The sequence below is a fragment of the Balaenoptera physalus genome (genome assembly GCF_965194825.1).
Source record: "Balaenoptera physalus genome assembly, chromosome: 3".
Taxonomy (NCBI): Eukaryota; Metazoa; Chordata; class Mammalia; order Artiodactyla; family Balaenopteridae; genus Balaenoptera; species Balaenoptera physalus.
The window spans coordinates 172,818,935-172,891,023 of record NC_138890.1 but is presented as its reverse complement, the minus strand read 5'-3'; positions in this window follow the sequence as shown (position 1 = coordinate 172,891,023).

Genomic DNA, 72,089 nt, shown 5'->3' with positions numbered 1-72,089 from the left:
CCATGATGGGATTAGTGCCCTTACAAGAAGAGACACCAGAGCCTGCTCCCTCCACTGCCCACCAAGGAAAGGCCACGTGAGGACACAGCACTAAGGTGGTCTACAAGCTAGGAAGCGGGTCATCACCAGAACCCAAATCTGCTGGCACCTTGACCTTGGACTTTCAGCCTCCAGAACTGTGAGAAATAAATGTGTGTTGTTTCAGATGCCGCATATATGGTATTATGATATAGCAACCCCAGCCGACTAAGACATAGTTAGTGAAGCCACAATAGGAGCAGGCTGGTAGGGGAGGAAGGGCTGTCCAGGCACATTCCATTTGATCTGTTTTAGAATTTTCAGGTGGACTTGCCAAGTCAGCAGGTGGATTAAAAGTCTCCATCAGTTTCACTGTGTCCACCTCCCGCTCCATCCTCACCACAACATTTGGACAAATGTTGAGAAGTTCCCTCTTCTGCTGCCCTTGCTCTTCCCTCCCACCCCATCCCTTAGAGGCAGCTTTTCTTACAGGAAAGTGTGTTTCCCCACAGGGAGGGATTCCCCTAGAAGTCACTATGGTGGTTCAGCAGGGGAGGCCGGGGAGACCACCTGGACGTGGCCCAAGGACCTGCCCTCACTCACACACTCTGATTTGGGGACCTGGCTCCAAGCTTGTTTCATGGTTGTCCCAAAGCTTCTTCTTGTTCTCGCTTAACAGCTTCAATAGCTTAAGTGGTTCCTATTGTTTTCAAAGGCAGATTTGTTCTTTTTGAGCACTGAGGGGAGAGACTACAAAAACACACTCAGTCTGTCACTCTGCCCTCAGACTATCCCTTATCAATTACAAACCCTACTTCTCTGGAATAAAATTATGTCTCCTTCTAGTGCTTAGTCAACACCTTCTTTTTCAAGGATCCCAAGCACATTTCCAGCCCTGTTTACCAATTAAGGAGTTTCCAAACCATCCCAGGAGCATCCCATCCTCCCTGAGCCCTCAAGGGATAGAGGAGATAAGGAACCCAAGACTCTATTCCAATGGTCATCTGGTCTTCTGGGCAGTGCAGTTCATTCCCTGAGACTCCCAAGACTCTCATGCAAAGTAGTATCTCAGATCCTGGGCCTAACACCTTTCCCCACCAGAATTCCCAAGCTCCAGAGGGTGGGAAGGACAGAGAGATGGCAACTCCCAAGGAAACAGGATGACAGGACAATGCCCTGCACAAGCAGTCTCCTCCCCTCCCTGGGCTGCTGTGTGGAGGAAGGAGTAACAGCACCCCTGTTCCATGTTGAAGGACAGCAAGGGCAGCCTTGGACCACCCCCATCTCCACCTGCCCTGCAGGTGCCCTTCTACTAGGGGAGAGCTTACAAAGGCTTTGCTGAAAAAGATGGATGGCTTCCTTGCAAGAAGCATTTAAAATTGAGAAAATGAGCAAACCAGACAAATCACTTCCATTACAATTCTACCTGTGCAAATTAAATTTGGAACTAATAATTCCCAGATGGTTATTTCAAAAGAACAAAAAGCAACCTAGCTTATTGATGAAGCCAACTACACATTCTTGGAAATAAAAAACAACCATAAATACTAATATTGGAAACCTCCAGCTTCCCTGGTCCCCTCAAGTGCCCCATCCCTCCGAAGTCCACTCCCTGGAAAACAAAATTTACTAAGAATGGTCCCACTCACCTCTCTACCTCTCACCTCTCCTCTCGTCCTCCTAGGAGGTTCTGTTTCCCAGGAGTAGACTGTGGAGGCTGGAGATTTGTAAGAATCACCGCGCCTCCACAGCCCAAGGTCGGCTTCTAACGCAACAGAGAGTGTTTTTCTTCAAACAGAAACCCCTCCCTGGTGTCTCATCAAGTGCCAACTGGGGTTGACAATTGCTCTTTTTTCCATTTATAATCACGGACGTGGCTTTCATACTCTCATAATCACTCCCCTTCATTCTCACTCCATTTTTTTTTATGTTTCACACTATCATAGCAGCTGAAATTCAGGCTTAGGGACTAAAGCAACATGCAGAGACTGATGCAGAAAAGAAACAGTCCAAAATGAGCTGAGAAGCCTACCATTGGAGCAGGCTTTACTCTTCCAAGTTTGACAACATACATAGATGCTGGAAGGGGTGCTCTAAGACACATTGTCCCAGACAGTTTTAGAGTAGCAGAGCCTGCTCTCTGGAAGGAAATGGGAAGAAAGGATGCGCATCAGCTCACCATGGCTCTATCCAGGGCTTGGAGAACGCAGCATCCTGGCTCCGAAGGACATGCTCCTGGCCAGTTCAGAGACGACACAGAGGCTGCTCCCTACGATCCACCCACAGCTACGTCCTCTCACTCAGAAGGCCTGCGATTGCACATCTACCTTCTCCCACTTGCCTCAGCCTGGGCTTTACCAGCATGACAGCTACAAGGTGTAAAGGGCATCGGCTGGAGACAAGAGGTCGTGGCTATGGTGATTCAAAAAACTTCTCAGACCCTCCATCTGTAAGAGTCCCTGATTTCTATCACCCACCCAAGTCACATGTTGCTGCTTTTCGAAAGTGGTCCTGAAAGCAAATGAAGACGGCATCCCCTGGATCAGACGGCAAACTCCTTCCTTATCTTCCCAGCCCTTATTCCTTCTCTTTCCCCAAACTCCATCCCCTTTCTCATTCCCTACACTGTTTTATAGCACAAACTAAATTATAAAATTAAACTTCTATGCCAATATATTTAAATTTAATACAAATACAAGGAGTAAATTCATTAGGAAGGATTTAAGAGTTATTTATTATGTGATGAAAAGGTAAGGCTATAATCTCTCTGGGCTACCTGTATTTTCAATTTGCATATTATATTCAAACTCAAACTCATCTGCAAATAAAAGCAATATAAGCTTAACATTCTGCTTTTTATTTGTAAAAACAACTATGTACCTTCCTTGTCCCTGAGTTTACTAATTTTCTGAAATGCTATAAAACTACTGTTTTGTGAACTTTACTTATATTTGTGAGGTACTTAGAAATTAAAATTAGCCCTAATGTGTCTTTACTTACTCTGTCCAACTCTGTGTGAAGGTACAATTTCAACACATTCTGATTCTTCAATTTAAGTGTCAGTGATCAAGGTCCATACTTCATAATAGTTGTCCTTTGGAAAAATGAAAGTGTTTGTCTTTCTGTAAGTTAAATATGTTCATTACAGAAATTTGGAAAGAAGGAGAAGATAAAAATCACTCTTCCTAATCTCATCACTCAAAACTAATCTCTATCAGATTTGAGAGAAATACACAAAACTGTTTTCGATTTCGAAAGGCAGAAGGTGTGTGAACTCACTGCCCTCAGCAATGTGCAGATGGTGGGGGTGATTGCTGTGCCCCAGGCTTGGAAGTAATCTGTCCTGGAAAAACAAGACAAATAGAAGTCGTTCCTTCCCAGGACAGACATGCAGGAAAAGACCTGGATTAATTGTTAAAGACAGACTCTCACTTGTCTGAAATATGACAAACCTGGAAAAATATTCCTCCTTGATTTTTTTTGTTTTTATCCCCTGAAGAAATACTCTAAATCATTCAATCAAAGGGAGAGTTTTCTTGTGAGGTTCAAGTCGCAAAGAGATAAAATAGTGAGTCAAGGAGGAGGAAGCCAGGGCAGCCTGTGATGTGAGGGGGGTGATGTCGCTTAGTCCCCAAAACCTAGCTGAGCAGGGTACCCTCCCACAAGCTCCACAGTACAAGCAGCTCGTCAGACACGTGGCAAGACAAATAAGGAAATATTTAGTTCATGCTTAAAATAATAGGCATATTCAAACATTTTCTCAATGCTCATGAATGGTTATGTAGATAAAAAGTGAAAGTGGGCATTTTGGCTGTTTGTCCTAATCCTTCAGAGAGCTGGTCTAAATGACACAATGAACTGGTTGCTCCGTTTCTTACTCTAATGTGTGTTTGTCAAGTAGATGCAACTCCACCTGTTGTTTTAAAGCATTGAATCCTGTTAGAATGAAAGGTCTGCACATCAGGAAGCTTGTGTTTTTAAGTGATTAAGGAGTGTGTAGCTACCATAATGGTTCATGTACATGCACATACACACACACACACACACACACACACACACACACACACAAACACATGCACACAAACACAGGCATGAGCAAGAACCCCGCACCAAGCGCTGTGCCAGGAGCCCTGAGATATGCACTGCTTTTTCTTGCAAGTTACTGATATTCCCATTTTATGAGTAAGAAACTAAGACTTACAGTGGTTAAGTCATTTCATTCTGAATCACACAGTGGTGAAGCTATGATTTGGTGTGGCTGCACTCAATTTTACCAACGACAACACAGTGTGGATGGTTTAAAATTTGTCAGTGGAATGACATCAGCCCAATGAAAGAGAACATGGAGGGAGAGGCTTCAGGATGTGGACTTTGCCAGAAATTCAGGATAGCACACTGAAACATACTGTAGTTACTATAGTTACTGTCGCGTATGGGCTCACTGTCTTGGGAGCAGATATTAAATCATGCAATTTTTTTGTTCTTCTTGGCAAAATCATGAGAGTTTTAAAATAATTCTTTTATTTGTTGAACAGATATTTGTTACCCACTAAGATTCCCAGGGCACTGGGATAAGTACTGAAAACAGCATTTGTGAAGATACAAATGTGTTCTCCCAACTCATACAGCTTATAGTCTAATAAGGAATAAATAAGCAGTTACTAAAATTACTTTTCATGGAGTGACATATATATATTCATATGTACAAGTATTTTATATATATACACACATATATATGTATATATATGCCTGAAACAGAATTTAAAGGCAATAGACATTTTCCCTCCATCTTGGGAGATGTTACTCGAAACATGCTCCACAAGGTACCCCACGAGCCAGGATGTGTTTGTCCTCGCCAGAATCTGCTCTCTCCCATAGTGGTGACTATAAAACGTAAGTTAATACCTCCTTCATGTCCTTACTAAGTAACTGTGACTATTAACATTGCTGTCACCATTATTGCTTAATAATGGTGATCTGTCCCTCATCACAAATAATTTTACACAGCTTAATAAGATGTATTTTATATAAAATAAAATTCACCCAATTCAAACATAGTTTGATAGTTATGATAAAAGTATACAGTTATGCAATTACCACATCTGTCAAGTATTAGAACAATCATATTATCCCTCAAATTCCCTCAGGACTATTTTCAGAAAAAGCATTTCACAGAATTCAGTACAGTACACATTCATGATTAAAAAAATTTTTTTTCAGGAAATTAGGAATGGAAAGAAATTTCCTCCACCAGATTGAGGGCATCTATGAAAAACCAATAGCTAACCACATATTTAATGGAGAAAGACTAGTGCTCACAAATAAAGCAAAGATATCTGCTTTCACCACTTCCATTTAACATTGTATGGGATGTACTAGCTCGTGCAATAATGCAAGAAAAAAAAAAGACATACAGTTGGGAAGGAATAAGAAAATCTCTATTTGCAGATAACATAATTTTGTATGTAAAAAGTCCTAAGGAACAACAACAAAAAAGCTACTAAAACAAATGAGAGTTTAACAAGATTGTAGGACACAAGGTCGATATATAAAAACAATTCTATTTCTCTGCAGTAGTAGCCAAAAAATTCAAAATTGGAATTAAAAAAATATATATATTTACCATAACATAAAAAATAACTAAAAATCAATATAAGAAATACATGCAAAACCTCTTCACTAAAATCCACAAAACTGCTAACAGAAATGAATAAATAGAGATGTATTAAGTTCTTTGATTAGAAGACTCAATATTGTCAATATGGGAATTTTCTCCAAATTGATGTGTAGCTACAAGATAATCTCTATCAAAACCCCATCAGGCATTTTACAGAAATTGGCAAACTGATTTAAAATGTACATGGAAATGCAAAATACCTAGGATAACAAAATAATTTGAAAATAAAAGAACAAAGGCAGTGGACTTACTTGATTTCAAAGTTGGCTATGAAATTATAGTAATGAAAGAGTAAAGTACTGGCATAACAGTATGATCAACTGATCTAACATATAGATCAATTCACTGAGTCTTGGTGTGTGGCCCAGAATAAGGTCTATCCTAGGGAAAGTTCCATTTGAATTTGAAAAGTATGTAGACACAGCTGTTTGGGTACACAGCTGTTTTGTAGATTTCATTAAGCCAAGTTGATGGAACGCGCTGCTCTACTATGCTTAGGGGTTTGTTCCATTACTTACTGAGAGAGATATACTACAATCTCCATATATAATGGTTGATATTTCTAGTTTTCTTTCAATTTTGCCAGTTCTTGCTTCATATATTATGAAGGTCTGTTTTTATGTGCATAAACATTTATAATTTTGGGGACTTCCCTGGTGGCGCAGTGGTTAAGAATCTGCCTGCCAGTGCAGGGGACATGGGTTTGAGCTCTGGTCCGGGAAGATCCCACATGCTGTGAAGCAACTAAGCCTGTGCACCACAACTACTGAGCTTGCGCTCTAGAGCCCGTGAGCCATAACTACTGAGCCCACGTGCCACAACTACTGAAGCCCGCACGCCTAGAGCCCATGCTCTACAACAAGAGAAGCCACCACAATGAGAAGCCTGTGCACCACAACGAAGAGTAGCCTCTGCTCGCCGCAACTAGAGAAAGCCCGTCCGCAGCAGCAAAGACCCAATGCAGCCACAAATAAATAAAAATAAATAAAATTTGAAAAAAGATGAAAAAAGTCATTTTTTTACTACATAAAAAATTATAATTTTTATATGTTCCTTCTCTAGTTTCTCTTTTATCATTATGAAATGCTAATTTTTTTCTCTAGTTTACCTTAAGGTATGTTTTGTCTGATATTTAAATAGCCATTCTATTTCCTGTATGCTTAGTGTTTGCAGGATATATTTTTACATCCTTTCCTTTCATCTCAGCTATGTCATTGAGTTTAAAGTGCTTCTCTTTCAGGCAGCATATAATTGTATCTTGCCTTCTCATGAAGTTTGAAAAGTTATAACTTTGATTCAATTATTTATTACATTCACATCTAATGTGATTATTGATATGGTTGAATTGATATCTACCATTATGTTGTTTCTTATCTCTTTTCAATCCTCTGTCCCTATTACTAATTTCTTTCATTTTAAACAAATATTTTAGTGCACATTTTCTCTTTTTACTTTTTAGCTATATTCCTGTATATGTTTTTCAGTGGTTGTTCTAGGTATTATAATATCAATCTTTAACTTTGCAAAATCTACTCCAAGTTAATATTAACTTACTTCTGGTAATATATAGAAACTTAGCAACCTTCTATCTCCATTACACCCTTTCCTTCCTGTTGTACATATTTCATGCCTTTACATTATAATTCCAAAAATACAGTTGTCCCTTGGTATCCTTGAAGGATTAATTTCAGGACCCCACCACGGATAACAAAATTCAAGCATACTCAAGTCCTTTATATAAAATGGCATAGTATTTGCATATAACCTATGCACATCCTCCCATATACTTTAAATCATCTCTAGATTACTTATAATACCCAATACTATGTAAATGCTATGTAGATAGTTGCAAATACAATGTAAATACTATGTAAATTGTTGCCAGTTGCAGGGAAAATTCAAGTTTTGCTTTTTGGAATTTTCTGGAATGTTTTTCTATTTATAGCAGAACTCACAGATAAGAAACTCACAGATACAGAGGGCCTACTCTACAGTGTGACAATATTACTTCAAACAAACATATGTCTTTTAAAGAAATTAAGAGAAAAAATTAAAAACTTCTTTTAATATTTACTTACATATTTACTCTTTCTGGTATATTTTGTTCTAGCTTTCAGATCAAAGTTACCCTCTGTGACATTTCCTTCAGCTTAAAAGGCTTCTCTTAGCATTTCTTCTGGGGAAGTCTTGCTAGCAACAAATTTTCTCTGTTATTATTTTCCTGACAGTGTCTTTTGTTTACACCTTTTTTTTTTTTGGAAGAATCATTTTGCTGGGTATTGAATTGTTGCTTGATGAGTTATTTTTTTCCTTCTTTCAGCACCTTGAATTATGCCATCCCAATGTCTTCTTACCTCTACCACATCTAGTGAGAAGTCACATTAATTGTGTTGTCCCACTGTGTGTGATGGGTCGATGTTCTCTTGATGCTTTTAAGATTTGTCTTTCTCTTTGTTTTTCAGCATTTTACCTGTCTTGTTTCTAGGTTTTATTTTCTTTGTATTTATTTTATTTTAGGTTCACTAACATCCTTAGATCTGTAAGTTAGATTTTCACCAAATTCGAGGCATTTCATCTGTTAATTTTAAAAATATTTTTTCTGCCTCTTTCTCTCTCTCCTCTTCTCCTGGGACTCCAATTACAAATATGTTGAAATTTTTGCTATTGTGCCAGAGATCTCTGAAAATTTATTATCTTTTACATGTTTTCTCTCTTTATGTATTGGGTAATTTTCATTGCTTTATCTTCTAGTTCATGGTTTCTTTCTTCTGTCATCTTGAATCTGCTATTTGACCCAATTTTCTGTTTCAGTTATTTCACTTTTCAGTCTAAAATTTCCACTCACTTTTTTTTTAACATCTTCATTGGAGTATAATTGCTTTACAATGGTGTGTTAGTTTCTGCTGTATAACAAAGTGAATCAGCTATACATAAACATATATCCGCATATCTCCTACCTCTTGTGTCTCCCTCCCACCCTCCCTATCCCACCCCTCTAGGTGGTCACAAAGCACCGAGCTGATCTCCATGTGCTATGTGGCTGCTTCTCACTAGCTATCTATTTTACATTTGGTATCCACTTACTTTTAATTGTTTCCACTTGTGTGTTGAGATTACATATTTGTTCATATATTATTTTCACATTTTCCTTAATTCTTTGTACATTTTTTAAATATTAGAAAATACATTTAATAACTACTTTCAAATTTCTGTCTGCTAAACCCAATGTCTGAATATGTTTGGAGTCTTTTTTATTGACAATTTTTTCCTTATTATGTAGTGCACTTTCCTATTTCTTTGAAAGTCTAGTAATTCTAGCTTGAAAACTGGACTTTGTAGGGATACTTTTGTAGAATTCTTGCTTCTGTTTTGTCTTTCTGAGAGTTTTTGCCATTTTGTTTTAACAGGCAATTGATTTACCTAGACATAAACTGTGAAACCTATCCTCATGAAATCACTGTTGTTTCTGCTCATATAATTTCAAGCTGGAGCCATATGGGTCTCCCTTATACTTGTGTATTCTAAGGGTCAGATAATAATTTGGGCAGATGTTACACTCTTCACTCAAGCTAGTAGGAATTTTGTGATTGGCTTCCAGATCTATGTGGGTGAGGAACACATTCAAAGCAGCACAAACTTATGAGTCTCTCCAGCCTTTTGCTTTTAGTCAGTCCCCTTGAGGTCTCCTACCTGCATGCACAATTTAGCAGTCATCTGTGGGTATGTGGTGAGTTTGTTCACTTGTCTATTGATTTCTTGCTTCAGAAATCTCCACCTAACTTTGTAGCTGCTCTGCCTTCACCTCAAATGAAGTTTGTCACCCCCAGTAAGTAGAGGTTTGTGTGTTTTGCTGCCAGATTTGAATGGAGATGGCCACAGGCAAGAAGGCTACACATCACCTTTCTAATCTAATGCAGTAACACTTTTTCATGAGAAAATATTCCTCATGTTGTTACCTACTTTGGTCATTTCTCAGTGTCCTGAAATAGTTGTTTTTAATACTTTGACCAGTTTTGTTCTTTTATTCTGTGGGGGGAATTTCCCAACATCTTCTCACCATTATTACTGGAAACTTAGTTCCCAAAACCCACATTTCATAATAATCTTTACAAGCAAAATCCTGATTTATTAAGACTCAGTGTTTTCCATATCTTATTTTTCATTACAAAAATGAAATAAAAATGTGCAATAAATTAAAATGCTTCTCCCCCAAAGTATTGATCCAGCTTGAAATAATTACAGCTAAACATAGCACTTTTTGTGTGTCAATCAATGTTCTGAGCACTTTACATCATATCCCACTTAATCCCCATATAAGGAAACCATATAAGAAAAACATTATTATTACTTTTTTTACAGATGGGAAACTGAAGCACAGAAACAAAAATTAATTTGACTAAAGTTATACAACTAATGAGTAACAAAGCCAGGATTCAAACCCAAACACTCTTGTTCCCAAGTCCATGCTTTAACCACAGCACTCTTTATTTACCTCTTGAGTTCCTGAAACTACGACTCAGGAAGACTCAAAGCCAGATCCCCAGGGCACATCACAGAACTGTTCTCACAACTGCCCTCTGCCATTTACATCTTTGTGCTGGTGTGTTTCCCGATGATGTCTACAAGATCCAGCCTGGTGAGATTTCTATGTTTTATATGCAGAAATGAGAAGGTTGTGTTTTGTTCATTTTTACAATTTGCATGTACCATATTTAAAGTCTGAGAACATAACAAAAACAATTGTCTGTGTTAAGTGAAAACATGATATCCATCCATGAGGTATAAGTAAGAACTTCCTTATACGATAATATCATGGAAACATCACATCTGAATTCTTTCAAGCAGCCCTAAAACCAAGGCTCAGAACACTGGAGTGGATTCACTGAAACAGAAATGTGTCCCATCTTGGTCCACACCTCCTGGCATGGCTGTGAAATGTTGGCCAAGAAGGGGAAGGAGGGCATGTGTGAATGCCTGAGGTATGCAGAGGAAGTATGGGGAAGACAGAGGTTGGGGATAAATCTTTTAAAACTAAAAGCAGGGAGAGGAAGCTTATTTGTTCCACAATATAAAGATTCCCCAACACTGCCTTTGAAAGAGTGGTCTAACTAGCCTGCAGTGTGATTACATCCTTTTTGCAGTCAGGTCATCTAAAAAGTGTGGGGTAGTTTCTTAGGTATTTTGAGAGTAGAGAGATACTTCAAGATGACATATATTTAGCTGCCCAACCTTCTTGCTCATGCATTTTGTGTGGTGGATATATTTTCCTGATGGGCTTATGTTTAAGATTCCAGTAATGTGTTTACTGAAGCTTGTGAAAAGTTTATCTATCATATTGATTTTTTAAAAAACCAGATTTGGGTTTATTATTTCATTTCAGTTATTGTTTTCATTGTTTCATATTGCATTTTTTAACATCCTTTTATTTATTTCTCTTTGATTCTTTGTGTTCTTTGGCTTTTTTCCCAGTTTATTGAGGTGAACACAAGTATTTTTTATACATAGCTTTTCTTCTTGAATAACGGTAGCAATCATCATACATAGCATTTATTTTGCATCACAGGTTTTGGTATAAAATTCTCTTTTTATTTCTTTCTAAATAATTTTAATTTCAGTTTTAATTTTTTCTTTAATTCATGAGTTATCTAACAGAGGGTTTCTCAATATGTGAAGAGTCAAAGTTTTTTTTCCTTATCTTTTATCACTTATTTCTGACTTATTAGATCATAATCAGAGGAAATGAACTTAAAAAATCCTTTACTTTTAAAGATGAGCTTTGGCTTTTGTAGCTAAGTACATACCAATTTTTGTAAATAATCCACATATAAACATACAAAACACTCTCTAAAGAATGTACCTTTCTCTGTACACTTATTACTTACTTACATATCTATAAATTTTAATTAACTTTTAAAATTAATCTATGTTCTTATTATTTTCTTTGGGGAAATATCTGATTGAGTGATGTTTATAAAAGTCTTTCATCACATTATTATGTTTATACTTCTAGTTTTTCTCTATGTCAATTTGTTTGGAGTATTAAGGTTTATTACTGATGTGCTTTATTCACAAATTGGGACTTTTGCTCTTGGTATAATATCTCTCTATATTGTTTAGAGTTTTCAATATTAAATCCTGCCCTATCTGATATTAATATTGCTCTGTAGCCTTCTTGTTTCTTGTTCTCTTTCCCCACATCATTGGTTGCTAATATCAGTGGGTAAGAGACTGAAAAAGAACAGGATACGTTCATGGTCTCAAAGTATCTCTCCACAAATGACTAATTACAAGTGGAAAAATAATAACTTTATGATGGAACAACCTGGTTGGCACCACTTTAATGAAATTATCAAAGACACTTTTACAAACGGAGAGACAAAGGACATCCTGTGCCTTTTGATATGATGCTCAGAGAAGGATACAACATCACTTCTGTAACGTTGCTACAAAATACATAACAAGCTAAATCTACTGATGGGGAAAAGTTAAGCAAACCCAAACTGAAGGTGACTCTACAAAATAACTGGCCTCAATTTCTTAAAAATGTCAATGTCTTGACAGTCAAAGAAAGGTTGAGGAGTTCTTCCACATTGGGGGAGATTGATTATATATGACAACTGAATGAAATGTGCAATCCCAAATTGGATTCCGAACAGAAAAAAATAGCTATAAATTATATTATAGAGACAACAGGTGAAATATGAATGTGGAATACAGATTAGTTAATGAGGCATGAATTTCCTGATTTTGACAATTTTACTGTGGTTATGTTAGAGAATATCCCTCTTCTTAGGGAATTCACATTGAACTATTTAAGGGTAAAGGGTCACTCTGTGTATAACATACCCTCAAATAGTTCAGAAAAATATTATAAAATAATATTAAAAGATGATAAAGTAGAAGATGATAAAATAAATGTGACAAAATAATAATGATTGATGGTTCTGATGGAGGTTATATAGAAAGCTCTTTATAATATACTTACATCTTTTCTGTAAAATTGAAAATGTATCAAATAAAAAGTTTACCAAAAAAGAGAGAATTGTACACATGCATATTCTAATGGACTTACTTGACTTTATTCCCTCCATCTTACTTAAGTTTATTAGCTTTGTGTGTGTTTTCCTTTTTCCTTTTCCATATTTTTGCTGTTTTGGTCAACTTGCTACAGCATCCCTGTTTATCTTGGTTACTCTGAAGTTTCTGTGTGTTTCCCTTCCCCACTAGTGGATATCTTCTATTTCTCAATGGTTGTAATTGTACAGGGACTTCTAGATGAATGGTGAAAGCAAGAGATCCCCTATTTGTTCCACCTGAGGCCTTTCTCCCCTGCCCTGCATGAGAAATAGAGAACACTTTTATCTCTTGTTCCTACCCTTATATTTCTTGTCCTAATTAATGTCACCACTCTGTTCCCAGTCACTAAGCCATGTATCTCATCATCGTCCTCAATGGCTCTTTTCCTCTCCAAGTTCTATCAATTCCATCTGATAGAACCACCAAAGGCAGCACTTCTCCACTCCCAGCATCAGGCTCTCACTCAGGCCCTCACTGCTGTGCCAATATTCTGACCTGTTTCTTCCATTCTCTTTTCCACGTGGTCCCTAGTTAGGATCTGTAAGCAAATATCTGCTCATGCCACTGCTAGACTTTAAAAGTCCATAGGGCCTCCCATTGTCTGAGGGTAAAATTTGGGTAAAAATGAAGGTCATGATGCAGCCTCTGTGTGTCTTCTGCTTCAGCTCAGGGTCCTGCCACTCTGGGCCCTAGTGACCCCAGTGCTCCTGGAGCTTTCATTCTTCAAGGGCAGCTGGTTCTCTCTTTGGAAACCTTTTCTCCCTCTTCTCTCTCTGTCCAACCCCTCCTTACCATGTAATGTCTAAATCAACCATCCTGTCTTCCGAGGAGCTCTCCCTGGGTGCCCCCAGCAGAGTGATTACTTCTGTGCTCTTTTATATCATTAGTCATCTGGAATTGTAATGATATTGGCTCCTCATAGCAGAGAGTGTGTCCCATTAAACTTGGCTTCCCTGCTGCCTCAGTAGACAGAATATATTCAGTGAATAAATGCATGATTGGGTGCACAGGGCATGCTGAACAGCAGACTTGGGAACCACTGACCGCAGCATGCTCTCATAGGAGGCACGGTGTGCTGGGGGTTTTGCGGCCTCTACCAGAATACCAAACCAGCCCTGAACGTGTCTCCCAGGCAGACCTCAGGAGGAGCCTCCACTCGCCCTTCACACATTTTATTCACATCGAAAGTGAGGCCCAGAGTGATGCATTCTTTGCAGCCACAATATTTATCTTCCTTTCAAAACAATCACTTGAGGAAAGAATTAAAACTGGGCTCATGGTGAATGTCAGGGCCACTATGTCAGGTTGGGGTGCTGAAGAGTCAGCTGAAAAAGACCCTGGACTTGCTGATTCTGCCAGCTGCCCCCACCAGGGGGAGAAGGAGAACTGTGGGAAAGACCCCTGGATGAAGGCAGCCTGCAGTAGGGTTATTACGAACACAACACGCCAAAAACAATCGGTGTTTATTCCAGTCCAGACTTTGCTGTGCTTGCTGTACATCCCGGGATATCTATCAAAGAAAACAACAGATCACATGTCAATAAATTAAATGAGTATGAAACAAAAAAACACAGAATGATGTAGGGATTTCTAATTTGAGGCTATAAAGGAAGAAGGAGAGGGGGCACATACTTAATGGTGTTCCTGATGGCCATTAAACGTAGAAACAAAGCCATTTCCATATATTATGGAAATACACACTGGTCTCAAGTGCCTTCCATTTTCATATTGTTTTGCTGCCTTAATGGCATAGGCTATTTTTGTAACATCTGTTTTTAGGGACCCTCCCTTTCTCCTGTTCTTCATTAGAAATTCAGTGGCTCTTCTTTATAATGAGTGTTGGTGTTTTTGGGAAACAGATAGTGTGTTATTGTTTTACCGTATGGGCCATTCTGTCAGAGTTGAAATGGTTTATCCACAGAGAATGTTATGATGTGACCCCGAAAAAAATATCTGGATGGTGAGACAGCGGATGTGGTGTGCCACATGGGTGGACATGCATCCAGGAAAGGCCAGAGGCGGGGGTTGGGCGAGGATCCCTGGGAACCGTGATTTGATGGTGCACAGGAGGACATTATGTTTACCTTCCCCAGGCAGTGTGAATTCAAAGGGTCTGACAGAGACTGTGTTGGATGAAATTTAAAAAAAATCTGAGTCTATTATCCAAAGCAAAGATACGGTATTTCTTCACGCTGCAGCACACCCGGAAATTAAACCCCAGCCGTCAAGTACTGAAATGTCAAGATAAACATGGTGGAAGTTTATTGATGCGCTGGAAGGGATGACAAGCTTGTCGAGTTGGAGCCGTGGTGCTGGTCCATCTGCAGAGGGCTGCCATTTATTACAGCAGCAGGTGCTGAGCTTCACCCTGGCTCTGAGATCTTAGATGAGCGAGAAAACAAGGAGGAAGAAAGAAGAGAAGCAGGAGAATAGAAAGCGGGAGGAGGGTGGTGAGCAAGGGGAGAGTGCCGGGCTCAGCCTCTCCACGCTCACTTACAGCGGGATGCGTAGGGTCCCAGGGCCACCAGTTGAGCGGCTTGGCCTTCCAGGTCCCCAGCACTCAGGGTAACACTGACCCCTCAACCTCAGAAAGGACCTCAAAGACAACAGCAGGAAATGATTCCTTTGGGCTAGGAGAGTTCCAGAGAAATGTGCTTGCCTGTGTTCTACATGTACTAGTATTTTTTGTTATTTGGATTTCCAGATTTCTGTATGAATTTTGTAGGTCTTCATGTCTTTATCTTTCTGCGTGTGTCATGTATCCATTTGAACTGCAAAGGAAAAAAATTGAGAATCATACCATTTTTGTTTTCTGAAGAAGTGAGAACATTACACTGCAAACTAGCCAGGCTGCTGGTTACACAACACTTTGAATAAAATAAAAATAAACACTCTTTTCTTTCATTTCCTGATTTACCTGATGTGCTTCTTATTCTCTCTACTCCTTCATCTTCGACCTCATCCTCTCATCTGTGCACACACACACCCTCCTTGTCCCCTCTTGTCCAGCCTGATGTGTCGTGGTGCCTCCACTTTGCCAGGCTCATCTGGGTGGCCAGAGATGGAACTCATGGTTGTTTGAGCTCCAGTGTTTCATTTTCACAGCCTGGATTCTGGCCTTGCGATCTCATCCCTCTTGCCCTCACCTCCAGATCTTTGTTTCTTCTTGGAAACAACCTGAGCACAGCCCTGGGTAGCCTTGCATTGCGGTAGCAGCTTTCAGTCTGAATAAAGCAAGATAGATCTGAGGATGAATTTCCCTGCTGCTTTTCACTTAGTTTGGCATCTGATCCAGAAGTGCTGCTGAATTAAGTATTTCCCACTCCCTTTCCAATTCATCCAGAAAGATCTTTCAGGGCAGTAGCACAAGGCATGACGGGAGGGTCTTGGGTCCCTGATGCAACAGGTGACCCACCCAGGGAAGTGAGCTGACCTCCCTAGATCCTGTCTCATTAAGTGTGAAGGACGACAGTGCATACCTCTCCTACTGAGGAGCCAGAGCACCAACCAGCTAAAAGCACTGACAAAGTAACACAACATTGTAAATCAACTATACTTCAATAAAAAAAAAAAAAGATAAAATAAAATAAAAGCACTGACAAATCACCTTCCTGGAGCCGAATGGCTGATTCTAACACAACAGCCAAACAGCTCTGTCATAATATAACCTCCTGGTGTCACAGAACCATTTGCAAGAGTATTTTAAATAAAGAAGTGAAGTGCCACACATCAGGGAGACTGTGTTCTCCTGGAGAGAACCTTCCAGCTCAAGTTTCATCCCTCTGAGGTGTGCTCAACCCTAGGGAACAGACAGATCTTAACATCTCATTGCTAAGAGCACGCTGTGCACTTCCTACTGGCACAGGAGAAGTCGAAACAAAGCCATGTCCACAGCAGGGTCAGCAAAGGAAAGGCAGCACCGTGCTCCCTGCACAGGTCCCAGCATTTTCATGGCTCTGCAGTTGGGAGGTTACCTGGTTCAAGGATGGTATCCAGAACAGCTTTCTTCTTTGCAGCCAAGATGCCCATGGGGCTGCGCTGGGGTATCTATGGGTCCCCTGCATGCACACAGCAATTGGAGGTCTACTATGAGTCCCAGGGTAGCAGCCTGTTCCTACAAAGTCTTTTGGGACACAGAGTCATCCCCACATGAGGAGCTCCAGGAAATCGGGTCTGGAAGTCCCAGGCCCATTTCCTCCGTCCTTGTAGTTAGGCCTGGGGAGGCAGCCCTGCCCCAGAAGCTCCAGCAGCCCTCCTCCAGAGAAGACTTGACCTGCTCCAGCTCACTCTCACTCCCTGGCCAGCCAGGCTTCCCTGGTAAACGTGTGCATTGCAGATGTCCTTCCTTAGCACCAGGATCTGAGCAAATCAAAGGGAACCCTGGTGCAGACAGAAGAAACAGCCCTGGGTCACTGGGCACAGCGGGAGACCACTGCTCCCAACATCCTGCCCATGGGCACAGACAGCCCACTTCGCTCACAACGACCCCCATGAGTATTTGCTCCTCAGGTTGGTGCTTTCAGCAGTCTGGGATTGTACTGGACTGGACATGGGTAGGACATCACCCAGGACAGTGAAGTGCAGATAGAGATGTTATGTAAACAGGGAGTAGACTTTCACCATCCCTTCTTGTCCATGTGATTGTGCTTCCACATAGATGGGTCACAGCGTCTGGTTTAATCAGAAATAAAGATTGGAAGTGCTCAAAAGTTTCTCAGGCAGGCTGTAGGTGGTCAGCTGAGAACACCTGGCATGCACATGTGTTTCTTTCCTTCTTTGACCGTGTGTCTGCTTCTTCTTTTTAATGAAAGGCCAATACTTATACTTGGATAATTTTAAATGCCTCTCCCATTGCTCTCTCCTATTTCTGCACCTTTTTGTCAATTTCACCTGGGTGTTGGTGGGTAAACTTCAGAACAATGGAGATTTTGTTTGCAGCCACACACGGAAATGGAAGAGGCTGCGTCATGGGGGCATCTCCTCCAGCCCTTCACTCATTTTACTACCATGATTATTCACATGTTTGAAAACAGAATCGCAAATGGTTTTATTTATATTTTCCATACAGAGACAGAACAACTTTTATCACAATAATAAAAATAAATAGTACTCTGGCAATAAGATTTTTTTAGCTTTATGACCATTTAATGAAGAAAATTACACAATGCATAGCTGGTATACCATTTCCAAGTTACTCACAATCACCAGTTATTCTGCACATTTCTCAAGATTTTTAGAAATATGTGTTCAGTTTTCAAGAGTACATTTCTTCCACTCAGACCTTTGCTGCATCTTTTGGTGGCTGACCAGTGAGCACAATTGGTTTTCAACGTGTTCAAATTAAATGTACTTGCTACGCAGGGTTATCTGGGCCATATTTGGGGTTTTTTGTTCTTAATAAATGATCATTTGAACAAACCAAGACTGTACTTTTATAAAAGCCCAACTTGAGAGATTTTGTTTAAAGTTCTGTTTAAAGCCAAAAGAGTTCACGGCTGGGAAGTGGGCAATGCTTTTTGGTGGAAACAACTATGAAACCCATTGGTCAAAAGTGGAATTCCATATGACAATTAAGTGTAGACATGACTCCCACCCACTCAAAGGATGGGAAAGCCAATAAATGAGATAAATGACCCATAATCACAATGAGAAGCATTCACAACGGTGACAAAGCTCTGCCACCAGTTCCTGTGGGGTCACCGTACCGGCTTCAGCCTTTCCATGCCTCTCTGAGGCACTTCCTGCACCCCCAGAAAGGCAGTATGGCAGCCTTTCTAATCGTTCACATGCTTTCATGTGAAGAAATCACTTGATTTCTTTTAAATATTTTCAGAGGAAGCCTTTCTGGGGCTGCACAAACATGCGAGAAAGAGGAAGCTGGTACCTTGTCCCCTAGTGGGAAGGGTGTGCTTGATGGGGTTTCAGACTGTAGTCTCAAGGTCCTAACCTGAGGAGGTTTATCTTCTGCAAAGGAACATCCTCCCAGTGTCGTATACTAAGTACAGAGAACCAGACATCTAGCACGTCACCTCGGTTCCCCTTAGCATCTCCTGGTCTTGGCTACTTCCAACCAGCACTGCAATGACCAAGGCTGTGGGGTTTCCAGCTAGTCTCCCACAGAGGCAGTCTGAGGGTCCTTTTCTTCAGTCTGTCCTGACACCCCCCCATGCACAGCTTCTGACCCCCCAGCCTGCACCAGGACTTCCCTAGAGACATGGAGGCCCTGGCCAAGCATAATCTGAATTTCCCATTGGGAGACCATGTGAGATAATCAGCTGAACTCCCTCTTCCTCTGGATGAGAATCCTGGAGATGCAGTACTGATCTACGTGGAGCAATCAGAAGCCCTTGACATTGAGTAGCAGCCCTGCACTGGCTCTCCTTCCATCCCTACCTCATGCCCCTTTGCTCTCCTTCCACTTTCCTTGTTAGCATCACTGCTTTAAGCCTTTGACTATACCTCCTGGACATAAGCTGGTGATAGTCAAAATGCGCAGTGGTGGCAGTATTACCTGCATATTTGACTGAGTCTTTCCTCCAAGAGATCCATAACAGGATTGTTTTATCACAAAATTCTTCTTAATTACTAAAAAGTCTTGTACTTAACTTTCTACCACATTTTCAAGAGCTGATAGCATGAGGCTCCCATAAACAGTCATTTTTTTTACATAAATCACTTGGCAAAAAGTCTGACATCTCAGGTCCTGAAGTCTCCAGATAGGGAACAAGCACCGCAGAGCAGAGCACAGGTATTTCTCTCCTTGATTTGGGTGACAGATTTAGGTGAAATTGGCTCAGGATTGCATGTTAGTTTCAAAGAGATATACCTCTCTATGGATTCTTGTTGAGCTTATGGTCCGCTAAGTCCCTTGATCTTTTTCCTCTTTTCTATGTGATCATTAAGACAGCTCTTCCCAAACTGTACTTGTAGAGTTTATTTGTTTGTTTGTTTGCTTATTTATACCTGTTAAATTGCATTAACCAGTTATTCTGGGCTGTCTGTTGTTACACAAATGAGCCCTTCCTATGTGGTCAGGTGTCTGAAAAAAAGAAAAAACAACTAAAATGTTCTTTTTTCACTGCATTCCTTTGCCCTACAGTGTTTATCACAGGTTTGGTGCTCCTCAGATGTATAAGAAAGGAAAAATTTTTCCTTTATCTCTGTCTCTCTTATGAGTTCTTCAAGTTCATTTAGTTACCAATGTTTACTACTCTTCCATCATCGTGGTGCATTTCTTTGAATAATTTGAAAAGGCAATCCGAGCAAACTTGGTTTATGTGTTGGAATAATTCAAAGCAGATGATATGTTTTACTAAACACCATTCTGATCTAATCTGACGTGCGCATATATATGTATACACAATGTGGTTGCTCCTGGGGTGCATGCATGCTCTCAGCAGCTCTCGTGCATGTTGATTACCCAGGAGAGTCCCGATCAAACCTGGCTTCACAGATGGCTTATGCAGGGGTTTCCAGAATGACAAACTCAACCTCAAGATCAGCTGATCCCAAGCTCTGTCAGACTCTCCCAGGAAAACCCTGAGAATTTCAGAGCGGAGGAGCTATGCACAGCAAGAGCCAAACACACTCTTAGCTGCTGTAAAAAAGGCATGTAACTGTCCATGTTTAGTCAAGTGCCATCAGCTTAGCTGTCCTAAAGGCAGTCCACCTGAGGAAGCTCCTTTGCAATCTTACACCATAAAGTTGGAAGTAGAATGAAGATCCACTCACCGAGGTCAGAACATGTGTCAGATCTCACCATCTTGAGACCAGGGGTAAGATAATTAGTGTCCTCTGCCAACTGTGTAAATAAATTTTAACCAAGTTTGTAAATCAAATAGCAGATTTATTCCATAAAAATACCACATTCCTCCAGTATTATCAAGAAATGAAAAGTTTCATGTGAATCAATTCTTCAGTCAACTGAAGTATATGCTTTCCTAAACTAATATTTCTTTTCATGTCTTCTGCTATTTCTCTCCAAAAATGTAATATGCATTTTCCTGTGTCTTAGGCAGAACTGTTGAACTGGTTTTAATCTTCCCCTGATGTTCAAAGTCATTATAATGAAAATGTTAATGCAGAGCCATGTCTGCTGTTGGGCCCCTTGGCCTCTCCAACTCATGTCAGGTTGTCAGTTATCACTTCCCTACCTGTCATCATACCTCCCTCTAATAGCTTCCCAATTTCCACTGATGTGGTGCTTCCAGTCTGCTCTGAGCCAGGATTCCAGACCACGCTACATATTAAGCATGGCGTACTAAATAAGATTTGATTAGAATCTGGGTGAGGGCTCAGGCATTTGGGGAGCTGTTTTAGGGAGATCAGAGGTCTCTTTGATTACTTGTTGAGGAATGAGGCTTGCAAGACTTCCAATAGACAGTGTTGACTTTAAACTACTGGCCGTAAACCTTGACTATACATTTGAGAAGTTTTAAGAAATACTGGTGCCTGACCCCACATTGCCTGATCATAATTTAATTGGTTTAGGAGGTCAGCTGAGCATAAGGACTTCTTAAAGCCTACCAGGCAAATATAAGATGCAGCCAACTTTGAGAACGTTGGTGTTAAAACATCTTAAAAAATGTTTATTGATATGGGTCAGTTTGGTCTGGGGTAGTGATTGTTCTTCATAGGTATTACGAGCTGAATTATGTCCTTCTCCCCAAAATTCGTATGTAGAAATCCTAACCCTCAGTGCTTCAGAATGTGACCTTATTTGGAAATAGAGTTGTTGCAGATGTAATTAGTTAACATGAGGTCATATTGGAGTAGGGTAGACCCCTAGTCCAATATGACTGGTGATTTTATAAGAAGGAAAAATGTGGACACAGAGACATACCCATGGAGAATGCAAGCTGGAGATGAAGACAGAGATCAGAGTGAAGCTTCTACAAGCTGAGAAAAGCCAAGGATTGCCAACAAACCACCAAGAGCCAGGCAAGAGGCCTGGAGCAGATCCTCTCTCACAGCCTCAGAAGAAACCAACACTGCCAACACCTTGATCTTGGACTTCCAGCCTCCAGAACTGAGACAATACATTTTTTTTTCTTCCCTCTCTTTGTTTGCCAAGTGCTATTTAAATTTATTTATTTATTTTTATTTATGGCTGTGTTGGTTCTTCATTTCTGTGCAAGGGCTTTCTCTAGTTGTGGCAAGCGGGGGCCACTCTTCATCGCGGTGCACAGGCCTCTCACTATCGCGGCCTCTCTTGTTGGGAACACAGGTTCCAGACGCACAGGCTCAGTAGTTGTGGCTCACAGGCCTAGTTGCTCCGCGGCATGTGGGATCTTCCCAGACCAGGGCTCAAACCCGTGTCCCCTGCATTGGCAGGCGGATTCTCAACCACTGCGCCACCAGGGAAGCCCGAGACAATACATTTATGATGATTAGGCACCTCAGTTGTAGGAATTTGTTATGGCAACCTTAAAAACTAATACAATAGGCATGGCTGTAAGTTCTCAGAATTTACATCTTAAATGTGCATGAGACATACTTTCCTATTGAGCATCTGCTATAGATGAGACCCATTGGAGGCATTGAGAGAAGATGCTGGGGATTCAGGAACAAGAGAGGGAGCTTTGTTCTTAAACTTACCTGGTGATATTTGTCTCACAGAATCAAATCAGATTGCTTTGCAGACAGGCAATGCATGGTGAGGGTGAGGGCTCCAAACACAAGATCACAGTAACACTCCTTCCTTCTATTTGCATGTGCAAATAGCATGGAGAGATCTGTTTTTAATAAATTCAAGTCATAAGTGTAAGGTGTACAAAAATTTGCATTGCAAAATATTCTTGCTCCAGATGCTGAGTTTGCAAGAATTTCTGTTGCTTTATAAATTATTATCCTACCAATATTTTATAAGATCAAATACTACTGAATCAATTTCATTTTAGGATCCACTCAAAATAGTATTTTAGACTACTTATCTATGAGAGAAAGATAATTTGTGTCATTCCTAATATAACCACTGGTCTTTTGTAAAATATATTTTGCATGGATACCTCTACTTGTTCATGTTTTGTGGAAGTTAGTACTGTGTTGGCCAAAAAGTGCCTACAGTTTTTAAGTAAAAGACACATTTTTCATTTTCACCAAGAACTTTATTGAACAATGTATTCACTCTTTTGTTCCACTATCTTCTGCCACTTTTCAGGCAACTTCATAGTTCCACCTTCCCAAAATTTTTATCTTTTTAAAGATAAATTTTTTATCTTTTTAAAGACAAAATTTTTACTGTTCCAGGTGCCTTTTACAGTCTTCCAGGGAATTGAAATTTTTTTCCTTTAAAAGAATTTGGTAGAAACTGAAATAAATGGAAATCTGAAGGTGCAATGTCTGGTGAATACGGTGGATGAATCAGAACTTCCCAGCCAAGCTGTAACAGTTTTTGCTTGGCTATCAAAGAAACATGTGGTCTTGCATTATCCTGATGGAAGATTATGCATTTTCTGTTGACTAATTCTGGACGCTTTTCATCAAGTGTTGCTTTCAGTTGGTCTAATTAGGAGCCGTACCTGTTGTAATTAATCGTTTGGTTTTCCGGAAGGAGTTCATAATAGAGGACTCCTTTCCCTTCCCACCATATACACAGCATCACCCTCTTTGGATGAAGACCGGTCTTTGGTGTGGTTGGTGGTGGTTCATTTCTCTTGCCCCACAACTCTTCCATTCCACATTGTTATACAGTATCCACTTTTCATCACCCATCACAATTTGTTTTAAAATCGGAACATTTTCATTACACTTCAGTAGAGAATGTCATATGGAAATAAGATCAAGCAGGTTTTTTTCCACTTAAATTATGTGGAACCAAAACATCAAAGCTATGAACAAAACCAAGCTGGTGCAAATGATTTTCAATGCTTGATTTGGATATTTTGAGTATGTCAGCTATCTCCCACGTGGTATAACATGAATTGTTCTCAATTAATGTCTCAATTTGATCGTTATCAACTTCAACTGGTCTACCTGAGTGTGGAGCATCGTCCAGTGAGAAATGTCCAGCAAGAAACTTTGCAAACCACTTTTGACACTTTCGATCAGTCATAGCACCTTCTCCATACACTGCACAAATCATTTTTTGTCCTTTAGTTGAGTTTTTACCTATCTTGAAATAATAAAGCATAATATACCGAAAATGTGGCTTTTTTTCTTCCATCTTCAATATTAAAATGGCTACATAAAAATTCAACAACTTTGATAAGTTTTTTTAATGCATGCCGATATGACAACTGTCACAATTAAATCTAGCAACACTGTTTCAAATGAAGTTAAAGACAATTAAGAGCTACTAGAGCCATCTTACAGAAAAAAACGAATGAACCTTTTGGCCCACCCAATATGTAGATGCAATTTTCAATTGTCTTTTTGAATAAAACAAGAACTGCTTTGGAGAAATTAAAATGAGATATTTTTTCCCAAGAGAAAAAAGAGAAAAACTGACATTTCATAAGCAGCATTTTTTTTTACTATTTTCTCTAGATATTTTATCATATTACTGATATATAATAAACAATGGACACTAATGGCTGCCTCCCAAGCATCCACTTCTCTTTTCTCTTACATAGGAGACTCTGGCATTTGTTGGAGAGCCTGATTCCACCCTCAGGGCTCAGGGGACGAGCACATATACAAGTCAAGACATGCTGCCCTTCTCTGTGGACACAGGAGTTGGTTGAGGTGTGGGCGTGCTGGGAGATGGTGGAAGTTATTTCCCCAAGGTTAGCCAGTTTGAGAAAATATGAGTATTTTTCTGGGAGGCTGAGACAAAGCCATTTATTTCCTGTACATTGGAAATGAAGAAAAGGTAGCTCCAAATCTGCAGGCAGTTATCTTAAGAATGTGGGAGAACTTTACTAAGGAAGTGATCATAGAATCAAAGAGAAAGAAACTGAGTCCTATGCTCAGCTGAGTCCTGGGTGAAGTTGTGCATGACTCTGTTTGTATCCTGGACTGCTCATCAGCTCAGCTATTTAATCCAGGGTTAGGAAAACTTCTTTTTCTAAAACGCTCCAGATAATAAATATTTTGGGTTTGGTATGTCTTGTGGTATCTATTGCAACTACTCACTTCTGCTGTTGTGCTGGGAAAGCAGCCATAGAAAATATATAAAAGAATGCACCTCTCTGTATCTTCAATAAAACTTTATTTATGAGCACTGAAATTGGAATTTCAAATAATTTTCATGAATCATAAAAAATTCTCCTTTTGATTTTTTTTAACCCCCTAAAAATGTAAAATCCAGCCTTAGTTCTTAGTTCTTACAAAAACAAGCAATGGGCCAGATGTCCTGAGGACCACAGTTTGCTGACCCTTGATTTAAACCAATCAATTCATATTTTCAGGGGGAAAGTTATGTTTTTCATTATTTACAACCTAAAACTTCTTTATAGATAATAAAGATTGCATGGAAAAGGGAACATATAAATAGAGGTTTTAAGAGTTAGTAGGAATTGGATACAAATTGTGATGGTGAAAATAAATAACTTGAAAAAATTAGAAATAAGAAAATGTTTGGGTTAGAAGAGTATGTTTTCTGGGGATATAAATGCATGTACCCACTAACACACAATGAAAGCATATGACCACATAATTTGGGAAATCTTTAAATCCTGGAAATTCAGTGTGCATTAATATATTAAATACTCTGAGAAGTCCTGGACTAAAGAAACAGTTTATTAATCTTTGTTTAATCCAGCATTTCTCAACTGTCTTTGTTCATAAAACAACTTTATCATGGCCTGGCTATTAGCATTACTTAAAGCAACACCAATTTGAGCAACGTGCAGATATGTGATGTGTTTAGACAGGTCACAAAGTGCCATTGACGGTTCTCATTTAAATGGGAGACGTGAATGACCTGCACACCAGCAGAACAGAAAGTGTGGGCACCCTGGTCAGACAGGGCATAATTACAAAACTCCAGATGGGAGGTAATGAGAGCCTGAATTAGAAACATCTGCATCTGAACCAGAAAGGAAAAGATCAAGATCAGATTTGGAGGACAAGGGGAGAGAGTGATCAGGACAATGAGACTCTCAGCCTGGAGGACTGAGAAGGGGAAGAGAAGCATATTTTAGGAGATTACTTAGATTCAGCTGTATTGACTCTGAGGCATTTATCAGGCATTTGGGCATTCCTTACTGACTTTTGGAAGAAAACCATGAAGAATGTCACAGATTCAACCATTACTGGTATCAAACCTAACCTGGACCCATTTGCCCACCATGCAGCAAAGCCAATCGACTGACACTAGGTTGTGGTAAAGGAAAGTACAGTGTTTATTGCAGAGCACCAAGCAAGGAGAATGGACAGCTCATGCTCAGAAGACCCAGACTTCCCGATGGCTTTCAGGGAAGGGCTTTTAAAGGCAACATTTGGGGTGAGGGTTGCACCCCAAATGACTCTGACTTTTATAAATTTAATAATGAAAGCAAGGAATGTAATTCCTGGACCTTTGTGGGAAAAGATGCTTAAGGGGAAAACCTATTTAAGAAAAGGGAGATGTGAATAGTAGATGAAGATAAAGTATTGAGTAGAAGGAAAGAGAGCGATGGGAGGACACGAAATATCCAGGAGGGATGGAGGGAAGAGGGTAGAGGCACGGCAGAGTGATCACCTTGACAGTGAGGAGAAAGAAAAGAGAGGAAAGAGTCAGGTTGAGATGGCAATGGGGGCACTGCAGAAGGTCATGTGGAATTGTCCTTCCCTCCTCATGAAATGGAGAGAAGAGGAATCCTTGGAAATGGAATCAAGTATCAGAGTGAGGTTGGCCATGTGGTGCCCTGGAGGGGAACCAGGCTCCGAGGTCAGACACACCTACCTTCTACTACCATCTACCATGTAATTTTGAGTATGAATCTCTATTTGCTTATCTGGTTAATGGGGAGAATAACTCAAATAACCCAAATACATATCCCATTAGAGATGAGAGATAATAAATGCCAGCATGTTTGCTATAGAGTCACTGTAAATATTAGTTTCTAATTTTCCACCCATCTTTGTTTCTTCCTTTCTTCCTACATTCATTTTCTCTCCTTTCCCATCTTCCTCCTTTCCTCTTTTCTTCCTTATGTCCTTCCATAGAAAGGAAAAGGTCTGGAATAGCCACTGTTAGGAATATTACAGTGAATTGGTGTTATCCTTCATAAATCTGCCCCATGCCATACCCTCCCAACCAAAGCCGCATGGCTACTGAGATGTCCCACTTGCCTTCCCCTTATATTTCCCATTTATTTATATACAGCCTTCCTGCTAGTTCAGCTTCATAAATGAAATTCCAGAATCTAAAGGGCACAAGTATGTTTAACCATGACTTGGAGCTACCTTGTTGCCTTTGGGAAGAATTCCAATAAAATGTTGCAGGCAAATTAAAACCCATGTTCCTTTTAAAGACTTCCAGGAAAGGTTGATTAATGATTCATTCTGGTGTTTAATAACCAAATATGTCAAGAAATCTTTCCTACAGATCCTCTAAATTCATGTGCTGAAGTGGGAGTGGGTCCTTTTTAGGAGCTATGGTTAATTACCTGGGGCATCAATTTCTACTGAGATCACTTTTGCCAATTATTATATATCAAATGTGTGACCAGGGCACACATATCAAGTTAATGAGTCCTCCTGTACACTTTTTTCTCCTCTTTCCACAAAGATAATTGACTCAGATTTATCATGCAAGACATCTAAGCTCCACGTAAGTCTGCAGGAAATTCTCATACACACCTCACACTCTCCATGCTGCAGAAGAAAGCTCCCTGGTTTGCTGAGAGTAGCTGGCTCATTGGCATCATACTACATGAAGACAAGAAAAAAACAAGTTTTTCAGATTTTCTCAACTTCTACCACTTGCTAAGTCCTTCACTATTCACTAGGGTCACACTGAAGTCCTTCTCCAAGTTTATTAGGCAATGAGTTAAACAAGGAAATAAATTATTCTGCAAAATGCTGCCCAGCTTGAGATGGTATCAATTCTTATTTCTGAAGGTGAAGATTTAGAGATGTGTTTCCTTAACTTTGTTAATTTTCTCAAGCTACATTTGCAGAGAATTGAGACTACAGGCAGGACAGATCATGTTCCAGTCTGTGATGTGAGAGTCAGGGTAAACTCCCTCCAAGTCCTGGGTATCTGCCTGGTCCTGTACAGTGAACACTTGTTTTTAGTTGACCAAAGTCTGGCATCCATGTTTTTTGAAACACTAGCCACACTTTGCATTTGTTTGCTCTACTCGGCAACGTTCTTGGAATGAATGGCCTTGGAAACCAAGTCCAAGGACAGAATCCCCTTGACATTCTTCTAGACATGGCTCATCGACTTGTGCCCCAAGCAATCTTACAGGTAAGACTCTCCATGCTGTCTGAGGGCGCCACACCACTACCATCAGGTTCACCTGTTTGTTCAGATTCTGCATTTCTAATGAGCTCCCCAGTGTGGCGATGCTGCTGGACCGTGGCCCACAGATTGAATAGCAAGGTTCCAGATGCTCCAATCTGTCTGTATAAAGTGAAATATGCATTTACAACAAGGGCCCTAGAATCATGTTTCTAAGGATACCAAACATGTTTCCATAAATTTCGACCTTCATGTGCAGAATTAGCAACAAATAAGCCATCTTTTTTTTTTTTTTTTTTTTTCTTTTTTGGAAAGAGCACCCGAGATACCCTAGGACAGTGGTGTTCAATGCTTGCTGCACATTACGGTCAGTGGGGGCAGGGAACGTGGAGAGGAAGGGGAGATTTTAAAAATTACAAATGTCTCAGCCACATCCCTAGAAATTAAAGTAGAATATCTGGGGGTGGGGCGAAGGCTATGCCTAGGTAGAAGCCCCTTAGGTAACTTCAAAGTACAGTGAAGGTGGTGTTCCACAACCTTTAACCTTTGGCACAACATGACAGGTGTTACTACTACACACAGCACATGAGTTATTTAAATCAAAGTAATTTCCTAATATTAGTTACCCCAAACACCCAGTAATTGGTAAACATTTTCTTTATTAATTCCCAGTAGGTGTTCTTTCTTAAAATTTTGCTTTCACTGACAGTTGAGCAAAGGAAAATTTTACCTCCTAACATCTAGTTTTACCACTATAAGGTTGTATAAAATAATTAAATTAAATTGCAATTTGCAGGCTTGTGTCTTTATCTTAATCTTCCAATTTTCTATTTCTTAACATTAGTTTAATATTATTTCCTCTCCTCAGAAGACAGACACTCATTTTAAAAGGACTTCACTGGGCTTGAGTCTATATGTCAAAGTGTTTCTCTAAATGGTCCCAGGAGAAAGTTTGATAAATGACTAAGTGTATTGATCCCTGCTATCTTCATAAGTCAAGCCAGGATGCCCTCAAAGTGAAATGTGACATAGATGAGAGAGCAATTAGAACAAAAGGACGAGTCACCATTCAGCTGCCAGTGCTTCAGAACAACAAGAGCAACATTTTGCTTGTTTGATATACAAGGAACAAGGGTAGCCTGAGAGAAGTAGAGTGTTGATGGGTAGAGACACCACAATTCCACTCCTAGGTACATACCCTAAAGAACTGAAAACCCCAACAAGCACATGTGCACACATGTTTAAAACAGCACTATTCACAGCAACCAAAAGGTAGAAACAATCCATATGTCTGGCAGGGGATGACTGAATAAACAAATTGTGGTCTATCACACAATGGAATATTATTCAGACTTAAATAATGGATTAAGTACTGACACATGCTACAATACGGATGAACCTCAGAAAAATTAGGTTAAGTGAAAGAAGCAAGAATCAAAAAGCCATATTTTTACTGTGTATCCATTTATATGAAATATTCAGAGTAGATAAATCCATGGAGACAAAATGCAGACTGGAGGTTGCCAGGGGCAGGGTGAGAAGGAGGAAATGGGGAAAACCTGCTTAATGGGTAAAGGGTCTTACTTTGGAGTGATGGAAATGCTTTGGAATTAAATAGAGATGGTGGTTGCACAACATTGTGAATGCAATAAATGCCAGTGAATTGTTCATTTTTAAACAGTTAACTGTATTATGTGAATTACAATAGATTACTTTCTAATATGGGAACCATTTGTCATATCTGATGATAGTAAGTCTATGGAGCAGAAAAGCAGATGTTGGTGAGGGTGATCTTTTTAAATAGAGTGGTCAGGGAAAGCCATCTCTAAAAGATGAGTTTGGGAAAACCCTAAGGGGTGAGGGAGTGAACCATGCAAACATATTTGAAAAGACTACTCCAGGCAGAAGGCCTCGAGGGGGAGCATTCCTGAATGATGAACAGCAGGGTGGCCAAGCTGGTTGGGTGGACAAGCCTAGAATTTCGATTCTAGGAGGCTCAGAGGGATGTAGAAGGTTTGTTGTGCTGGGCAAACAGGAAGTCCAGAATAAACCACATAGAGGAAATGAAACCGAGCAGGACACTGCAAGGTCTTTCCAGAGCCAGATCAACCCCACCTTGTATCTCCCACCTCTTGTTTGTAAAAAAGCTTTAGCTTCATATGCCTTCCCCAAGTTCCAAAGAGCAGATTTAATCAGAGAAGTGAGAAAAATCAGAAACAGAGAAAAGCAGGACAAAATTATAATAGTTTAGTCGTAAAACAAAGTCAAAGACCTTTAGTTTCTCCTCAATGGCTACAGGTAACTCATGAGGCATATTCTTGAGCTGTGTTGCAGATACTAAAACCCCCACCAGGTGGAGAAAGTTAACTGCACGCTGACCTCCAGCAACAGATCCCAGACTAGCTGGACCCCAAAAATTGATAATTGAAGTTCCTGAAATACCACCCTGTTACCTCACCATCAACCAATCAGAGAATTGTGCATAAGCTGATCATGCACCCCACAACCCTCTCACTCACACTGTCTTTAAAAGCCCTTCCTTGAAAGCCACTGGGGAGTCTTTTGAGCATGAGCTGCCCATTCTCTAAGCTTGGCACCCTGCAATAAATGCTGTACTTTCCTTCACAACATGGTGTCAGTAGATTAGCTTTACTGCGTGTAGGCAGGCAAACCTAAGTTAAAGTCGATAACAATTTTGGTGACTTCAAAAGGACTCCTGTTCTGAGTCCTTTCAAAGGACTCTCACCCATGACACATTGACCCTGGTTGGTGACAGCTCTAAGATCCTGTCCAGCAGCTGCCTGAGCTCCTTTGTCTCAGGGACAGCCCCAAGTACTTGTCACTGACTGGGCGTTACTGACCCATGGTGACTTTGATTCCATGAAAAGGAAAGAAGACTCTGGTCTTGGTCTGTCAGACATCTCTGGTAAGTGGCAGAACCTCATGTGTGGCAATACCAGGGTATTCTTCCCTACTGTGTTGCTTTGATTGAAAAATTTTCCTTTAAGTGGGAGGGGGGCATAGGAAGGCACAGGACTTGGTCATCTGGTGTTGAGCAGAATGCTGCTTTAGGATTTTCCTCTCTGGGGTGAGGAATCTCCCAGTCATCCAGCACTGCCTGAGTGGTAATTGGGAAACTCCCTGTTAGACCAAGGCTTGTCCAGACCCCATCTGGACCAGCAGATAGGAAATCTTCCAATTTTCTGCTAGGGAATTGTGACCCTGAGAGACCACCAAGCACTGGGTTGCTTGGTTCTGACTAACTGTTTCTGGTAATACCAACTGTGAATAAGTACAGTGGGAAATCAGAGGTCTATTTCATCTTGTAGTCCCTTAGGGTACATTCTGCAGAATTGAGAGATTTTCAGTTTTGATCCCTTGAAAAGGAAAAAAAAATGATATTTTTCTGTAATAATGCATGGTCACAGTATCCTTTAGAATCCAGAGAAAAATGGCCAAGATGAAACTCTCTTGACATTCCAAAACTGTTTTTCTTTCCTTACATTAAAGAAAGCTGTCTTGATAAAATATCTTTTCAAAATTCTGACCCTGAGAAAACAAAAATATTCCTAAGAGAAAACTTAAAGTAATAATTCTTTCATGTTTTTGAAATGCAAACACAGCCCACATTGCCTAAGATTACAGCCTTGGCTTAATTAGAACCTGAGACTTAAGGGAAGAAAAGAGGCTTTTTAAAACTCAGGTGAGTAAACTTAACTTATTCCACCTGTTATTTATAAACAAATAAGTTTTATAATGAAATACCTGACATAACTAAATTTTATTTCTATTGATCATCCTTTTTTTTTTTAACATCTTTGAGTATTACTGCTTTACAATGTTGTATTAGTTTCTGCTGTATAACAAAGTGAATCAGCTATATTTATACATTTATCCCATATCCCCTCCCTCTTGCACCTCCCTCCCACCCTCCCTATCCCACCTCTCTAGGTGGTCACAAAGCACCGAGCTGATCTCCCTGTGCTATGCAGCTGCTTCTCACTAGCTATTTATTTTACATTTGGTAGTGTATATATGTCCATGCCACTCTCTCACTTCATCCCAGCTTACTCTTCTCCCTCCCAGTGTCCTCAAGTCCGTTCTCTGTCTGTGTCTTTATTCCTGTCCTGCCCCTAGGTTCTTCAGAACCTTTTTTTTTCTTTTTAGATTCTATATATGTGTGTTAGCATACGTTATTTGTTTTTCTCTTTCTGACTTACTTCACTCTGTATGAAGTCTCTAGGTCCACCCACCTCACTACAAATAACTCAATTTCGTTTCTTTTTATGGCTGAGTAATATTCCATTGTATATATGTGCCACACCTTCTTTATCCATTCATCTCTCAATGGACATTTAACATAACTAAGTTTTAAAATAAAGTTATGAGATTTCTGGTCTGTCTGTCTTTATGTAAAGATTAATTTTGTAAATGAACTCTATTTAATTGGCTTAAAGAAAAGTAAGGACTTACAAATCAAATATTTCCAAATACAACAGAAACTAACCCAATTGAATTCAGGTTCACATGATGTGAGAAATATTCAGTGTTAAATTAATATCTCATATTAAAACTAGCTTAAGTTTGTTGGTTTAATTAATACAGACATGTCTTTAGAGTTATCAACATTCAGTATAATGCTTTTATTGTACCTAGGTTTACTAAAAGTCAAATAAGATCATATTTTATATGTTGCAAAATTTGTCAGCAATAAAAAATTAACTTGGTACCATTATACTGTCATAAGTAATAAAAAAGAGATAAAGAAGATAGAAGCTTTTAGGTGAACTCTTTAGGAATAGTTATGTTTTAGTTTTTCCAGATTTTTGGTAACTTGACACTTTAGGTTTTGTTTAATTAAGTGATGAGAATTAATTAAATATCTAGATCTTTTTAAAGTACTGAAACATTGATTGCTAGACAAGTTTAAATTTACCTATTTTTGTCTTCTTATGAAAGAAAAACTAAACATTTTGGGTTTATTAGACACATGTCTTGTACCACATTAAAAAATAAATTATGCTGCAAGAAAGTACATGTTTTTAGAGGGTATAAAATATATCCATAAGTTTTCCAATCAAAAAATGCTGGTATGAAAAACAGTTTACAATTGATTGCTTCCAGTGTTTTGCCAGAAATTAAGGTTTTTAAGGGTTACAAATTATAATATATGTGTAATTAAAACTACTAGAAATAATAAGGGAAACATTTCAGTGTGTAAAAAAAAAGTAAGATATATGTTGTCAGTAAGAAAATGTATAAAAAATGCAGATATTTTTGTTAAGAAAAAAGAAAGTAGTTTTGTCCTAGAGCTGGTGGTTTCTGAGCAGGAAAAAATAAGGGTCACCCCTGGAGCAGGCAACCATGAGCACCACGGTCTTTTTTTTTTTTTTTTTTTTTTTTTTTTTTGGCGATCTAATGAGATTCTGCTAGCTGATGGCTGTGGTCATCCTGGGCTTTGTCTCAGGTACATCATCTGAGATGGGGGCCCTGGGCTGGAGGGAGAAAGTTGTGGAATATTTGTAAAAAAGGAACCCTGAGAAAAAGTTTTGTACATGGTCAAGATTGGATAAGATTAGATTAAATTTAATTAAATAAATATATTTTCTTATTTAAAGTAAGATGGTATAAGACTAGAGTTTGTTTTTTTCTCTCTCTGTCAAGAGAACAAGTTTTTCTTAGAATATTGAGCTGCTTTAGAACAAATTCTAATTGAAGTTTTTTGACCTCTGACTAACTTTGGGACATTTCAAAGGGCCCCTGAGACATCTCAGAGAAAAATATTAAACTAATTAGGATTATTTGGTATGTTAAATTACATAAACATTGTCAAATGAGTGGTAATAAACCTGCTTATGTTATACTTTATAGGTAAATGTCATTAATATGAATGTTCTAGAAATCACAGAGTTCTTAAAATTTGGGTATGTCCTGATATCATGTTATCAGTAATAATTCTAGTTATTATTTTAATTTGCCATATGTCACACAAGTTTCCCTGTCAATTGCATTATAATCAGATCTCTAACCCTGCCTATTTAAGTCTTTTGTCATTCATAGACAGTTATTGTTTCACTCTGATGCTTTTGCAAAAATGCTTCATCTGTCAAAAGATTCATAGAAAGGACTTTTTGACAAGTACATGTTTCTGATAACTTTTAGATCATACAGCTAAACTGGGTAAAACATTTTAAAATTCTAATGAAAACCCTGATGGTTTCATAAAATTGTTAACAAAAGATTAAGGATTAGTTACATAAGACTAAGTGAACTGATAAATATGGTTATAATTTTTATGGCTTTTGTCTGAAATGTTATTGACTTTTAATCTGTGTTTTCTAGATATAAGGAAATCTTTCCCCTTAAGCTAATTATGACTTACAGAAACTTGGTAAATTATACCTTTGTAAGCAAAATTGAAACATTTATCTTTTCTCTCTATCGGATCCCTCCAGAAATTGGTAACTCTTACATTTCCAACACTTTATCAGGTGAATAAGAAAGGTCACCTCCTGACAAGTGCAGGAATCTCAAGATATTTTGAAGACCTTGAAAAGAGAGGAATTCACTGAAATTAATAGATATTGAAAGTGAAATGTGTGACTAGCCCTTGGTGTGGATTTTCTGGCCTTGAGAGGCTATTTATTTATTTATTTGGCTGCACTGCATGACTTGTGGGCTCTTAGTTCCCTGACCAGGGACTGAACCTGTTCCCTTGGCAGTGAAAGCATGGAGTCCTAAACACTGGACCACCAGGGAATTCCAGAGAGGGCTTTTAAAAATTCAAGCTGAGAGTCCCCATGAAAAGTTCTGGCACAGCCAATTTAAAAGAACCTATGTGATCAATTAACCAGACTTATGGTCTTAATTTGGCTATGTTTGGGAAAATGAGGGTAATTTTAGAGAGAAAAAGATTATGTTTCAGTGGTTACTAAATTCTAGTTTTGTTAATTGAGGTCTGTATTTCCTGCCTAAAACTCACTTCCCAGATAGCTCCTTGTTGCTATGTTACATTATTGTAAATTTTAATTGAGTTATTAAAAGGATATTCTAAACTTGTTTCTGAAGCTAATCACAGTAATCTATCTTTAGATGACCTGCAATCAAGGAATTATGCATACTGGAAAAGACATCATTTAAAGGACTCTTTCTCCAACCTAGGTTAAAAATCCTTATCAGGTATTCTTAATTATCTCAGACACAGCAAAACTGAAGGAACTCTTAAATTCATATTTCCCACTTAAGAAGGACATCTGCATTAAACTTGTCTATAGAAAGGACTGTTGATCCCAAATAACATCCACATCAGGATAAGAAGAGGATAACAACAGTGGTAGACAGCTGACCCAAGAATACAGACCAGGCCCGTAAGACTCATCCAACTAATTCAATTGAACTGATTACCAAATGTTTGTCTTCAATGTTTGTCCCCATCAAAATGGAAAGTCATTGCTTTGTTTCTAACAATATTTTTGACCCCAGCTTTCAGAATGGAAAAAAAAATTCTCCTTTGAAGTTGTCACAGAGTATTACTACTCATGACACATATCCCTGCTTGCTTTAAGTCAACTGCTAAAAGCATATGTACAATGTTTGTGTGACAATTTGGTAAAATTGATAAAATGTATAGCCTATAAAATATTTCCCTGTCAACATACCTCTGAACTTATTCACTATGTCTGATTAGTTTTCTCCAATGTGAATAACTAGACAAATATATATATGTGTGTGTATATATATATATATAAACAAAATTACATATATATATAATTATATATATATATAAACAAAAAAGAGGCCTAGCACCAAATGAAATATGGACCCAGAGAAGGTAGAGAAGGTAACAAGCACCTGGCATTGAAGGACAAATATTTTGATTATCAGTGCTTTCTACTGAAAGATTTGTAATCAAAGGGGAAATGGTGGGAGGAAATTTTCACATATTGAAGTATGGGGATGTCATTCTGGCTTATACATGATTTAACTTAAGTCAGAGCAGCCTGTTTTGTGGCCTATCTAATGTACATTGTACATCTGCTTTAACCATTGGGAAAAAATACATTTAAAAATAAAAATAGAGTGACTATAGTTCAGGTATCCAAAATAGATCTGGGTAGCCATTGTGGACATGATTTTAGACACGTTCCTGTATTACTGAGGACTTAAATTTTCTGAACTGTATCCACTGCATTAAGGCAACCACCAGCTGTTCTCAAAACAATATCTGCTAGTAGCTGCCAGTAACAAATTTGTAGTCTCAAGATCTCCTCTTATAGCTATGAAATCTTTCTTTTACTTTAGAAATAGTAGTAATAAATGAGACAGCTCAAGCAGTAGCCTCCCAACAGAAGGCACTAGATTCTTTAGCCAGAATAGTACTAGACAATAAAATTTCTTTAAATTACATTTTAGCAAAAAAAGGAGACATATGTATAGTGGCCAATAGTTTCTGTTATGTGTGTATTAATACCCCTGGAGAAGTTAAAACCCAAATAAATAAAATACTTCAAAGGGCTACTTGGTTACAAAATGTATGTAAAGAGGACACACTCTAAAATTTATTTTCCTAGTTGCCATCAGGAATAGGAGGACTCTTTCAGGGAATACTACAAGTGTACATTTTGATCATTATCCTCATTGTAACGTGTCCACTAATTTTGAAATGTTTGTCCAAGTGCTATGACAAAGCAATCAAAGAGGCAAGTAATGTTTTCATAATACTGGGTTGGACAAAAAGTTCGTTTGGGTTTTCTGTAAATGTTATGGAAAAACCTGAAAGAACTTTTGGCCAGCCCAATACAAATAATTGGTGCAAGGCCTGGTACTCAAGAATTCTCTAAAATGAAAGTCAATGACTTTCATCTAACCCCGAAAAATTGTCTTTGACCCCATTCAGCAGGAAGTTGCCAGAGCAGTAATTGCCCCTGTTCCCCTCAGGATTGAGGAATATCAAAGAAAAGGGGGGATTTAAACTGAGCAGAACCCTGAAGGGTCTTCCCGGGGACAGACACCCACCTCCACGATGTTCTCTGCCTCTTGTTTATTAAAAAGCTTTAGCCTCCTAGGCTCTCCCCAAGTTCCAAAGAACAAATTTAATCAGAGAAGTGAGAAAATGAAGAAACAAAGAAAAGCAGTCAAGCAAGACAAAATAATAATAGTTTAGTCATAAAACAAAGTCAAGGACCTTTAGTTCCTCCTCAAGGGCTACAGATAATATCCTGAGCCATATCTTTGAATTGTTTTGCAGGTACTAAAATCCCCACCAGGTGGAGAAAGTTAACTGCACGCTGACCACCAGCACATAGACCCCAGACCAGTTGGAGTCAGAAAATTGGTAATTGAGATTCCTGAAATACCACTCTGTTACCTCACCATCAACCAGTCAGAGAATTGTGCATAAGCTGATCATGCATCTCCCAACCCTCTCCCTCACTCTATCTTTAAAAACTCTTCCCCAAAAGCCATCAGGGAGTTCAGGTATTTTGAGCACAAGCTGTCCATTCTCTAAGCTTGATGTTGTGCAATAAATGCTGTACTTTCCTTCACCACAATGCGGTGGGAGTAGGTTGGCTTTGTTGCACAAAAGGCTAGCTGACCCAAGTTCAGTTCAGTAACAGAAATAGTAGGGAAATGAGAAATAGACAAAACTATATGTAAAGGATTGAATTTAAGTGTTGTTCTAGATTGGGTTACAACACTTTACAGCTTGATTAAAACTTTTTATGTGTTTTAATAATGACCTCACAATTATAGAAACAGCATAATTGGACAAAATTATGCATTTTAATACATGTTGTTACTTTACCAAGTTTATTGGCAGTCAATCACTTGGGGCCAAAAGCCATAGCTTAGGCCTCATGGATACCCTTTTGGACAGTGACCAAAGGGAAGCCCTGGGCATTGACAGCCACACAGTAGACACTGGAACAGTGAATAAGCCCCACTCTAAGAGTGATAGCACAATGTTGAATCTTAGGGATTTTGTTAGTCAGGTTTCTTTAGAGGAGGCAGGAGCAAGTTCCCAGAGGGAGGGCCATGGACTTTGGAGCCAAGAGACCCGAGCTCAACAACAGGGTACAACGTCCACCACCTGTGTGACCTTGGGCAGGAAGTCACACTTCACTGAGCCCCAGACTCCTTACCTGAAAAATAAAACCATGTTAAACTACACACACAAGTGCACACACATGTACTATGTGCAGCCCACAGTATACCCCAGTGAATGTTGAGTATCATTCTTCTCTCACCTGCTCCTACCTGCCTGTCCATCCCAGCTCCTTGTTTATGTCAGCCTGTTTCCACAATCATCACTCTACATGTTTCCAACACCTGCCCCTACCCTTCCAACATACTTCTCTCCCCTGCTCCTCTTCAGGTCCCCCCATCCATCTCCTCCCACAGCACACAGCACACTCACCCTGAAGCTGATATTCTTCTCCCCCTATTGCCAGCCTTTCTTCCATGAACCCTCCTGTCTTCACCCTGCTTCTCCCTCTGTCAGCAGGTCTTTCAGATCTGATTCTGAATGGAAGCAATTCTCCAGCCTTCACTCTATTTTGCAGACTCAGAGTAGCAGGCAGTATTGGTACCTGAGAAGCTGGGAAGGACCTAGAGCTGACCTGATTCAATCTCAGAAGGTCCATGGAGGTGATGGGATTTATTTAGGGCATGGCTATGTTCAATACAGTTTTAAAAACTAAAAACTAATATTTTATTTTAAAAAAAACAAACAAAAGACTGATTACTTGATAATTCACACTGTTAGCTAGATGTTTTTGTCTTGTTTTATTTTGGTTTAATTATTTATCACTTTGTATACCTCTCCCAGAGCAGAGTTTCTGATACTGGTGAGATGATGAGCTGTCTAAGCTCTGTGCCCACTTAGCTTGGATGCACAAGGGATTTACAGCAGCTGACATCCAGCACCTGGGGCTGCCCTTGTGGGGCTCGGCCTGGGAAGGGTGGACCAAAGGTGGAACCTGCTGGCCTGCCCAGGCAGCCTGTGCTTTGGCCCCAAATCCTAATCACAGTCTTGATCACTAGGGTTTGGTTACACAGAGAACAGTCCAATGAACCTTGTAGAAACTTGCTCTTTGTGACAAAAGCAACATCATAGGGAAACATGCAGGGAGTGTCACTACCCCTGAAGACAGTCACACAGACCACACCTGCAGTGGAGTATGCTGAGATGGAGGGATAGCAGGGGGATGGCCCCTGGACTAAGCAGTTTGTAGATGTGAGGGCTGCCATTTGCCATGGCATCTGGCAGGATCCTCATTGAAACAAAAAGCTCTTTGGGTCACCTCTGAACTACAACAGATTGAGGGAAGTCAACACTCAGAGGCCTGGAAAAACAGAGGTTAAATTTCAAACACCATAAAACTTACAACTGCCATGATCAATGCATTTGACACCAAAAAAAAAAAAAAAAAAAAAAGCAGCTAGGAAATTTACATCCCTTCCATTTTCAGCCACAGAACAGATCATCCAAATGGCTCATGCTTATTTTTATGCCCATTGAGATACAACAGACCTTATTTTCCCCCAACTATGAAACGAGGAATCCTTTTGTCCCTCAAGCAGATGAAACATTGGCTGCCAAGAGCTTTGTTTGGAGGTCATCGAAGCTGCCCCTTTCAGCACCTAAGGCTGAATTTCCATTATAGCCCCATGTCCCGAATGTTAGATCAAGTACTTCATTTAATGTCTTCTCCACACCCCAAAATGTGGCTCTCGATTCTTTACACATTCCTTTGAATCAAAATAGATCTCAGCTTGAATATTTCCCATTGATGTAAAAATACGTTATGTTTTATTATAAATTTCATCATCATGATCATTATCAAATGGTTACTGGTGCTGGGCACACTGACTTTAGCATGATTTAGCATGTTTAATCCTTATAAAATCTCAATAAGGTAGGGCCAATTGTTATCTCCAATATGCTGATGAGGATGCACTTAAACGTATTTAGAAAATCATAGAGGACAAAACCATGATTAACAAGATTAAAAGGAACAGGTTTGTACTCAGGTGTGATCTCCTCATGCTGGCTCACCTTTACCTAATGGTGCTAAATCCAGGAAAATAATGGCCGGCCTGGCCTCAGTCCCACCTCCCTGCAGAACTTGTCATACACAGACTGCCGTGAAGGTTCCCACAACACCTCTCCATCTGCTATGACTGAAATATCCTGCCAGGACTCTCTGTCAGCCCCTGCTTATCAAGGTCAGACAAACCCAGCCCCCCACCTTCCTTACTTCTTTTACCATTTGCTTCCTGGCTCACTCCACCCTCGAAGGTGACCAGCACCCTCCAGTCTCCTGCTGAGTCCACTGCCTGGAATGCTCTTCTAACACAGGTCCCCATGGCTCAGCCCTCACTGTCCTCAGGGCTCATCAGGAACAACTCAGGATGGAATTTTCCCCACCCTGCACTTCCTGCCACTCTGACTTGGCCTTGCTCAGAACATAACACTCATCACCGCCTGACAGGCCTCTTCATGGATATCTGTGTATATCTACACCTGTGTCTCTGTCTGAGTCATCTGTACACATACATGTACATGTACTGTACTATACACACCTATAAGTTGTATATATATGTCACCTATACACATATATGTACATGTACTATACTATATACACTATATGCTATATATATTATATATGTAACTTACATATACACATACTTTTACTGTGCTGTACATACCTATATGCTATATACGATACATTATATATGTCATCTATATGCATATGTGTACATCTCTTATACTGTATACATCAATATGTCTCGATATATGATATACATTTCTCATCTATATGCATATATGTACATTTATGCTGTATAAGTATGTTATATGTTATATATATATATATATTTGCTTATTGTTTTTCTCCCTCCTTTAAAATGCAAGCTCCATGAAGAAACTTCTTTTGTTTTGTTCACTGTTGTATTCCCCAAGCTTATAATAGGCTCTGAGACACAGCAGACTCTCAATCAATATTTGAAGAAAGGAGGAAATAGAAAAAGAGAAAAAGGAAGAAAAGATGGGAGGGAAAGAGGGAAGAGGGGAGAGAAAGAGAGAGAGGTTGATTCTTGTTTCCAGCCTATAGTTACTTAGGCACCTCCATGATTATCACTAAAACTGGTTATTTCTGCGATGTCAGAAACAGGTATTCACAGATAGCCAAGATAAAAAGATATTTCAAATGGATAACCAGGTTTCTAAAGACTGGCAGTTAGGGGAAATGTTAGGAAATAATTTGGAGGGGCTTTCAATTTGACGAGAGAGATTCTAGTTAGAACAGATGGATATGAAACGTCTGGAGCTACAAAGCACAGGAGACTGAGGACCAACCAGCATACATGTGAGCGGCAAGTGGCTTGAAAGCCAATGACAGACGTGCATAAATGGGAAGCATGAAAAACAAAGAACCCTGCTGAAAAGGGTGAAAACAATTCCTCACATCACGCCTGTCAAAAGCCATCACCCACGCTTGGGTGGTGCCGCTTTGTTAAGACGGGCAGCTGAAATCGTATTATTCTACACAGCCCATCAGAGAGCTTCCAGGGCAGAGGCAGGAGGCTAATTTGGGGGAGCAAGTGGGTTAGCATTTATTTCAGAAAGTCTTCTCCCAGCCACACACACTAGCCTTGTTCTAGCATGACTGTTCTCCTAGATTAATTACCCACATTTGCATGTGTGCCTTTTGGTTCCAATCAGGGAAATAGTTGGAATTATCACCTGATGCCCTGAAAAACATGCCCTGTCTACTATACCTCACAAATTGTTTATTTTCTTTGCTTCCAAGTTCAAATAAAACACTTTCTCCAGTGAGGTTTCCTTGATTTACTGTAATATATGCCTAAAATTCAGCCAGGGCAGGACTGATCTCTAAAGCACTGGTGATAAGGAAAAAACGTCACAAATAACTGTCAAGTTCTGTTGACAGATCATTTTGCTCATGTCACGGGAGACTTTTTAAAAAATTTTCTCCCTGTGTCTCTTCAAGATTGCTGGCATTGTGGTATAATCTATTATATAACATGTGCCTTCAAAAGAATCGGGGAGAAATGCATCTTTCTGAAAATCACATTGAAATTTAACATGCAGTGCAGTTTTCCTTCAAGGAAACTAGAACCTCTACTTTTCCAAGATGCAGTGAGTTTAGCAAGCTGCAAACAGATGTGGTCATATCAATGAGAACATCAACGTTCCCTTCCCTTGACCCAAGGACAGAGGGAACCTAGATTCCAGTGAGCTATGAACCCTGGCAGTCGAGAAGGTGACCCAAGATGGGCACCTCCAGCCCCCAGGATTACATCCATCACAGACCCCAAACCAGGCATTTGTGGAGGACCTGAATGTCAGTACGCTACAGGGCATTCCAACCAGCTGATGATGGAAGGGAATTTTTTTTTTTTTTTTTTGCTTCCTTTAAAGGAATCAGAAGGCCAGAAGACTTTCAGGACAAACCCTGAACCACATGCATTCTGAGAGCTCCGTTGGGTAGCCTTACTTGTGTGTTTGTTTTTGATAAGCACACAGAGACACCAGCCTTACAGAGAGGCCAGGACTCCCCGCCTCACTTTACCCTTGACGTCTGTCGGAATCACATATGCCGTCCTGTCTCAGATGCTCTCAGCTGACCTTCTCTGTGGCCTCTGCACACACATCCTCACATCTCTTCACACCAGGGTTCCCCTGACTGTCTGTGGGTCTCCTGGCTTCTTTCTCATTCACCTGTATAAACCTAGTTGGTTTGAGCTTGCTCTAAGTCCCAGGTAAGATGTAATACTCAAACACTTAAAAGTTCTGTGTCATAGATTAAAAAAAAAAAAAAAATCAAATCAAAGCAAGCAAATAAAAATAAATATATCAAAACAACCAGAATACTTGTCCTCATGATCTTTAGTGGGTGAGGGGACCTGCTTTCACGGATCTGGTTGGACCCTGTGGGCCAAAGTCACATTGGACCCTTTCTTATACTGAGGATACCAAAAGGTCTTTCTGTTAGAATCACATTAGGAAAAAAATTCATTATTAATGTATTATGTTATTTCATTCATAACCATTTATATTAATGACATTTTAATAGGTTATGTTATATTTAGCTATAGATCTCATTTATTGAGAAATTATGAAATATCCCTCTCCTTGTCCAAAGTCCTTGGTACATTCTACTCTTCTCACTTTGTTTTCTCTCCACCTGAGCACACCCTTCCCTGGTCGTGTGAACCTCTTATTCTCAAGAATGAATCAGCTGAGATGGTGTGCCTACATGGAGCCTCGCTAAGAAGGTGGAGGTGACTTTGAAGAAAAACCGTGACCACCAATCATGTGATCCTTAAAAGAACCGCGGCAGAACAATGACGACTCAGCACAAGACTTAATGGAGGATAAAAATCCAACTCAGACACAATCCAGGAATTAACAGAGGAGTAGCTCAATCTGAACTTTCTATGAAGAAAGGGTAATCATTTGGAAGACAGGGAACTGGAAAGACCACTGAGAAGCCTGCCCAGGAAAGGATGTTCCATATTGAGAATCCCAGGTGCTGGAGGACGCACTTCATTGTGGGGGGCGGGGGGGGGTACCACTCACCACCTCCAAGATGAGATGCAGATGGGCCAGGACAGCATGAACTCACTGCTCCAGGATAAACATGACAGGGAAGGAAGTGGACGAGTCCTGTCCTGTAGAGGATCCCCATCCAGGGCTGCCCGGGGTGATTCCACATGTGATCCATCACGTCAGGAGAGCCATAACCTTTGTTTTTGAAGTCCTTAGCGGCCATGACTGTATAGAAAGACCCTAATGAATATGTCTCACAAGTCAGACTCTGCATTTAAAATACAAAGTGCCTTTTATTTCATGATTTTTTGAACTACTTGACAAAAGGGTTACAGTGAGTAAATTTTATTTTATTTTATTTTATTTTTTGGATTTTTTTTTTTTTAATTCAGACAGAAAGTCACAAAAATTATACTCATCCTCATCAGTTCACTCAGTCCCATGTAATTAATTTTTTTTTTTCATCTTGATCTTTTGTTAGCACTTTTATGAGTTCATCAGTTTTTCATTAGAGTTCTGAAAATGCTTATTCATTCAGTTCAGTGAGTAAATTTTAAATCACAAGCATAACTCTTGAATATACAGCAGAATTTGAAAGGTAACCCATTTTCACATGGACTCAGCTATTCTGTGGGTGAACCTATGACCTCATAGCATAATAATTAAAAGCTTTTATAACACTTTTTGCTTAATCTTGTTCCCCAATGCTAGCATTATAAAGTGTTTGATGGTAAAAGATGTTTAACAAAACCTGATACCTATGGAAATATTCTATGGCAACTAAGACAGAACATACATTTCCTGAATATGGGCTGTACGATCTATAAGAAAATAAAATATTTTCTTATAGATGAAAATAGCTGGGAAACATTTTTGCAGCCCAGCTCAAAGTTCAGAAATCACAAATGGGAGGTAAAATTTGGAAACTGCCCCCCTATTAACACTTCTGCCCTCCGTGCCTGGGACTCTGAGCATCTTCATGTGATGACAGTGCAGTTGTCTGATCACAGGAAGAGACATTTGGGGCTTTATTTCACCTGTTGTTACAGTGGACTGTTCTGCTCACATCTCCCCATCTGGGTGTAAAGTGAAGGAAGGAGAGACCTCTCTCAAGAAACTAGGCTCTGGTGGGAAGTGTCAATGATTGAGAATCTTGAGACTCATTAACAAAATACTAATTACCCCCATTCCTTCCAGGCACAGAGGAAGAGAACTCATTCTTCCTTCTCACTCTCCATCCCTTCTTCACTTCTCTGTGAAAAACAGGTGGCTAATTGGGAAAGGTCACTGCAATGCCTAGCCCCTTCACAGACTCTTCCAGAGCTGCCTGTCCAAGAGAAGCCAGCATTCTCCCCTGGTCTTCAGGGACTGCAGGGCCTGCCCGGCCACATCTGGGAGCCATGCTTCCTCTCACTGCCCTGCCCAAAGCTGATTTGGCCAAAGAGATTGAGAGCAAAGGGGAAGGGAGCAAACTTTGACCTTGACACCCAGTGGCATTCTGCACTGCAGCTCTCCCAGCTCTATCTGTGTGGCTTTATGTGACAGTCACTCACCTGTCCCTACCTGGGCATCCACATTGGCAGTGTGGGTTGCCTAACAGCATCTGCTCCACGGGGTCAGTGACTTCTCCATGCCTGGCCGGTCCCAGGGTCAAATGGGGACAGTGACCATCTTTAATTCGTGGAATTGCTGTGATGTGTAAATGAGTCTGTAAAGCTCTTAGAAGAATGCTTGGCCTTTGCAAGCATCGCATAAGGGTTTGCAATCATTATTATCTTCAATAATGTTTGATTCCTTTTTGGCTTCTGTGACTATTTCTCAATAAGTTCAGAACCCAGAGGGGAAAGGACATTGTTGCTTAACCCACTCACACCTAACTGGCAGGCTAGGCCAGCAGTCAAAGGGTATTTCAGCTACGCTGGGCAAGAAAGCCAGTGAGAGAAGGCTGTAGTGTGCAGAGAAAGAGGGAGGGACCAGGGAACAAGAGGCCAAAACATGCACTAATTATGCAATACCTTGCAGGCCCCAGTCCTCCCCTAGGACACTCCGCTCCCTGCTTCCCTGTCCAGGTGTGCTGCCCCTGCAAAGCCCAGGCTGACAGCCACCTGCTCTCTGAAACCTGGCCTGCTCTGTACCCAGCACAGTGTCTGCCTGACCTCTACCAGGTCACAGTAAATATCTACTAGCTGCAGAAAATAGATAAAGGAATGTAATACATTGGGACGATTAGTTCAGACCTTTATTCAAGTGGAACCTTCTGAAAGGTAATAGCACTGTTACTAATGATCTAATTCTGCCCAGCATTTCATTTCAGAATATGCCAATTCTTCCCTAAACAGGAAGACTGATCACTCTTGGTGGGTGAACTGCCAGCAGTGTATACATGGACAACGCTGGTACGCGTGTGCACAAAAGGTGTGCCCTTCAGCTGGACAGTAGAAGGGTGCATCTGGGGCTTCTAGAACCTTCCTCAGTACCTCTATACTCAATAGATCTGCTCCCCGAGAAGAATACTATGTGGATTCCCATATCTACCCAAAGAGGACTATAGCTTACACAAATAAAGCTGAATTCAGTGTTTACCTATCTCAACCTTATCTGCAATCCACAGATAAACTAAAACCTAGCAGGTGGAAATCAGACACAAGCCAAAAATGGAGGAATCCTTAACAACAACAAAACAATGAATCACTCTGGGCACATTTCAAAGTGTTCACAAATCAGTGGGAGATAAAGATTAACCCAGCCACAGAAGATGCTAACAAGAATTATCTGTTTTCTGCTATTTGTGACCTAAACACCAAAAGCTTCTGGAAGTGACAGAGGATATTCCAAGACATCCTCAGTTTGCCTTAAATTATTTTCTGCTTTGATCATTAAAATATGGTATTTAGTTACACATAATTGTGCCTCGACTCAGAAGCCATATTTTAAATGATTATATACAGCACAGATATACCTGTCATTTTACCTCCCATAAAACATACACTGGTCTGTCCCAGAAGCTGGATTCATCACTGTTTTCCTAAATCCAAAAGATAACAAGTTGTTATAGGTAATCTCCAAAGCTTACCCAAGATAAACTGCTTTCCTGATATTCACACCCCTGAGTAGTCCTCCCACTATGAATCTGAGCTGGCCTGTGATTCATTTTATCTAAAATAATTTTTTGGAAGTGACACTGTACCAAATACATGTCTAAACTTTAGGGAAGCCTGGCAGCTTCTGTTTTGTGCTCTTGGGAGACTTGAGTAGCCATATTGGAAGTTCAGCTACCTGGCAGGAGGGACCTGGAGCTATTAGGAGGGACCCTAGGGCTGCATGGAGACCTAAAGAGGCCCATCAGACCCAGCATCTGAGGTAAGCCTCCCTAGGACTCCAGCCCCAGCCACCATCAAACTGCAACTACTTGGAAGACCAGCAGGAAGACCAGCAGAACAACCCACTAGTCTAGTCAACACATGGAGCCACAAAAGATAATAAAACAGCTTTAAAAAAAAAAACAAAAACCTGTGTTTTGCAGTACAAGTTTATTACACAGCAATAGGGACCAAACCAGCAACAGCTGACCACAACAGAGCAATCACTGGCTTACACCTGATGAAATATTTTATTCTGGATTCTCCAGAAAAGAATGCCCTTGGGATGCTCCAAGATAGCATGGAATTACTAATTGCAGACTCTCTTCTGCATGGGAGAAGTAAGTTTAAAAATGCATGTAATGAGCAATGACTGAAGGTAAGATAAAGTGTCTACATAAACAGGTGCTGTAGAGGTGAGGGGGGTCTGCTGATTTTCTTAAGCCAGCCTCTTCTCAGGGCAGATCCCTCTGCAGGACCACCACAGTCCAGAGTGTGGTCTTCAGCTTTCGGAGGGCTTTCTTCCCAACATCAAGACACAGGTGAAAATCCCAAACGTACTGGTAAAGAGAGGATCAGAAAACAGACTCAATGATGCAGTTGAATGCTTTCTCAGGACTGTGTATCTGCAACTTCTGGATCACATTCCAAACTGATACATATCTGACTGTGTATCACTAATGTATGTGTGTGTTGTGGTTATACATACCTAAGGTATTAATGTGTTACACATACAATGAGATAAATACTAAAATAAAACCTACCGATACGAATGTCAGCAGAAGTTCCTATGCTTTCTCCCACACCCAGCAGATTGTTGTGTGCCCCCACTTTGGAGACCTGCATGAGACTAGAGGATGACGCTGCTCCATGGTCAAGCACTGCGCACGTTTCAAGTGGCCGAGACACCCATTCATGTCACAAGTAGCCTCTCTCTAGCTTGATAAAAACTGACAAAGTTTGACTTTTTTATTCCTTTCTCCTTCTTTGTTGACATCAGAATGTTCAGCCCTTTATATGGGCTTTGCTCCAGGTAAGCTGATAACATTTCTTCCCTGCCCATGACTGGCTCCATGCCAGAGCACCTTTGGTCAGTCTCAGCTTTGTGGAGCCCTGACTCACACTCCCTACATGAGTACTGGGATTGAAACAGGAGGGGTGGGTACAGCATGCATAGGGTGGGACCCTGCTGCCTGCGCCTCACACATTGCCTCAGAAAGTGGCTTGGAAAATACTAGAAACTTCCTACCTTTGAGAATCAGGATGAATACAGGATCTGAACTGGATTCCTTTCTGTCCACTGTACTGTTCTACTCCCATCTGTTATTGCTCCACTCCCATCTCCTTGTTTACTTGGACCATGACAACTAGATGCAGTATAAGTAAAGCAAGGGGAGACTTTTCTTTCAAGAAACTGTGCTCTGATCTGAACAAGCAGTTATTGAGACTTGTCAACAGAATGCTAATTAACTCCATTCCTTCTATTTCCAAGGGGACAGAACTCACTTCCCCTTCTCAAAAACATCAAGATTTGCCATCCTGAAAAAAGATTTTTATAAAGAAAAAGATTGAAAAAACTAACAAACCAGTAAAAATTAATTACCCAACAACATAAAATGATCTTGTCTTTAGAAAATCTTAATAAATCTACATACTAAGGCTGCAGGATACAATGACAATATTTTTAAAACTCAGTTGCATTTTGTATACTAACCATGAAAACTTAGATATGGAAATTCATACAATACCATTTACAAGGTCATCAAAATACGAAATGCCTAAAGATAAATTCAATAAAACATATACAAGATCTGTACACTGAAAAGTACAAGATATAACTAAGATAAATAAAGAACTCAATAAATGAAGATATATATACCATGTTCATAGATCAGAAGATTCAAAAAGTTAAAAAGTGAATTATCCAGAAGTCGATCAATAGAGTCAATGTAACTCCAATCAATATACAATAGTATGCTTTGTAAAGTTGACAAACTTATTCTAAAATTTATAGAGAAATGCAAATAACCTAGAAGAACAAAAACAATTTTGAGAAAGAAGAAACTGAATTTCCCACAGTACTTGATTTAAAGACTTACTATGAAATTACAGTGGTTGAGACAGTATTGGCATAAAGATAGACATATAGGACAATGGAATAGAAGATAAAGTCAGAAAGTCAAGTCATAGATAATACATATATGATCAATTAATTTTCAAAAGGATTCTGAGGCAATTCATTGGGGAGAAGGAAATCTTTTCAATAAATGGTGCTGGAACACTTTGACGTCCATATTAAAGAAATCTGGCCCTTAAAACATACCATTAAAAATTAACTCAAAATAATAGATCTAATTATAACAGCTACAACTATAAAATCTGTAGAAGAAAACACAGGAAAAAAATCTTAGTACTTTGGGTGAGGCAAGGATTTTAAATAGGACACATAAAGCACAAACTGTAAAAGAAAAATAATGATATATGTTAGACTTTATCAAATTTAAAAGTTCTGCGCTTCAGAAGACACCACTAAGAAAATGAGAAGGTAAGCCAGACAATGAGAAAATGTTTGTAAAACACATATTCAGTAAATTATTTCTATCCAGATACGTCTCTCTCTCTCTCTCTCTCTCACTCTCCCTCTCTCTATCTCTCTCTCTCTCTCTCTCTCTCTCTCTCTCTCACACACACACACACACACACACTTAATTCAATAATTAGGAAAAAATTTAATTTTTTAATCTAATGTTTTGTTTGTAAATACTTTTCCAAAGAATATACACAAGTGGCAAACACATACATGAAAAGATGCTTATCATTTTGAGTCATAAGGAAATTGTAAATTGAACCACAGAATGGTTAAAATTTAAGACACTAATAATACCAAGTAGTATCATGGATTTGGAGCAATTGGATCTCTCCTACCTTGCAGATGGGATGGAAAAGGGCAGAACCGTTTTGATGAACAGTTGTGCAGTATCTTACCAAGTTAAACATACACTTACCGTAAGACATAGAAATTCCGCTCCTAGGTAGTTCCCCAAGAGAAATAAAAGCGTATGTCCACCTAAAACTCTGTTTGTAATCTTCCCAGTAGCTTTACATTATAGTGAAAACCTAAAAAGAACCCAAATGCCCACCAACAAGTGGCTGGATAAACATATTGTGGACCATCCATATGATGAGATACTACTCAGTAAGAGAAATGAATAAATTACTGATACATACTACAACGTGTTTGAATCTCCAAGGTTTTATGCTAAGTGAAAAAAGACAGACACAAAAGACCACATACGTAAGATTCCATTCACATGACAATCTAGAAAAGGCAAAACTACAGAGATAGAAAACAGATCGGTGTTTGCCAGTGCTGAGGTTGGGGAAAGAGACTGATCACTAAGCGGAACCGAGAAACATTTGTGGTGGAGAAAATATTCTTTATCATGATTGTGGCTAAACAAATGAATATTTTCATCAAAATTCATCACATTTTACACTCAACACTGGTGATTTTAATATATATATATATATATATATATATATATATATATATATATATATATATATATATATATATACCTAAGCTGACCAAAAAAAAAAACGTATAGCAGGTGGAATTTGATCTATTTTTATTACGTTTAAAAGAGCCTGGAAGATAAATTTTAGACTGTCAACAGTAATTGTCTCCAATTGTTTCTTGTTTGTTTGTTCATTTGTTCTTGGGTTTTGTTTTGTTGTGGGTTTTATTTTTGGCTAAATGTGTTTGTCTTTTTTCAGTTTCCAGAATGATTGTATACCATGTGAATAATTAAAATTTAATATTATATATTATTATGGTTTTCAATTTATCATAAATCCTAATAAACCATACTCAGATAGAGAGTGAGCAAGAAGGATGCTCTCATTTGCCCAGACCATCTTTCTCTGTCAACAACTATGTCCCCTAGGGATCAGGCTAATGACAACAGAGCCCTCCCACCTATACACCAGCCAGCACCTACTGAAACACCATTTATTTCTGCATGGCTCCTTGCTTGGGGCTTTAGGAAACATCAAGAATCAGAAAGAGTGTAGGCAAAGGATCATCCTAGCCCATGGGCCTTCCCAGCACATGAACTACCCCTTCCATGGACCTCACCACACATGGCCCACTCTACAATATGGCCTTCCCCACCATATGGACCACCCCTACCCCATGGACCTCACCACACATGGCCCATTCTACAATATGGCTTTCCCCACCATATGGACCACCCCTACCCCATGGACCTCACCACACATGGCCCACTCTACAATATGGCCTTCCCCACCATATGGACCACCCCCACCCCATGGACCTCACCACACATGGCCCACTCTACAATATGGCCTTCCCCACCATATGGACCACCCCCACCCCATGGACCTCACCACACATGGCCCACTCTACAATATGGCCTTCCCCACCATATGGACCACCCCCACCCCATGGACCTCACCACACATGGCCCACTCTACAATATGGCCTTCCCCACCATATGGACCACCCCTACCCCATGGACCTCACCACACATGGCCCACTCTACAATATGGCCTTCCCCACCATATGGACCACCCCTACCCCATGGACCTCACCACACATGGCCCACTCTACAATATGGCCTTCCCCACCATATGGACCACCTCTACCCCATGGACCTCACCACACATGGCCCACTCTACAATATGGCCTTCCCCACCATATGGACCACCCCCACCCCATGGACCTCACCACACATGGCCCACTCTACAATATGGCCTTCCCCACCATATGGACCATCCCCACCCCATGGACCTCCCATCACATGGATCATCTCACCATATGTGTCTCCCCACCACATGGACCACCCCTACTTTAATGGCTTCTTAAAGGTTCAGTACATACAGGAATTATGTTTTCTGAACTCTTCATGAGTTTTGCTTCTCCCTTCATGTTCCAAATGCCAATATTTAAAAACTACTCTCTTGGACAAAAGTTGTAGTCCAGTTCTAATTTATTAGTTTTTATGTTGTATACAGTATCACATAGAAAGTTCTTTGACAGAAACGTACTTAGGGAAATAGGGTGGGAGATGTGAGTGGAGACAGAGAGAGATTTCTCTCACGAGGCAGCAGATAGACACTTACTGTAAAAGGGACCCTGGGAGTTGGCAACAAGTACTATTACCTTCACTTGAAATGTAGAAAATCTATGGCTGTGATAAATTGTAGAATTAACATCATTTACACTATAATGAATTAATTTTGATTCAGCATTCGTTGTGTACTCTTCATGGGAAATACAGTCTACTACTGAAGAAGGCATGGAGAATTCAAAAGGAATGGGGAGAATCTTGGAACACATGCTCACTCACAGATGCACAGACTCAGAGAGGAAAACTGGAGGACCTGTAAGAAGTCCACACACACACACTTGTTGGAAGCGTGTGGCCCTGAGGCTGTGTGCAGAGGGTAGGAGAGTGAACTTTAGGGGCTGACCACCTGGGGTTGCATCCTGGCTCTGCTACTCCTACCTGAGTCCTCTCCTCCATCAAGTGGGCCAATGGCTGTAGGAGGACAGGAGTTAGTGGAGCCCATCCTGCTGATGATGCAGTGTTGACTTATGAGCTTTGGAAATTCGTCAGCACAGAAGACAGACTCAGAAATCACCACGGGAAGTCAACCTCAAGACCAGGAGGAACACGTGGGCCCCTGCAGGTACTGACCAGGGACTGGGCCTTCCAAGCGGTCCCATTACTGGGGCCCCTGCACTATTGTGAGCATCTTCCTAAGTCTCTCCCCATTAAACAAGAAAGCCCACAGACAGAGAGAGCAGAGAGGTCCACATGGGGACATTTCCTATCCTTCTGCATCCCCGCCTCCCCGTCTCCAGGTCTCAGCAGCGCTGGGCTGGAGGAACCCAAGAAGAGGGATTGCGTTGGCCACAGCCTCATTCAGCATCAGCAACCACTGGGTCTCAGCTTTCTCTGACGACCACACTGCCACCTCCTTCCCCAGCAGGTGGCAGAGACGGTCACCTTCCTGAGGTGAGGCCACAGCTCCCGACCCAGAACCCCACCTGCAGGCACCGTGGGGTTCTGCCCAGAGTCGTTCACACCCCACCTTCTCTCTGCTCTCCTTCCCAATCACACTTTCCAGATGGCAGCTCTGGCTCAACCTCTCCAGACACAAGTTTTCTCAGAAATACGGAGGTCTTCCTGCTAAGACAGGAGGTCAGTGGAGTCCACCAGGTCCTCTCAGGAACAAAGACCATCGGGCTGAGGGCACAGTGTGTACTCTGCAGAGACCCCTTCATCTGTGCCGAAGCCCTTTAGCTGCGTCACTGCTGGTAGTGGGCTGATTGGTGACCCCCAAAAGATGTCTAGGTCTTAATAGGGGACATGTGACTGTGACCTCATTTAATAAAATGGTGTTGCTATAATCAAGGTACGGATCTCCAGATGAGAAGCTCGTCCTGGATTATCCCGATGGTCCTAAAACCAAAGACAAATGTCCTTAAAAGAGACACACAGAGGAGAGGCCACGTGCAGACGGAGTCAGAGATCGGAGGGATGCGGCCACGAGGAACACAGGGGCCTCCAGGAGCTGGAAGGTGTCAGGAAGGATCTTCCCCTGGAGGCTTTGGAGGGAGTGCAGCCTTACTGACACCTTAGTTTCAGACTTCTGGCCTCGGGAGCCAGGAGAGAACATAATTTTTGTTGGTTTAAGCAAACAAGTTTGTGGTAATTTGTTAAGGCAGCCTCAAGATACTAATACATTGCTCAAGAGGAAATGATCTGAATGCAGCTCGCCAGTAGGGCCTGTCTGGGGACCCAGATGTGGGAGGACGTTGCAGCCTAACCTAAGGACAGGTGAGAGCTGATGTGTTTATGAAATACGCTATAATAGTAGCAATCTCCGAGAAATCACCCAGCCCTGCAGCTGACCCTCCTGCTTTCCTAATTCTAGGTGTGGGGTGCCTTCCAAGTCATGTGGGCATTGACGCACTTGGAAGCAGAAGAACTAGCAGTGTAGCTGGAAGAGGAGAGGATCTTTTAAGTGGGAGCTTCATTCAGGCAGTCAGAACAAAGCCCCTGCAGGCTCCCGAACAAGACTGTAAACTGGGTTTAGTGTGTGTGTTAACAGGCTATCCATCACTCCACCATCCCATCACCAACTCACCCTCCTCTCATTTTCTCTGCTGCCAGGACCCCTCGTCTCCCACGTGAAGCCACTGCTCTCTCTTCTGGGATGCACTTTATTAGGTTTTCAGACCGGGTTGCTGTGTTCCCTGGCAACTGCATCGCCCACACACCCCGCTGAACAGATGCCAGTACAGCCACAGGCTGAGCAGGGGCGTCGTTACACTTCCAGAGGAGCCCCAGGACGGCCTCCACCCTGCAGCCCACCGGCTGTGAATCTGTGCAAACCCGCAGCAGCTGGGACATCTCGCAATGTCTCCATAACTACTTTCTGTTAACTGTCTCATCTCCCCAGCTGCTCCACCTCTGCCTGCGAAGTCCTCATTTGCATCTGCAGCCTTGCCAAAATGATACCTTTCCTTTGTAAAAGCTGATTCTGAGATTCAATTGTGTCGAATCCAATTGTTTATTTTCAGGGATAGAAAGATGCCACCCAAATCTGCAGCAGGGCCCACATTCAGTGCAAACATTTTGGGTGGCAGAATTCCCTAAACACAAGCTATTAGGTAGCCAATCTGCAGAAGCAACAAGGGAATAATAATTAAATCGCTGGCAGGAGAGTCCAATGAAATAACCTAGATGTTAAAGACACATTAAAGGAATAAACAAGTCTGATGGTTTTGTGGAGCTTGGGATTTAGAAGGTCTGTGTTGTAGTACCATAGCCGTCTCAGCCTTGGTCCTGCTTCTCGACCTTTCCAGGACTTGGTTTTTCCATCCATATGATGGACGCACTCATGGTAACCATCTCAGACTCGAGTTGGGCTGGGAAAGTTGCTTGGGCAGTGACTGTAAAAAGTTTGAAAAACACAAAATGTTCTTTTACACGAATCACATTTATCCATTAAATATCTTAAAATCATCAAAGATAAATCTAAGTGTTGCTCTTAAAATCCCATTGGGAGGAGGGCTCTGGACCTAAGCATTAGCTGAACCCATGAAAATAGTGGGCCTTTGTGGGGACAGCCCACCATCAACATTAACCCATGCATATAATTAAAGCCTGGCTCCCAACTGGTCATTATTTTACCTCCAGGGAACATTGGACTTTATCTGCAGACATTTTTGATGGTCATTTGCTTTGGTGCGGGCTGCTAGTGGCAGGTACTGTTGGAGACCAGGGGTGCCGCTAATCATCCTACAACACACAGAAAAACCACCACAGCAAAGATTTCTCCTGCCCGAAATGGCAATAGCGCCACAGCTGAGAAACCCTCACTAGAGTGACCTCGGATCTCTTCAGTGTCTGTCCCGAAAGGGGCTCACTTTATTCCTGTGCAGTGCTTGACATGGTACTTCTCAGCTGGACCAACCCCAGACCTACCTGCTACCAGAGAGATGACACCCTCTCCTAGCCTTTCAGGTTAAGAGACCTGTATTCATGTTGCACCAACTGTAAACTATAGAGCAATTACTTGGGAAATACAAAATAAGGAGGGAAACGAAAGGGAATGAATGCTCTTTCCAGACACCAGCTGTCCCATATCCTAGGACTCTGTTCTACCAAGTGGTCTTTGCTCCACCTGTGTGGTCACACAGATATGGGGGACTGAAGACAGGAGCCTCTGTGACCAGGACAAGAAAGCAGCCAAGGAAGGATCTGGAATTTTGCAGCTGATGGGGATATTATTCACTCAACCTTTATTTATGGAGCACAAACTGTGTGTGTCCTGGGTCCTGTGGATGAAACCAACATGGAGCCCCTCTTGGGGAGCTTGCAGGCCAGCAGGGGAGAGACCATAAACAATTCCCACATGATGGGGGCTATGAGAGGAAAGCAAGCCTGGCGAGGGGCCAGAGGGAGGGATGTGGTGAGGGTATAAACTCAGGGGTCAGACAGGCCTCTCAGATATGGTAGGATAGGATCTTTGGGAGACCGACCAAATCACCGATTTTCAAGGTCAACCTGAAGAATGGTCTGACTCAGGTCACCAACATGATGCATGTCGCTGTTGAATTAACCCACCACTTCCCACCATTGTTCTGCCCACATCTGTGTCATGTAAAGATGACGCCCACCCATAATATTCTGCAGCACTCCACTCAGTGCTGGGGTGTCTGAGAACCATTTGTCAAGGCCGGGCTTGGTTCACCCCATTGTCAGGCCTCAGTCACCCAGCAGCCGCATGGTGGGTCACAGCCAGTCCTCGGCACACAGCTGGCATTCAGTTCATGGCTCTCCTGCTCCCCAAAAGCCTGGCTGCATTTGGAGCCCATCCAGATCACTTAGCTAGAAAAAAAACACACGGCACAAAGAAAAGAATTAAACATTGAAAACAGCTTAAATAAGCAGGCATCCATGGAGCTGGTGCCTGTTTCCAGACAGCTTTATCTCTGCACTTCACGCCCTCTGGTTGTGAACAATTTCAAGGTTGATGGGGTAGCAACCGTCAGACATCCCTCTGGTTGTTGTTGATTTCTTCCTGTGCTGCCGCGGGAGCGCATCGTTGCCTCGGCAGGGAGATAGTTTTCACGTTCTTCTCCTACCTCATTGGGTCAAATCAAACCTTGCCAGGGTCAGGGCCCTGATCCCAGCTGGGGAGCCAGCATGTGCCCCATGTTGCCATGCTACCCCCATGCATCACACTCTTGTGTATAAGGAACCCCTGGAGCAGAGCGTCTGAATTAGGTGTAGAGAGAGATGCAGCCTCCAGATTGTCCCCGCCCTTGTCCATCTTGCCGGAATGTGAGAGACTGAAGACATTCCCTCTCGGTTTCCTATCCTGAGCATGCTGTCTGCACCTCTGTACTGACCGCTTTCCACGGCTCCAGCTTAGAGAGTAAAAGGTATTGATCTCGGGTGGCCTCAGCTGGCAGTGGCTTGAAGCAGGATCTCAGGTCCCCGACCAGAGATTGAAGCCAGGCTGTGGCAGTGACAGCACTGAATCCGAACCACTAGACCATGAGGACCAGTGGCCAGTGACAGGTCCCTGGCTTGTCTGCTTAGCCGAAATGAATTTCAACAAAGAGATGGAAAGTAGCGAAATGAGTAAAGTGTTTATTAGGAGGAAAAAAGAGTACAGGTGAATAAGCACACACTGGCAGGCTCAGAGAGAGTCGCGCCCTTGTGGTAGTTTAAATAACTTTCATGGGGCGTTTCTTCCAGGTTTCTTCTGGCCAATCATCTTGCTTCGCCTGGTTCTGAGTCCGTATTTGGTTTATCACAGGGTCCTCCCATGTGTGCACGTGCATCTTTTAGCCAAAATGGATTCCAGTGCAGAGGCCTATGGGAAGGTTGACATCACCTATTATGGGGTGTGCCCCCTCCTTTTTGGCCCCAGAGGAGCCTTTCTGCACAGGTGTAGTCGAAAAGCTCTCCTTGAGCTCGAGAATGAGAAATATGTGGTCTCTTTATCTTTTATCTGGCCAGGGCTCAGCTCCTCCCTGCCCCTGCCATTATTTTAGCTTGGAGTATCTGTCTACAGGGGACAGCTGTTCAGCCTGGACCCATCAATCTCCTGCCTCAGTGTCAGTGACAGGGGCATGGAGAGTGGGTGGGCCTTGGTTCTGTCCCTGCCCTGGTGTGGTTCCCTAGATGAGCCCCAGCCTCCCTGGACCCCATTTCCCCACCTGCCACCCCAAGGTGATTGGGAGGACCCACTGCAGGTCATGGAGCTCTGTAGATACATAAAGTATTTTCATTATAAACACCAACTCCTTCCTCAAAGCTGGCATCAAGCCCCATGCCTGCCTGCCCTATGGCCCCTGAGCTAAGCTGTCATGACTGTGTATTGCAGATTCCAACATAACTGCTTTTATAATAAATAACCATGTGCCCATATAGAATCCCACTGCACACATATCACCAACTTGGCAGTTTTCTTATAGCATACCATGATTTGCCATTTAGTGAGCACTTCCTGTGGATATTTAAGTTTTATTGAGAGAAACTCAAGTACAGAAATTGCATAATGGAGAAAGGTCTCTGAGGACACACACCAGTGTTGTGACAGTTTTCCTCTGGGCCTGGGGAGTGGGGACAGAGCAGTTGTACCTGCTTTGTTGCACCAATATTGCACAATTGGACTTCTTATGAGACAGATTACACACATACTGAGAGACTCACAGATGATACACACATACACATAGATACACAATCACACATGTATATTTTCATACATGGCATAGCTGTTTAAAAGGAAGAGCAAAAGAAGATTTGTCACGGTTTGCTCCGTTAGACAGTGCCTTGTCCCAGGAAGCTACATTTAGATTTAAAAGGGCCTTAAGATGAGTGACAATGAGGCGATGTCAGAGGTGGCCCTTTCCCACTTACGTAAGTGGAACACAGGCGAAGAGACAGTTTCTTGGGCTTCCCTGGGAACCTCCCAGGGGGATCACGTAGGGTCTGCAGCTGGTGCTTTGCCACCTGCTGGGCAGCTGGACCCCCAGAGGAAGGCTCAGGTAGGGAGAGGTAAGGGGGCCCTGCCCCCAGCACCAAATGGACCTGTCCTGAGCTCCCACAGTCGGCTCACAGCTGCCGCCTGTGTGCAGGATGCTGGGTCCCTGATGTCCTGCCGGGGCCTTCATCCTCTCCTCCCTCTCCCTGAACCAGCAGCCTGTCACTTCTGCCTGCCTTCCAGTCTCTGGAGGGACCTCCGCCGGGCCCTTGTCCATCTTCACACTGTGGGTTCCAAGCCTGACTTGCTCTCTGTCTGGCTGTAGGTCTCAGACAAGCCAAGGGACCTCTCTGCGCCCCAGCTCCACATTCCCAAGTGCGCAACGAAAACTGCACCATCAAGCCCCCTGTCTCCTGCAGGGACAGCTAACTGACAGGAGTTAACCAGGCAAAGGCAGCTTCTGAGCCCTAGGGAGGCTGGCAAGGCGTCACGGATAATATCACCCATGTTTACCTAGACCTCACTTTTGAAAGTACAGCTACAATCTCTTCTTAATCTTGTTATAGGGTTGTCCCCTGGGTGGGATCCTGAGGATTTATCTCTACATTCTCCATCTGTACCCTACAATCACTGGAGCCAATTGGAAAAGTCCCGTCTTTGTTCTTTTTCAAGGACAAAATAAATGTCGACTAGGGCCTGAGCCAGCCTGAAACCCAAAGGAGATGAAAGATGTTGGCAGAAGGAAATGATTAATAAAAGAGTGAATCAAAGTGCCCAGTACTGGCTAGGATGTGTTTTATGGTTGAGCTCCTGTGGACAGATCAGGACAGGTCCCGGGGAACACTCGGAATTCCAGACCAAGTCTAGACTTCACCATCCACTTGAGAATATGAAACAGCCCCCATTCGGAGCTACAGCAAAAATGCATCTATTTATCTGACATTACTGAATCCCTTTTGTGTTGGGCATTGAAAAGACAGAGGCAGACAAAGGGCAGAGGCAGATAAAGGGAGAAGGATGTGAAGACAGGGAATTTCATGTCAAGTAACTTGGAAAAGTGTGTAAGCATTGGTTCCTTCCTTCCTTCACCAGTGAGTAATTGTTGAGTGCATCGGCCTCTCTTCTATTCTGCGGTACTGTCTCTTCCCATAGGACAGATCATCTTCCAAAATGCAGATTAATTTTTTTTCATTTACTGTGCCTCTTTTAATTGTCTGTGTTCCTCTGCTGGATTGCAAGACCCCAGTAGGCAGGGACCTTGGTCTGATTCATTCATTGATGTTTCCCAAGCACCTAGACTATGGCACATGGTAGGTGTGAGTTAATATTTCTTAATAAAATAAGGTCACCTCTCCAAGGTTGAAGCCATAGAGATAGCATTCAGTGTATCTGGATGCTGAGAGCTCTTTTCTCCCAAACCTTCAATCCGGGCTGTTCTGTCGGATCCTGAGGCTTTGCTCCTGAGCTCTGCAGCTCTGCTCGGCCCTTCTGGATCACAGCTTGGGTGGCCTCTCCCGGGATGAGGTGCATCCTCGCAGTACTATGTCTGCCTGCAAGTCTTCTGAGGCCCACGTGTGCAGCCTCCGTATCCGGCACTGCCAGTCTGGGATGTGCACCCCTACCCCTTCCACCACTCTGGTCTTTCCAAACCTCCCCTCAGACTCCAGCCCAAACTTCCTTCAATGCTTGATTTATGATAAAGAAGGGAAAGGGGTGGGAATGAAGAGAGAGTGCAAGGAGGGGCGCAGGGGGTCACAGGTGGAGAGTCTGCTCCAGCCTTGCGGAGGCAGTGAGGTGCAGGCTAACAAAGGACAGTACCACTCTTCCCACTCCCATTCCTCTGTGAGGCGCCCAGCCTCAGTCTTGAAGGCTCTTAAAGCGCAAAACCACTTTGTCTCCTAGGTCACCAGCCCCTCCCTCTTCATTCCCCCTGCCTCAACTTTCTACGTTCTCTGATGCCAGCTGTGTGCTAAGCCCCGGGTCAGAGAAGGGGCTGCAGAAACACAAAGTAAAGACGGTGCTCTCCTCTGAGTCGAGGTCCAGGGAGGGCTGCCCAAGAGGAACAGCAGTTACAGCACAGAGTGAAGGTGCCACCATCCCCATAAGCTCAGGGGCCAGAGGGACTCAGGCTGGGGGACCTGGCCCGACAGGGCACCCAGGAAGGGGTCTGGAGGAGGTGGGAGCTGAGTTGCGCCTTGAAGACTGAGGAGAAGAGACCAAGCAGGTTGTGGAAGGGTGGGTCCTGATGGAGGAAAGGGGGACCCGAGAGCCTGGGCACTCATGGAGCCCACAGAGCGCAGGGTGTGAGAGGGAGCTTCCAGGAGGACGGGGGACGGTGGGCTCCAGGGGGAGTGGAAACCGGATTGCAGGTGGCGATGCCTGCTCACTGAGGAGCTGGGGGTTTATCCTGAAAGGATTTTCACTCTTAGAGGCACATGATCGACTGTGCTTTAGGTTATCACAGTGGCTGGGGGGGCTGGAGTGGGGATGCCTCAGCAGAAGGAGACCTAGTGCTGTGTCATCTTCATGCCCATAAACAGGGAAAAAAAGACCACCCACCCACTTTCAGGACAAGACATCACTGGCCATGATGCTTACCGGGATTTTGCAGGGAAAGGGAAGGAATGTACAAATATACGTTAACCTCGTTGTTTCATGGCACTGAGCACAATTCATATAGAATATTTTTTAGAAAGAAAAAGAAATTGTGTCTTAGGGACTGGAGGCAGCTATTTGCTCAGCATGAGTCAGGTACTCTGTTGTCTAAGAGCAAAGGACAATTTTGACTGTGACTGTCCTGCTGAAATGGGTCTCCCCACTTCATCGCCATGCACACATAGAATACACATTAGGCAAACTTTCAATTATTCAGGAAGTAAACCAGTATTTCCTAAGGAAACCACTGAAATTAATGAAACCTTGTATTTTATGGACTGATCAGTTACTATCACCCCTTTGAATTTACTTAGGTTTGTTTGTTTGTTTGTTTGTTTTTCTTTCATGAAGCTCAGAGTTCTACCGAAAGGTTTAGCTGTTAGACTGTTATTGCAAAATTGACCCTTGAGGTAGTTAGGATGAAAAAATCAGAAAATTAAATCATAGCGGATTGTTCACAGGGACATGCCTACTCCCCTTTAAAATAACAAATTAAAATATATATATATAAAACCGAGCACAAGCTTACTTATGTGTAGCACCTGACATGTAAAATTTTCAGGGTTATTCACTTAATCCCCATGGAAATTTTGTAGGTTAGATATAGCCTGTAGTCCTATACACTGTGAAATAAAATTTATTTTTTTCTTCTTTTTGCTGCTTATCATGAACTTTTAAAACCAGATTTTAAAGGACTGACTTGGGTGAAAGCTGACTTAGTAGTAATGGGCTTAAGGTTTAGCATTCAGAAGAAATAGATTCAGTATCAGGAGGGAAACTCAAAAGCAATTTGTCTATAATTTGGTTTGAAAAAGTAAAAGAGTTGATACCTAGAGCATTTTGACTCAAAGAGAATCTCCCTCAATAGGTTTTTGAACATTCTGGGAATGAGTGAGGCAGATTAGCCCTGCCATCCTAATTCTATGTGTGGATGGAGGTGAGGTGAGGGAGAATCAACCCATCTCAAGGCACCATTAGTCTTCTTGTTTCTGTACCAGCCCTAGAGAGGAAGGCTTCATCCATCAAGTACAACAGCATGATATTGTTTGTAACAAATCAACCTTGACTGGTTGTCAAGGGCCATCTGAAGGCCAGCAGGATGGATAGGCATTTCTGGAGGTCCCAGATGTGAGTCATAATGGCAGTGCAATGGAGCCATAATTCAAAATGTTACTTAAACATCCTTGAATTTTTTTATACGTTCAATGTGTGCTCAAAGGACATGAAATAGAGCAGGAGGTGTTATTAGTGTTACAAGTTAGACTGGAGCCCGTTGCTAGTCCCTGCTTAGCCACTGCTGTGTGACTTTGAGCAGGTTACTTAACCCCCATTTGCCTCAGTTTGCTTGTCTGCGAAATGGGGAACTGAGTCGCACCTAATTCCTAGGGTTACTTTGCAGTTTAAATGAGTTTATAACAATGCCTGGCACATAGCACTGCCATGTTTGCTATTCTTAAGATGAAGGAAAAATTAGAAGACATTTGAGTGAGCCTTTATTTTTTTTAAATATGTTATTTTTTTGAAAAAGATGGATGCTGAGAGGAAGCAGGTAATGAGGGAATAGCGCCCACTGGGTCAGATGTTAAACCCGCGCGGGGGGGTGCGGATTTCTCTCTTGATTCCCTCACAAAGCCTGGTATACTGTTAATGAGTCAGCACTTCAACAACTGATGATCAATCACAGGTGACCGATTGTCCCAAGAAGTCAACCTTGGGAAAAATCTGCTTTGGGGAAATGATTGGACCTTTGGGTTCTGAATCACTAGGTGACGTTCCTGGTGGGAACTGTGGTTCTCATGCCAGTTCCTGCTTGATGGGCTTCACGTTCACCCTCCAACATCTGGGCATACAGTTTACTTGTACAACCTTCAAAGAGTCACCTATGTTCTAATCTCAGGGTCCTCGCCCTTGCTGGTCCTCGTGTTGGGGACTGCTGCCCCACACTATTTGTCCAGGTCTCAGAAATGACATCACTCCCTCTGAGAGGTCTCCCAGACCAGGTTGGGTCCCACCATTGCTGGCCATTCTATTCCTCCACATTCCATCTTGGTCAATACTTTCCAGTAGATGGTGAGCCCACGATGACCGGACTGTGTCTGGCCAAAATGGTGGACTAGATACCACGTGTGGCATGCGGCAGACTCCATGTGAATATCTGTTCAATGAACCGTGGGTGCCCTACAGCCAAAACGCGCTAAGAATGAGCAGAGTTGGTTTTATTGACTTGTTGAAATAGGAGAGAACACACACTGTGAGGATCCCTGGCCTCCGCAGAAAGAGGGGTGAGAAAGGGCACGTAGGGTTTGAGTTCTCCGAGGTAATCCTGGGGATGTTTCAAGAAAGCTGGACTTTATTCTAGGTTGAAAGCTGTTGAGATGGGAGTCCTTTATGATTGGGTACCTCACTATCTTATCTAGAAGGTGAGAGCAATGAATGCAACAAGGCTAAAGCTGTAATTGTCAAACCAGTCACCCCCATCAGGCAGGACTGGGGGCCCTAGTGTCACGTGCACGGCTGGACAATGTCCACGTTGTTGTCTGTGCTCAGACATGGTCATCCAGCGGTCCTGTGACTTCTGGCTCCATCAGGGTCACAGAGCTGCTTCTCTGCTGCTGCTGGTCTGGAAGATGTCTGTGTCCAGCAAAGGGACACCAAAGCCTGGCTGATCAAATCAGGCCAGTTCAGATGCTTGGGCTCCTTGTCTTGTTCTCAGATTATCAGCTGGGTTTTCTTCCCCTTTTCTTCAGTTTGCTCTGGGCTCCTCTGCAAACCCCAGATCATTACCGTGGCTTTGGGTTTCTGAATTATTCCTCCAGGACAAACTGAGCTACCTACTCAGTTCCCTCACGTTGAGGCTAGTTTTATCTTCTGCTGCTCTGACCTGTTCCCTCTTCCTGTCACTGCCTTTCCGAGGCAGAAACCTTAGTCACTGAAATCAAAGTGTAATTTTAGAAACTTTCCTTGTGGACAATCCTACCACTTCCTAAACTCAACACCAGTAATGGATTTTCACACACCCCTTTTCAGTAATGTGACACGATATTCCCTTTTCTAGGTAAAACAGGCTCTCCTCAGCAACCTACTGTGTCTTTTCTAATGGTGAAGCAGCCACGGCACTAAACGGCAAGCGTAGCAGGCTCGCAAAGGTGATGACTGCAGTTATGTGCTATTCATCTCTTTTACAAGTGCATTGAATTAGAGAGGCAATTTGTTTCTTTAAAACGAAGGGGAAAATATCTCCCCTGACTGGCTAATGCTGAAGTGAGTAGATTGCCCCCTAAGTCCTGCATGGAGAAGTTAGGGATGCTGGTAAAATTAGCATAAGCACGTTCTGCTGCATATAAGGAGAGATCTTAGAAGCAACAGAAATCAGAAGAGAAATCAGGCTGTTTATAAGAATTCTATGCATACCAGGGAGACGTCACATGCTATTTTCTCTACCCTATACCTAAAAACGGATACAACTCCTACAGCTGGAGGGCTGTTCTCTTCCTACTGGTGCGAGGCAAGCATGTGCATGTCTCACAAAGGGGGCAGGAGAGGACTTCACAGGGTCGCCTTACTCTGTGGTAGACACACATGACCCCGCAACTTTGGGGCTCTGGAAGGGGCACTTCATGGCTCTAAACACTCCCACCTCTAATGTCTCAGTGCCACCAACTATGATCTCTTAAATGGGAAAAGAAGACTCCCCTAGTGGCTCAGGGGGACAGCCTCGTCTATCTCAATTGATGGGTCATGAGGATTCGCCAATGCTTCCTCCTGGAGGCCAGTTAGATGGCTGCAGGGAGGGCAAGGGTCCACTCACTTTTGGAAGTAAACTCTGTTGGATTTGCCGCTTGGGGCAAGCTCAGCTCTGGAAGCGGAGGCTTGTGAAGGGATGCCCTGCTCACCTCTGGGCAGCTTCGATTTGAATCTCCCTCCTTTGTGAGGGGCAGAACACAGGGGAGCATGCAGACTTTTTCCTCACCCTTGCTCTTCCTGTGCAGACTTTGTGAGGCTGGAGAAAGATGGAGGGGGAAGAGGCAAGGCAGAGATGGGGGGAGAGGCAAGGCAGAGATGGGGGGAGGAGGGGTCCTGCCTGTGTCTGTAGGACCCTCTCCTCCCCAGCTCAAGTGTACAGCAATCCACCGTGGACTGTGCATGTACCGCCTTCCCGAGGGACTCATGGCCACGACCCCAAGGGGGTGCTATGTGGAGCAGACCCCTAGCCAGGACAGCAAAATAGATTGCTGCTACCTATCAGAAATAAAAGAACTGGTCAACCAGCTCAGGCTTTGTAGAGATCTTCCAGGAGAAAAGGCAACTACAGTGAGGATGTTATGCCCTTTGGAATTGAAATGGGTTAAATACATTCTCTTGAAATTGTCCCTTTTCAATTTCCCAAATGTAATGAGCAAGAATAAACTATTTAAGAAAGAAACCTGAGTGACTTCTTGATTTGCAAGAGAATAGAGTACATTAACACTCACACTTTGAGACACAGGGAATGTTCCTCTTCACAGACTCATTAAGATGGAAAATGAGTTTCTTTGCACTGTAGCGCCCAAAACATACCCTGCAATAAAAAGATAAAATTAATTTATGGAGGTTTGTTCCTGCTCTTGAAATTCAGAGCAGATCCTGTTTCTCTGCCGGCCTTCCAGAAGGCTTTTGCTTATTTAGGTTTGAAAACACCTTTGATGTGGCTAGTGTCTGACCAGAGGGGAGGAGAGTGATTGACTCCAGAATCCTGCAAGATGAACTCTGAGTGTATTGGAGATAAAACTTCGGCTTGAAGTCATGCATAACATAGGCTCTTAAAACGAGCTATTCATTTCAAATAGAAATGAAATTTTCCAACATGCTGAACCTGGCATGATGCTTGTGCTTTTGTAGAGTGTTAAACTCTTTGGTGCTGAACTTCACAGAAAAAAAAACAAAACAAAACCCTGCTTTCTGTAATCATATTGGACTTGCATTTAGGCTGCTACTTTTCCCCTGTGGGGCAGTTTGTTTCATCTGAATTTTAGTTCATGTGCTTTAGCAAAATATCTTGGTTTCGATAGTCACAGAGCAGTAAGTTACATTTAGGGAAACTACTGCATACAGCATTCATATATTATATCAATCTTTTATTATTGACTACTCAATGTATAGGGTGTTTAGAGAAGCAAATTAAGCGATCAGCATTGTGTTACCGTAATGATACTCAAACATGATGGAACGTTTTTAAGTAAGATGGATATTTTAATAACTTCGAATGTAACATCTAGTGTTTTCTTTTTGGTTGTGTGTGTGTGTGTTGTTGTTGTTGTTTTTCTTAATTTGGAAGGAGGCCTTTGAATTCTCAAGGGAAGCACAGTGCCTCTCCTGCCTACATCAGTATGGTTGACCTTGTATTCTTTTCCGGAAAGAGCTAGCCCTCCAGCATTTTGTTCACAACTATCTTCATTAATTAAATATACCATTAGGGAGAAATTCACACCACCTTTATAAAAACAAGCCAAAGTGTCAAGACAAAAGGACTCCGGATTTATGCCATAGCCATCCACTCAAGTGCAAACGGAGCTCCTTCATTAAATAAATCCTTTGAGATCATCAGAGAACGTCTAACACTGAAAGTCTATGATGTTAAGCAAAACCAAACAAAAAGATAGACATTGTTATAAACTAAAGCCAAAGTCTGTTCATAAGTCTTGATTTATATGCAATTCTTGCCATAACATATTTTAAATATTTATATTTTAAATGTAATTAATGCATCAATATACTCCTGTTAATTGTAGGTACTCCTATTTTGAAATAAGATGCTTCATGAACATACAGAACACATTGCGATAGGTCTCCCCTCAGAAACGCTCTGCATTTTTAACCTGTTTCTTAAAGAACTCCCATTTCCTCCCATATATGCATGGCTCCAGTCCCAAAGCTCAGATGCTTTGCCTCTGACCTTTCCCAAGCCTGGGGGAAAAGAAACGTACCCTGCCCTTCGCCTTTATGTTTCTGGGAGCTTCTCTCCCTGCTGCTCCCTGTGATCCTGCTTCCCAGCCTCCAGGAGACAGGAAAACATCTCCTTGGCTCTGCTCAGTGATGGGTCCTCTGACCCACCTCAAGAGGCTGTTGCAGGAAGAAGGCAGTGGATTGAGTAGCTATTGAGATCGCCACATGTGGGGAAAGTTCCAAGACATTCTCCATCCTGTAGACTCTGGTCATATCTGCCTAAAAATCTAATCCAATATGGTGAAGAAAGACCTGTGACTTCTATCCATCTGGAGTCTTGTACTGCTTTAATTAGGAAGCCTAAGAAGAATTTGGGGTTATATAAAGAAGACTGGAGACCTGGGAAGAACTGGGGGGTATGGGAAGGTGTGCCCAGGGCATGGAACCCAGGGTGGATGGGGCTACACTTCACATCCTGATGGAGGAAGTTAGGATCCTTGATGGACTGGAGGGTGGGGCTGGGTGAGGAGTGTATCTCTTTAAAGAAAGTGTCCAAGACTCTGCAAAGAGCCAAGGCTTGAAGGTGGGCGTGGCCAGCGGGAAGTCCCCGGAGGCAGAGGGGGCAAAAGGTGCTTTGAGGTCGGTGATGGATAATCGTCGACTTGAACCTGTTTGCTGCGCTGAAACATGATTCCTTCCCTCATTAAATCTAATGCTTAGTTATTTCTGGAACAAAACTCATACTCGTAGAAGATTTGGGGGATGCACCTACTGGGGGGGGATGTTTTCAGTTACATGAATAATCATGGGCACACCACCAAGCATGGGAACACCACTGCATACAACAGAGTGGACACCCACAACTCACACACACACACACACACTCCCCCATTCACACCCTCACACTCACATAGCACACACTGACACACAACCATTACGTTTACACTCACACATTCACATGCACACTCAAGCACACATGATCACACACTCACATGCTCAGACACACAACCAATAACACATTCATGCACACTCACATGTATACTCACACTCACACACATACTCTTACAAACACACACACCAATTAATATTATTAGTAAGGTCCTAACGGTATACAAAACACCTAGACACCCCTGGTGAAGCTGTTATTTGAGGCTTACACCATATGCATTTTATAGGGCAAGCAGCTGAGACAGAGAGAGAGCGAGGAACCCAGGCAAGGCTATGCAGCAGGTCACAGAAGCTCTGGAACCAGCCTTCTCACCACCGACAACAGACCCAGACTCGGTCCCCTCCATCCAACTACACCTGACCTCAAACCACATGTAAGAATAATTATAATTGTATTGTGTGGGTGTTTACCTAATGTAAAATCGGAAAGGCAGAGACCAAAATGTGACTTGACACCAAATAAACAAAATGCTTCCATGTGAATTCTCATGTGTTTGGGGTCAGCAGAGCCCCTGTTTTGCACTTCAGTTCTTCCTCATAAACAGAGACCTCTGTGTCCAGCAATTATATTCAAAAGGCAAGGTCACTAGAGCCAAGAGGCCGAGCGATGCCTGAAACCACATAAGGGCAGCAACTTCCCAGGGAGGACCCGGGGGGCCGGCTCTGCGGTCCCACAGGACTTAGCTCCAACAGCTGGCTTCCAGAGTCAGTTCCTGCCTGCTCCCACCCACCCCCAACACCCCCCTGCTCCATGTTCCTGGGGAGCACGTCCTGGGCAAATGAACAAGTGCCCGGAACAGGTCGATGCTGGTGCTGACGCTGACGGGCAGCCCCACCCCGCCCACCCTGCCCACCCCGACCCTGAATTGCTGATCTCGCTCCATGGGCAGAACCCCGTATCAAAATGTCAGGGCAGAAACTGTCAGTCCTGACTGCCTCAAATTAAGGATGAGAAGATTAGCCAGTCTCTGTCCATAATTATCTGTAAATCACTTTTATTCCTCTGGTTCTCGTTACAGAAATATCATGCGGGATAGATCCAGAGTGATCAGTAGACAGAAGCAGCTGCTGCCTTTCATACACCTCTGAGGAGGCCTTAGCTCGAGAACCCTGAATCTCCTCATTCACCACTGATGCCTCCCATGATTATTTTCATCTCTAAATGCTCTTTCTGTGGGGGAAGAAAAAAACAGTCCTCTCTGAGGGCATCCCTTCTAAGTCATTAGCTCAGTCACCTTGTGAACCACCCAAATGGATCAGCTCCAGAAGCTGAAGATCTCTGGCCAGTGTCTTTCTGGCACTCTTTCCCATGCCAGGTCTCCTAATATCACTGAACCTTTCTGGGTAAACCCCACCGTGGACAATATCAATAAGAGAGATTCCTGCATGCCCTCACTAAGGAGGAACGAGGGAGAGAGCCTATATTTGCCATTTATAAAGTGCCAGGTGCCTGGGATGTAGGGATTGTTGTTCTCTACTCAGAGAAGGTGAATAACTGTCCCAAGGTCACACAGCTGGTAAATGACATGGGTGTGATTTGATATCTAGTCTATATAATTCCAGTTCTGCCCTCTCCAATAGTGCTTCCTTGACCCAAATTCCTTCGGTGAAGCAAATACAGGACTATGATACCATTTTGCAAAGAAGCAAAGAGGAAGCATGCTTCCTGAGAGCCCAAGGCGTCACTGCCCAGGTGGCCCCTTGCATTTATGATTTATGATGAGCAACTGCTGAGAATCACACAACAAACCAATGGACAAGGATCTGAGAGCCAAGAGCCACTTTTTTCCCAATGTCAAGACTGTTGGGGAAAAAACATCTCCTTTCTCCATCAGCTGTTCCTTGTTTTGGAAGCAACATTTTGGACAGGACAGAATTCCTTGATTGAAAGTCACTATTACGTAGAGACACACTGTCAATTTAATGAGAGAATTAGGAAAAAAGTACACAATAATTGCAAGAATATCTCTTTTCAAGAGACTAAAATGAGGCTTATTAAACACATGCATCTGTGCGTCGGGAGAATGCTCCAGCATAGTTTTGTGTAAGAGGAAGATGGACACCCCCTGAGAACAGGTGGATACTTTTGTTAATAAAAAAGGGAGCTATGACCTTGCCTGGGAGATGAACTGTTCCAAGAGGTGGAAGAAAACATGAGTGTTTTTAATATGAATAGACAGGTTTCTGTGGAACAACATTCACGCCAAACTCAGCAGTCTGGAATGAAGAAATGAATCCTAGTGACCTCAGCTGGCAAAGCAATGCCCCGGGTAGTCTTCCAGACACAGTTGTGCATTGCCCACCATTGCTGAGACTAATAAGTTGAATCCAAACCCGGTGTGTGTGTGTGTGTGTGTGTGTGTGTGTGTGTGTGTGTGTGTGTGTGTGTGTGTGTGTGTGCGTGCTGCCTATTGACGCTTCCAGGCTTTATTGAACTCAAATTGAACTCATATTATTTATTAGGCAAATTCTACTGAACATCTTTCCCGGTACCCTACTCAACACCTTTCGTAGAACAAGGTTGTTTGTAATGTGCTACATTTACTCAGTACCTACAGTGTTCCAGGCAACAGGCTAGGTTTGGAAACACACAGGAAAGAAACTGAACCTTTGTTCTCAGGAAGCACAAAGTGTGCACACTGTAAAAGACTCTAATGCCTATAATGTTCTGAATTAGATTCTTGACAAATGAAAGAGCTGTTTTTGATATGAAGTTTAAGTGAAAACAATCAGACATACTTGTGATGCCTTTTAATTCAACAATTCAATAGAATATTTTTGTTGGAATTATTTTGTGCAAAACTTTCTTCTTTAGCAGTCTTGATCATAACTCCCCTACTCCATACTGCTTGTGAAGACCTTGTTTCTGGGGATAAGTAAATGTCCTGTCTATCCTGAGTCACATGCGGTGATGCACATAAAGATTGCCGAACATATTTGTGGGTGGTACGAACTACCCTGAATTAGTGGGCATCTGCAGGTGGTAGGTTTCTCAATGGTATTCTGGTTTTGTTTCTGATTTTTGAAGTCTAAACATTTTTCAGGTTCCACTCTTCCTTCCCTGACCCTTATCAATATTGTGAAAATGACTATAGTACCCAAAGCAATCTACAGATTCAGTTCAATCCCTATCAAATTACCAATGGCATTCTTCACAGAATTAAAACGAAAAATTCTATAATTTGTATGGAAATACAAAAGACCTTGAACAGCCAAAGCAATCTTAAGAAAGAAAAATGGAGCTGAAAGAATCAGGCTTCCTGACTTCAAACTATACTACAAAGCTACTGTAATCAAGACAGTATGCTACTGTCACAAAAACAGAAATATAGATCAATGGAAGAGGATAGAAAGCCCAGAGATAAACCCATGCACATATGGTCACCTAATTTATGACAAAGGAGGCAAGAACACACAATGGAGAAAAGGCAGCCTCTTCAATAAGTGGTGCTGGGAAAACTGGACAGCTACATGTAAAAGAATGAGATTAGAACACTCCCTATCACCATACACAAATATAAACTCCAAATGGATTAAAGACCTAAACATAAGACTGGACACTATAAAACTCTTAGAGAGAAATATAGGAAAAACACTATTTGACATAAACAACAGCAAGATCTTTTTTGACCCACTTCCTAGAATAATGAAAATAAAAACAAAAGTAAACAAATGGGACCTAATTAAACTTAAAAGCTTTTGCACAGCAAAGGAAACCATAAACAAGATGAAAAGACAACCCTCAAAATGAGAGAAAATATTTGCAAACAAAACAACAGACAAAGGATTAATCTCCAAAATATACAAACAGCTCATATATATCAAAAATCAAAAAAACAAACAACCCAATCAAAAAATGGGTGAAAGACCTAAATAGACATCTCTCCAAGGAGGACATACAGGTGGCCAAGGGGCACATGAAAGGATGCTCAACATCACTAATTATTAGAGAAATGCAAATCAAAACTACAAAGAGGTATCACCTCA